The 71,311-nt window shown below is 41.3% G+C and overlaps 3 protein-coding genes across 7 annotated transcripts; all 3 read left to right on the top strand.

Annotated features, from left to right (window-relative positions):
- Window positions 1-12,195: 12,195 nt before the first annotated feature.
- far1 (fatty acyl CoA reductase 1) lies at window positions 12,196-41,521 on the top strand. Of its 2 annotated transcripts, none has more exons than XM_031738344.2 (13): window positions 12,196-12,330; window positions 22,632-22,733; window positions 24,938-25,054; window positions 25,522-25,697; window positions 26,490-26,669; window positions 28,449-28,626; window positions 28,895-28,939; window positions 29,613-29,740; window positions 29,830-29,897; window positions 32,482-32,653; window positions 34,918-35,047; window positions 36,565-36,692; window positions 37,637-41,521. In XM_031738344.2, the coding sequence occupies exons 2-13, from the start codon at window positions 22,662-22,664 to the stop codon at window positions 37,794-37,796; spliced, it is 1,554 nt and encodes a 517-aa protein (XP_031594204.1). In that variant the 5' UTR covers window positions 12,196-12,330; window positions 22,632-22,661; the 3' UTR covers window positions 37,797-41,521. The 2 variants fall into 2 exon arrangements, with proteins under 2 accessions (XP_031594204.1, XP_031594205.1); XM_031738345.2 differs by lacking the exon at window positions 32,482-32,653 and adding an exon at window positions 31,803-31,974 and having other exon boundaries at window positions 37,637-37,796.
- A 4,582-nt stretch (window positions 41,522-46,103) lies between these two features.
- On the top strand, window positions 46,104-63,239 carry LOC116319115 (ovochymase-2). Of its 4 annotated transcripts, none has more exons than XM_039615863.1 (16): window positions 46,104-46,211; window positions 46,808-46,909; window positions 47,027-47,124; window positions 47,981-48,078; window positions 48,185-48,357; window positions 49,380-49,475; window positions 49,647-49,738; window positions 49,917-50,118; window positions 52,883-52,915; window positions 53,006-53,096; window positions 53,842-53,975; window positions 55,524-55,667; window positions 56,394-56,518; window positions 56,598-56,691; window positions 56,770-56,901; window positions 62,727-63,239. In XM_039615863.1, the coding sequence occupies exons 2-16, from the start codon at window positions 46,825-46,827 to the stop codon at window positions 62,861-62,863; spliced, it is 1,734 nt and encodes a 577-aa protein (XP_039471797.1). In that variant the 5' UTR covers window positions 46,104-46,211; window positions 46,808-46,824; the 3' UTR covers window positions 62,864-63,239. The 4 variants fall into 4 exon arrangements, with proteins under 4 accessions (XP_039471797.1, XP_039471795.1, XP_031594199.1 ...); XM_039615861.1 differs by having other exon boundaries at window positions 49,560-49,738; window positions 56,625-56,691; XM_031738339.2 differs by having other exon boundaries at window positions 49,560-49,738.
- A 1,355-nt stretch (window positions 63,240-64,594) lies between these two features.
- On the top strand, window positions 64,595-71,012 carry LOC116319126 (NADH-cytochrome b5 reductase 2). The gene is made up of 9 exons (XM_031738357.2): window positions 64,595-64,721; window positions 64,902-65,048; window positions 65,524-65,596; window positions 65,975-66,081; window positions 66,846-66,975; window positions 67,113-67,196; window positions 67,579-67,664; window positions 67,771-67,870; window positions 70,665-71,012. Exons 1-9 carry the CDS (start codon window positions 64,707-64,709, stop codon window positions 70,835-70,837), a joined length of 915 nt encoding a protein of 304 aa, XP_031594217.1. The 5' UTR covers window positions 64,595-64,706; the 3' UTR covers window positions 70,838-71,012.
- The last annotated feature ends 299 nt before the right edge of the window (window positions 71,013-71,311 follow it).

Here is a 71,311-nt window from a genome sequence, read left to right as displayed (position 1 = left end):
ACCTTTTGAGATTAAATTGTGAAGATAAGATATAGTACACAAAGTTTAATAGGATGATTTGAGTTTGTTAAGCACCTGGCCATATAATAATGTTGGGCTGTAGCAGGCTGACATATCACTAGAGAATTGTTAAAGACAAATGAGCTGTCTTGACCCAGAGAAAATGGAGTGGTCGTCCTGTTAGGATCGAATGATACTCCGGCTCGGTGGTCAAGTTCAGACATAAGCCTTAAGCAATCATGAGCCACTAATAAGCGTGACAGATTAATAGATATAAAAGTACAGGATTGAGTGGAAAAAAAAAAAAAAAAAAAAATCACAGTGAAATGAGCACGCAATAAAGTGGACTTATTAGGAATAGAAGAGTTATACAATAGAGGGAGTTGGTGTTAATTTACCAGTAAAAGCAAAAACAAAAAATAACATAAAATAAAAACAGGTTGGTTGGTTGAAATAATAAGGTTTAAAATTGAAGGGTGTTAATCTGGACTTGAGGTTTATATAGGGAACAATCAGCTGGAAAATAACCGAAATGCTGTTGGAGGCGTTCTGTAAAGTGGATATTTCACTCGTGGAAGGGGTGTTTGAAATTAACTGTGTTTGCCATGGAGAAACGGAGAATGCCCGTATGAAGTGTCCATATCCGCAACAGTTGAGTTAGATGATTTGGATGAGTATGTAAATAAATGTTTGCTATTGTTTACGGATTAATGGAGTTAGCGGACAATGAAAATAACCGGGGTGGGTGCCATCTAACGCGCGGAGTTTCTTGTCTCGCTGGTGGAAGCGGCAGAGATGGGTGCCGAGTTTGACATGCTTGGATGAGGGCGTGTAAAGGTGGAACCCGGGTCAGAACAGATGAAGTGTATTGTGATGAGCGGGTGGTCAAGTCACGGATGGCTTATGATAAGTTGGGTTAAACTCTGTGTGTCACCAAGCAGGAGAAGACGAGGAAGCGGCTGTCAGAGTGGCGAGACGGGTTGTGGAAACCGAAAGTGAAGTACAACAGAGTAACTGAGGAGGCGGAGCTAGAAAACGTCATAGGAGGAGGTAAGTGAGTGTGTGGCAGAATGGGTGATAGGGCGACCTCTGGTGAAATAAAAGGGTATAAGCCCTTGAAGGCTCAGCTTGAACAGCTGAAGAGAGAGCTGTTCGACTGGCTAATGCTGGAACATTAAAAGCGGCTGAAAAAGAATGTCAGGTTATGGAGCTTGAGGTAAGTAAGCTCATCACATCTCAACAAAAGAAATTGAGTGATGAAATAGCTCTGAGCTTGGTGTTTCAAGCGGAAGGGAAAAGATGTGAAGAACAACTGAAGCAACTGGAAGAGGAGTCTGTGGGTCACTCAGTGAATAGAAAGACCAAGGCAGAAATGAAGGACCTCAGAGAGATGCATGATAAGTGCTCTAAGTGGTTGTTTTGTGGAATGCCGCAAAAAATCTTGGATGAAGGAGGATGACACGGCCAGAGCGGGGAGATGGTGAGTATAATGGCCTCAGTAAAACAACTGAAAGAGGAAAATAAGAAGTTGGAGGAGCAAATGAGGAACTTGACCACAAAAACAGAGGAAACTGCTAGACCCTCAACACCCAAAATATACCCATGGGCTGCGTTAATGCCAAGTGCCCCACCCCCACCCTATGTCATGCCGGTGATGACTTTGGATGGAGGACAGGTGCGCGGGCCTGGAGGAAAAACAGGAACAGTCCTGGGAGGAGTGGTGAATGTTGAATACACTGGTGGACACATAAGGAGACAAGAGGAAGAAGTAAGAGCAGGGGGCATCAGCCCTTTAGTGAAGGTGGGAGACTGGAGGCCTCAGCTGCAGATGAAGGCCCAACCTCGCCACCAAGGGGAATTAGGAGTGATAGGCTGACGCCGTCCGAGAAACACCTGTTGGATCAGCTAAGACAGGACAGACAGGAGGAGGGGATGCACACCGGAGAGGAGGGGCGGCCCCCGATGGAGCTGGGAGCCCGGCCCAAGCACAAGGGATCGCCAGGTCCGCAGAGGGAAGGACAGGCCCAGATGAGGAGATCGGGTGGAGCAGAAATAATGCCCGACCGGGAACGCTGGGAAGGAGAAGTGCATGGTCCTATGTATGAGGAGCCTGAGGCATTGCTGAAGGTGTTCAAAGCATTGGAACTGGCGAAGAGGAAAATGCTTAAGGACTGGTCAAAGGATAAAATGGAGGATGGGGTCTCCTGGGTGATGAAGAGGAGGATGGCGATGAAGAAGAAGCAGCTGAAGAGGGAGAAGTTGAGTCAGACCCAGGTCCAAGCATAAGGCTGAGAAACCGCAAGTAAAAAGGATGAAGGCGGAAAAACAGAAGCAGGCCCTCCAGGTCGGAGAAGATCAATGTTTGGGCCATCAAAGGAAAGACACAGGTGAAGAAAAATAGAAGAGTAATTTTGATAGAGGAGTACAGGAGGGACAACTGAATATGCCTCTGATGTCTGGTTCATGTGGTGAACCAGTGTATAGAGCATATAAAATCAGAGACTTGGAAGCATTGGTTAAACAACTTCCGCCCATTACAGAAGGAGGGGCTAGCTGGCTGAGGAAACTGACCACACTGACCGAAGCAGAGGAGCTTGCTCTCGGTGATTTTCGCGGGGTCGCTGGACGCTGCCTCCTGGGGGGAGGATTAGCTGATGTAGAGGGGGTAGCTGGCACCACTACGTATGCTAATGACCTCGCTCTTGCTGAGGTCCAAAGTGCCCTGTTTGATGCTGTTCGTGAAAAGTATCCAACACGCAACACCGGCACGATTCCTAAGATAATTTGGGACCCTAAAGACACACCAGGGGAGTTCTTAGCTAAAGCTAAGGAGCAGTGGTTGATGGAGACAGGCATTCATCCAGGTAAGGAGGGCGAAAGTCGGGCGTGGTTCCGTTCCGCCGTTCTAGCAGGACTGCCAAAACAGGTCACAGCAGACTTAGAGAAGAATCCAGACTTTGCAGTGGCAGACTCTGTGCAGTGGGAGAGGCATGTGGTGCATCGCCTCCAGCAGGAACAGGATTCGGTGAATAAACAAAAGAAAGAGCTCGAGAAGCCCAGGCTCAACTTGTCAGGTTACAGTTGGGGAAGCCCGCGACAAAATTGACAGTAAGAAAAAGGAAATGAAAGAACAAAGCAAAAAAATCATGGTGGCAAGGCCCGGGGCTGATCCGGTGCCTGACTGGCCGGATTTGGATCCAGATCTCTATCCTGATGACCGCTGGCCCGTGAATGCACCAGGGCAACGTAGACCCGCTGGGAATTGGGGGACCGGTGGTTCGCAAAGGGGGCGTGGTGGATCCGGCAGGAGCGGACTAAGAGCTCGGCCTCTGGGGTCTCCAGGTAACAACTACAGTGGGAACTGCTGCTTCCTTTGTGGACAGGAGGGGCACTGGGCCAGAGGATGCCTTGCGGCAACCCGCAACTGCGCAGGACGAGGCTATCAACCCCAGGCACGCGGAAACATCAGAGGAGGAGCTGCGTACAGGGGGGCGCACCAGGCTCCGAATCCCAGTGCAGCGCCTGTCGCCCAGTATCCAGTCGCTGACTGGGGCTGGGACGGGGAGCAATACTGACGCCGCCCGGAGGGACCGAACAGTGTGGGTGCGGCAGAACCCATGCTGTCGATGACCGTGGAAGGTACAGAACTACCCTTCCTGGTGGACACTGGAGCAACTTATTCCACATTGAGAGACACACCTGACTGTGCAACGCTTTCAAATAGCACAGTCAGTGTTGTGGGTTTCTCCGGGATTCGATGACTCTGCCACTGACTGATCCAGCTTTGGCGCAGCTGGGAAAACAGACTTTGAAACACCGATATGTGGTGTCACCACAGGTGCCTGTAAATCTCATGGGCAGGGATCTCCTTGTGAAACTGGGAGCAACTATTATGTGTTCGGCAGACGGCCTGACGGTCTCTCTGCCAGGAGGAAAAGAATTCCCGTGCCTGGGATCGCCTTCAAAGACTCAATATCTGGTCAGAGACCTGAGCAGTCCACAGCAGAAATATACTGGGGACGACTGGTGGAGGAAGGCATTCTGAGAACATACCAGCAATGGAGACCCTGGATAATGAGCTTGGCCGTCTACTCTGAGCCTAGAGATCCTTACCACGTCACCCTTTTTTATGATAAGGAAGAAGACGACACCTATAGGGAACAATTTGAGAGTGATCTAGAGGGAGAAACTTGGAAGGTAAAAACACACAATATTTACATTGGACCAGAAGGTGTCGCCGCGGCTGTCAAATTAACGGATGAACAATTGCCCTGGTACAATGTGGGAGAGGATTCAGCCCCTCACATTACTTTGGCGGTTCATGTTGGTCATGAGGCACGAGAGCTGGGGCCAATGGTCAAGCGGGCGCTGGACAACTCTTGGTGGCAAGGTACGCAAATTCCAAATGTTTGGTATGCTCCTAAATGTAAAATTTATCGTATACTTTGTTGGTCTAACGATGCTGTGATTTTAGAACACAAAGAAATTTCCAGAAACTGTTCCTGTGCCTAACCCATACACAGCTCTCACTGCAATTACATGGGACCAGAAATGGTTCACTTGTATTGATTTGGCTAATGCCTTCTTTTGTCTTCCACTGCACGAGTCACTCAGAGACATTTTTTCATTTACATACAGAGGCAGACAGTTCAGATACACACGGTTGCCACAGGGCTTTGCACTGTCCCCAGGCATTTTCAATCAGGTGCTGAAAGAAGCCCTGTCACCATGTCAACTGCCTGAGGGCTGCACACTAATCCAGTATGTTGATGACCTCCTAATTGCAGCTCCTTCCGTGGCGGCGTGTACGGCAGCCTCGCTCGCAGTGTTGAATCGACTGGCAGAATGCGGCTTCAAGGTCAGTAAAGAAAAACTGCAGCTGGTCCGACCGGAGGTAACTTTTCTGGGCCGGGTGATTGCACACAAATCTGTGGGGTTAATGAGCACACACAGAGACCAAATTCTCACACATCCCAAACCACGCACGGTGAAAGAATTGCTTTCTTTTCTAGGGTTGACAGGTTACAGCAGACAGTTCATTCCAAACTACGCAGGTAAAACCGCCCCTTTAAGGGACCTGATTAAGAAAGTCGGCGCTCGAAACCTGAGGGCTGAGTTGGCTTGGACACCGGCCACAGAGTCCGCGTTCATTTCATTGAAGCAGGATTTGTCGAGGGCCACTGATTTGGCCACGCCAAATTACGATGAACCATTCTACCTGGATGTTTCTGAAACAGATGACATTGTAAATGGTGTATTGTTTCAGAAAAAAGGGGGGAGTAGAGATGTGCTCATGTATGTTAGCATAAAACTGGGCCCAATAGAAGCAAGACACCCAACATGCACACGACACGCAGCAGGGGTCGAAAAAATCATCCAGAAAACAGCACACATAGTAAGGGAACATCCACTGAAAGTGCTCACCACGCACAGTGTAGTGGCTTATGTGAACTCACAGGCGTTCACAATGACCCCACTGAAACAACAGAGGTTGAGCAAAGTTTTAGATGCACCTAACCTGACATTCACACATGAAGGCATTAATATGGCAGATTTAATGGGGTCAGGGGAACCACATGATTGCGTGAAGAAAGCCCAGGTTGAAGAGAAAGTGAGAAAGGATCTAAAAGCGGAACCCATAGCAGGAGCAGAGGAGTGGTTCACAGATGGATGCTGCCACAGAGATGAAGAAGGACTTAAAGCAGGGTATGCTGTAGTTCGCAGAGTAGGACAGGAGTATCAGGTAATAGAGGCAGGAAGGATTGAGGGACAGCAGTCAGCCCAGAGAGCTGAAGTGATAGCCCTGATCCGAGCGCTGCGGTTGGCCAAGAACCTGAAAGTGAACATTTACACTGACTCAGCATATGCGTTTGGAGCCGCACAGGTGGAGCTGGCTCAGTGGAAGAGAGCTGGATACAGAACTGCAACCAATGCACCGATTTGCCACAAGAAGGAAATGGAGGAACTGGAGAAAGCCCTAGAAGATCCAGATGAGGTGAGTATTGTAAAATGCAAAGGACATTCACAGGGAGACAATCCGGTGGCAAGAGGAAACCGGACAGCGGATGAAGCTGCAAAAAGGCCGCAGGCTACAAAGGACAGAGACAAATGGTGCAGGTAACGGCAGAAGAAGAGGGGAGCACCAACACCTTGGAGGAGGAGGTCAGACAGGCTCAGAAGGAAGCATCCCCAGAGGAAAAGGGGGTGTGGCAGGCTAGGGGAGCCTGGCAGGAGGAAGGCCTGTGGAGGAGCCGGACGGGCGTCCAGTTTTGACGACTAAAATGGCAAAGCAGAAGGTAGGTGAAGCTCATGGGCTGGGCCACGTGGGTATAAAACAGATGGAGAAAAACTTGTGTCGATGGTGGCACCGGAATTAAGGAACATGGTACAGGAGAAGGCCAGAACATGTCTAATCTGTGGAGCACACAATCCCAAACCAGCAGTGAAACCAGACCCGGGTAAGTTTTTGATCCCTGAGAGACCAGGAGAGGAGATTGTTATTGATTTCACTGACATGATTGAGACAGGTCCCGGTGGTGTGAGGTATTTGTTGGTGTGTGTTGATGCCTTGACCGGCTGGCCCGAGGCTTGGCCAACCCGAAGGAAGACGCAAAGAGTGTAATAAAGTGTTTGATTAACCATTACATTCCGCGACACGGGTTTCCCGAAGGATTAGATCAGATAATGGCACACACTTTAAAAACCAGGATCTGCAAGAAGTAGAGAGAATGTTGGGAGTGCAGCATAAATTTGGGACAGTGTATCATCCCCAGTCTCAGGGAAAAGTAGAAAGAATGAATCTGAACTTAAAAAATAAGATGGCTAAAATATGCGCACAAACAGGGTTAAGTTGGGTAGCTGCACTCCCCATTGCTTTGATGACCATACGATGTTCTGTGAATCAGTCAACAGGCTTTACCCGTCACGAGCTGCTGACCGGGAGACAGTTTCCAGCCCCTTGGACAGTGGTCTCGGCGGAGCAGCCCCAGAAAAGGAACAGGTCTCATGCTGAATATTTTAACGAGTTGAAAGCCCTTGTGTCCAGTTTCACAAAACAGGTGACGTGTGAGAACCCCAGAGAGAAAGGAGAGGTCCCGGACGCCAAGGCGGTGTGGCTAAAGGTCATCAAACGCAAGTGGAAGGAACCCAGGTGGACAGGTCCATACGAGGTGACAGGGCGGACGGCTACAGCGGTCCAGCTGAAAGGGAAAGGCGACACCTGGTTCCATTGGACGCAGTGTGCGGCAGCAGACGAGAGCCTAGTGGACGAGGACCCGGCGCCACCGGACACGGGGAGCAACAAATCTAAGAGGCAAAATAAATCCTCTCCCCCGTGCAACGGGCCGATCGGTAGTCTACCCGAAAGGCCGAAGCAAGAAGAACCGCAGAGGAGGAGGTCGCCGCGCCTACAGAAAGGAGCAACCACAAACTGAGTGGCCGGAAAAAGCTGAGAAAGAGAAAAAGCAAGCAGCAAAGAGACACAGAAAAACCACGCTTTGTATTCTTTTATTTTTAATTATTAAATACACGTTGAAAAATGCCACGCCGTGAATTAGACCCTCATGAGGAGAGGGCACAAATTAAAATATTACTTGTTATTGTGAGTTTGATGTCTGTGATGATATTAATTATGGCCGTATGTTTGCTCGTTTATACTTTGCAGAAAAACCCAAGCGAACTGTCCGGACCCGGAGGCCAGCCCACTCCAGCACCACAAGAGGGATCGTTCGCCGAAACGGGGCCAAGGGTGAGAACACAGCGTGAAATCTCGGGTATAAAGGATGGGTGTCTCAGCAGATATAAGGGGCTAGAGTTGGACTACGTTAAAGGGTCCACAAGTGCGTATATGTTTGACTTATGTGAAGTGATAGATTGCGAAGGGGTAAATAGCAGCTGGAGGGATATGATGTGTGATTTGTAGTCACCCTGCCATATGCACACGGGGAGGGAGCCCTCACTCCAGTCGGGGAAGTCACGCTGTCCTGGGGTCTTATACTGCAGGGCAGTGGTGTATTCCTGGTTGGGGAAATGTGGTAGGATGGACCGGAGTGGGGTGGCAGCCGCAAGTGCCTGAAGGGTTAAAAGGGATAGCAATACAGAGGGATTTTTCCACTTCTCAGAACCCCATTACTCTTTCCCTGGGTCCTTGGAATGCTCTCCCTAGGTCAGAAAGTCCGGGAGGTGTGTTTTACCTGGTAATCGGGATAGATATGGTGGGAACAGATCCGACAGGGGTAATTAGGATAAATCTTGTCAACCCAAAACCCAAGCCAGTAGAAAACGTGTCGTCTACCGCAGCACCAGAGGAACGGGAACCAAAAGCCAGGCGAGTCCTCACGGTAGATTATACGAGGTTAAAACCAAAGGATTTGATAGAACGCGCCACCGGGTTCAGTGACAGTAACCTGTGGCTGGACTGGATGGCATTAAATGCCGAGGAACAGCAAGTGTCAAATTGTGTGGCTTGTGCGTCGGCTAGACCACGTTTGTTCACAGAACCAGCACCACTACATCCAGAGGATCAGTGGGGCTATGACTGTATGCTGCAACTGACCAGAGGAGTGGTGAGCACTGGAAACTGCACGGTGTTGTCCAGTTTATTTCCCCCAACCGATAAACATACAAAGGCGGGACCATTTATGCCGAAAAAAGATAATTATACGTGTTTTAAGTTCTCCACAGATCACGTGAAATATGAGGTGGGAGAAATTGACCCAAGTTGGTGTTCGGTTACCAAAACAGGGAGAACCACAAACAATGTAAGTCATGCAAACACTTTGATTGGGACCTGGGCTAGAAGTGGGCTTTATTATTATTGCGGACATAAAACTCTTTTGGCTCGTGTTCCTCTGGGAAGCGTGGGGACGTGCGCAATGGTGAGGCTAGGTGCGCCACTTATGTTAATAGGAAACCGGGTGAAGGCATTCCCAAAGCACGACACACGCACACTGACAGCTAGGCGCAAGAGACACGTTCTGGGAAAAAGAGGGGCTGAGGGAACACATGCTTATGATCCTAGGATGGACTCGCCGACCTGGATAGACTCAATAGGGGTGCCCCGGGGAGTTCCAAATGAGTATAAGCTTGCGGATCAAATAGCCGCCGGGTTTGAAAATATTCCAATAATCGCTGCTCTCTTTCCTGTGACCCCTAACAAGAATGTGGATAGAATTAATTATGTTCACTATAATCTGCTGAGACTCTCTAACCTTACTCGAGATGGGATGGAAGGGCTAGTGGAGCAAGTGGGTCCGACCTCGTTGATGGGGGTGCAGAATAGAATGGCTTTAGACATGCTGTTAGCAGAACGAGGCGGTGTATGTGCGATGTTCGGTGATCAGTGCTGTACTTTTATTCCTAATAACACGGCTCCAGACGGGTCAGTCACTCGAGCACTAGAGGGGTTGAAAACGCTCTCTAAGACCATGCACGAACATTCGGGAATTGAGAATCCGCTGGAGGGCTGGATGACCTCGGTCTTCGGACAGTGGAAAGGGTTTGTACTTCCCATTATGCTTTCATTAGCTGTGTTGGTGGGTATTTTGGTGACTTGTGGCTGTTGTCTCATTCCTTGTGCCCGAGCTCTGTTAGAAAAGGTGATCACGAAGGCAGTGGATTCGGGAGCAGAAGCCCACATACCCATGATGCCTTTGAGGGACATGGGAGTCGCTGTGTGGGACGAGGAGTGAAGCACCTGAAAGTATGGTGACCTCTGGTCAGTCAGAGGTCAAAAGGGGGAGTGAGGGGTCTGACAAATGCTTTTGCCATGATGTAATCTGTAATTTCCACAAAGCATGCTGATCAGTGTAATTTTCAATGATTGAACTGTAGTAGAGACGAGCAAACATATTGGTACATCTGAGAAGAGAGAACTTTTGTTATGAAAATGATTTTAATCTTTTACACATGATTGCATTTGAGCTTATTAAAGAGCTGTGGCTCCTGGTCAAGTGAAGGTCAGAAACTCTTGGCAGGCGTTAAGGATCAGCCAATACACGGTGAGGAGGACAGGAGCTCTGAAAGGAATGGCAACACACCTGCTTACAGACGCCTGGAGTGATTTTTATCTTTTATTACTTATATTCTTTAAAGTTAAGAGTTAAGTTTTTATCATTTATACCTTATATCTGTTGAGTAAGTTTCCTTAATGGTTCGAGTGTGACATTTACCCTAGAAATCACACAGAGTTTAGCTGTGTATGTGCACAGGCCTATGTCTGGCTAAGACGAGCAGTGTGAGGCAAAGGTGCAAACGGGGTCATGACACATACATAGCCTACACAGCAGGCGCCCACACATACACACACTCACACACACACACACACCATAACAGATCTATTTTGGTAGGGCAGAAGTGGAGATGTATTTTTGCTGCAAATGCAGAATTGTGCTGAAGTACTCAGAGGAAGTGCAACTGATGTCGAGACAAGAGACGTAATGTTCTTTAAACCATGTTAAAGTTCACGGAACATTTTGTGGTTTAGGTGACGTAAGCTGTACCTTGTCTATTTTTGCAAAAGAGGGGGGCTTTGTTATTGTACCCATATAAAACCTTTGTTTAATCATCGTGAGTTCAGTTCGATTGCTGACTTTGCCCAGCTTCGGACTCCACGCGTGTAATCAATAAATCTTTGCTTTGACCACATCTTCCGGACCAGAGTTGTTATTTGCTTGTGAGCCCTCCGTACTCCTTTTCTCCAACTTTTGAACCTTAACAGATGTCTTGATAAAACGAGCAGATATTTGAAGTTTACACACCTACATTCTCGCCTGAAAATATCTTAAAAGTGTATTTTGTGACCTAGAAACACGGATAAAAGACATATAAAACGAAGTGGTGTCCGCCATTGTTTGACTCGGTAGAGGCATGCTATGAATTGTGGGATATGTAGTTTTCACCAAGCATGGCACCCTTTAGGCCGTACTTCTCCCGGAATACCACTAGAGAGAGCCAACACACCACAAATGAAGTCTGTTTCTATGGTGCCAAAAGCAGAATCTTTCTCAGGAGCCTAGAAATTCGCCTAAATTTGCACTAAAATCTAAATATTTCAAAAACTATAAAAGTTATAAACACCAAAAGTCACACCATACTAGCCCAGCTCCAGCCGCACAAAATGATGTAACATATGTACCCCTATTGTCAAAACTGTTTGGCAGAGGAGCGCGGGAAAATTTTCACTAAAATATTAATATTTAAAAAACTATAATAGTCATAAACACCAAAAGTCATAGCACACCATTCCAGATCCAGCCGCACAAAATGAGGTAACATATATGAAGCTTTTCTCAAAACTGCGGGCGTGATACGTGCCAAATTTAGGCGGAAGATGGAGAATAATAATAATAATAATAAGAATAATAAATCCGACGAATAGTAATATGTGTGCCTCTTGGCATAGGCACACATAATAAGAATAATAAATCCGACGAATAGTAATATGTGTGCCTCTTTCCATAGGCACACATAATAAATCCGACGAATAGTAATATGTGTGCCTCTTGGCATAGGCACACATAATAAGAATAATAAATCCGAGGAATAGTAATATGTGTGCCTCTTGGCATAGGCACACATAATGAGCAGAACTGGGCTCTGTGTTTTGATGCAGCCCTCCACAACAGTCCCAGTTTCTCACGAGGCCCCTTGGGAAAATTAACTGCCCACGCCTGAGAAATGCGCTAGCTACAAAAATGTTATGACCTGATTATTATGTCTGTTTTCCTCAGCCCATGCGGACTGGCTTTTCAGGGTGAACTTTCTGTTTGACGCTTACTCCACCTACTTTTGCTATGTTACAGATGCAAATTTGATAAAGCGGTTTCACACCTACGGTGCTGAAACAAAAAAAAGAGGTTTTGCACAGAAACCTTATTTAGTCATAGCTACTGCCATTTTTTTTTTTTTTTTATCTAAACGTACCACGAGGATACTTCCAGTTTCTACGAAAGTGTTACTGTGAACGTGATGTCCTAATAAATTGATGATTTAAGGCTTAGAAAGCCTTGCAGGTTTTGCCTCAGGTAATAATGACCTCTGTCTCATAATTAAACGATAGTAAGTCATAATTAGGAGAAAAGTCTCAGTCAAAAGTCTTTTCGTGTCTCCTTAGGTCGAGTAGGTGAAACAGGTAGGAGTGAGACCTCATCTCCTTCCTATCTGTGCGCGAGACCGCTGTCCCTGACGTCACGGGGTTCATTTATTCCGCTGGCTTCCTGCTGGGGCTCCACTCCGTCTTTCGTAGCGGTACTCGCTACTTTTCGCTTCCCGCCTCACTTCACCACTCTCTCCTAAGTTTTCACGCCGGGGGGAAAAGCGCCGACATTTCTGGTACGTACACGCTTCAAATCGCCTCGTGGAGACGCGCGCGCGCGCTCTTGTGTGCGTCTCTGCCCGTGTATGTATGTGTGTGCTCGTGCTTCTGTAACTGTAAGCGGGGTTTCAGAGCTTCAAGTGCCCGTGCGACAGGCTGTCAACGTGTAGGCAGAGATGCGACACGGAGAAGGGAGGGGTGGCTCAAGGCTGCTGTAGCGCAGCTCCAGCAAATTACGCAGATATGAGGACCAGCTGCGACTCTGCTGGCATTTCCCGCACATCGCGCACAAACGTGGCAGCCAGCCACGCGAAACTCTTGCTGCATTTCTTGTGGGGTGGCCACTCTTCCTCGTTTTTACTACTTAAACAAGGAAGGGGGAACTACTCCAGCAGCACAGGAGACTCTTTTAATTTGTGGCGAGGCTCTAGCTGAGGCGCATCGCTTCTAATTTCCTCGCAGATTCTGCTACTAATCACATTATGGGCAGTCACAGCCAAACATTAGTCTGCGTGGTCGGTTTAATCGTCGCCTACTGTGCAAATAGAGTGAGTGGTGACCGTGATAATGATTTGAGGCAGCTGTGTGTAATGAGAATCACGGGCTCACTCTACCTAATGGAGTCTGGCTTTTTTATTTCCCCCCCCCTCCTCTTTCATGCTTTTTGTAATTGCACACACTGGCTTTGGTAGAATCTCAAAAAATTACTTCATCACGATGATTATGGTGACATGCTGACTGAAAGAAAATGGGGGAATTGTTGCAATCATCAGAAGGTTTATTTCATTTTTTCCCCTCAGATATTTCTGAGGTCTCCTGAAAATATAAACTTTCAGATGAAGTTTGTCTCTCAATAATTAACACAAATATATGTGTATAAAGTTTATTCAGTGCTCTAGGATTTGGCTCTGTTCCCACTCGGTTGGCATACTTTGCAGGTTAAATTAGCTTGAAACAATATAAGTCCGTACAAGTACATAGATGGCTGTGCTTTGTCAACAATTACAGGCAGGAAGTTGATTCTGACTGGAATAAGCAGCTTGTTGGCATTTGCACCTGCAGGATTTGTGTGCTGGTTGGCCTCCCCAGAGAGCGAGAATGAGATTCATGATTATTTTATTTTATTTTTTTTGTGGTAGTTGCACTACCTCTACGAACATATTCTTAAAAAAAACTTGCCTAGCAGCAACAAAATATCAAGCCAAACCTCTTTATCGCAACATCTGTGTTCAGTATAAATCTGTGTTCAGTATAAATCTGTGTTCAGTATAAATCTGTGTTCAGTATAAATCTGTGTTCAGTATAAATCACCGAAAGTTGCAATTAAGCACATTTAGTAGAATCTTCATTTAAAAACAGGACCAGGATGGTGTCAGTTGGAGATGTTGATGCTACAACACAATCAAAAAGTCAGATGAAAAAACAAAATGGGTTTCTATCAGTTAAGTTTCATTCAGCATCTCTACAGTCTCACCCTCTTGCAAGATAACTTGTGCAACATCATAAAAATAAGTACGTTTGTTAGCAAACAAACCTCTGCCAAATTTTTACTTGCCTTTGTTTTAGTTCTTTTTCAAAAGGGAAAGCCAGCCATCCTTTTTTTGTTGGCTAGCTAAGGAAAAATGTATGAAAATGAGCACTGCTAAGGAGCACCAGAAATTTTGTCCATGTAATAAAACGATGTTAACCCCAGTTGTCCATCTTCAAGTGTAAAAACATGCAGTCAGAAATGCAAACCCATAAACCAGTTAACTAATCGGAAGACTGGACCTGCGGCCGTTAAACTTGTGCTTTCAAGATGTTGTAAAGGGCTTTAAAAATGTATGCACAGGGCATACAGGATTACAGCTGGTGTCGTCACACTGGCCTGAGATATTGTTTTTGAGCTTTCATAAGTATTCTTCTGCAAACACCAGGCTATGTATTGCATGTGTCCAGGTTTCGCTTAAGCCTGGAGACTCCAGGGAATGGGGGGTCCTCCCCGAAGATGTTTTGCGCATGAGATGCGTGTTTGTTTTGGTACTTTTTGCATCAGTTTATGATTCTGTCTTTAGTGTGGGGAAGTATCCTACTTAAATCTTAAGTCTTCACTTATTACTGCTTTAAAGAAGCGGGAGCTTCAGCTTTCAGGTCATTCAGAAACCCTCTGTTTTTAAGATTAGCCTTACAACTTTCCTTTTTTGATAAAGGTCATAGGGCTGGATCAGGTGACCCTCCCCTAGATAAGCTGCAGAAGGCTTCTGGGGACTTCCCATGATACACTGTTTTCTTTTTTAAATTTGCATCTTTATACACCACTCTGCATTTAATCATTAGTTATTAATCTCTGGCTCTCTTCTACAGTGTGACTTTTGTTCTGTCTTCCTCCCCTCACCACCTCACCCCCCGGAGCCTGGTTCTGCTGGAGGTTTCTTCCTGTTAAAGGGGAGTTCTTCCTTCCCACTTTTGCCAAGTGCTTGCTCCATAGGTGGTCGTGTGATGGTTGGGGTTTTCGCTGTATTATTGTTGGAACTACCTTACAATATAAAGTGCCTGGAGGCAACTCTTGCTGTTATTTGGTGTTATATAAATGAATTCAATTGAATTAATTTAAATGTATTACTCTAAATTTTATTTAGCTCATTCAAAAATGAGAGCGAACTGAAAGTGCTTTCCGCTTGATTCAAATGTATTAACGTTCAAGTATGTGAAATCTACAAATAGACGCAGACACGCAAAGGACTCTTTGGGTGTTTGCCTCAGTGACCTTTAGTCATAAATATAAAGTTACAGACTTGTAATATAAGTGAATCTGATGCACAGAGAGCTGTGAAAACACAATTTTTAAAGTTACCAGTGCAACTGAGCTTAAACGGGAGCGAAGTGTTGTCTTCTCTTTGTACCTGTTAAGTTTTGTAGCTGCCACAGACTTGGACAGACTTGCATTACAGCATCCCAAAGGTGAGAAAAGCATAACTTAAGCCCAGTGTAATGTAGGTAGATCTGTCCTCGTCTGGATATTTGATTGCATCACGTCAACATAAGACAGAAAGCACACAATATACAAAGACTTTATCCATAAAATGCAATGAGAGTCAATTTTAACCAGAACCAATTGGAAAAATTACATGTTTCCTTTGTTAAGAAATTTGATGGCCTGAGGATTAAGCCTCCCATCACTCACAATATTATTTGCCTTGCTGCTTTATAAATGTTTTTTTTAAGCTTGATAATCCAATTCCCAGCAACCTACCAGCTATTGTTACCATCTTTCTAATTGCCTTTTTCTGCGCCTCAGAGGCTATTACAAACTCAAAGATAATACAGTCAACACACTTTCAATAAAAGCACAATCAAATATGTGAAACATGTATTAAACAATGGTATTTATTTGTTAGCTACCCTTCGCAACACTAAAGGATTTTCTCGTTAAATTCAAAGTAAGGATCCTTAGATTCTTTTTTTACAATTCAAGCATGAACAAAGTGAATTACCATTTGATATCATGACATTTCTATTTTTATTATTATTATTGCCTTTATCTTTGAATTTGGTTAGATTAGTGGTGTTACTATATAAATTTGAGTGTCTGTAGCTCTTTATCATTTAATTCAAAGGTTTATCAATCTCCCACTTGCTTGGTATTAGGTGGGGTTTCACATCAGTCAGGTGTGGATTGCTCCTGAGAGCATTTGTCAAAAGCTTAGACTTCTTCTATCTGTAAACCATTAAACCTCAGCCACAGGTGCCCAGTTGGGGCATTATAATGCATTTGATCAATTATTTAGAGTGAAGCATCAGGGATCAACTTGCTGTCTGCCTGCCTGACTGTAGGCTACAGTAGCTCTTTCACAAACACTTGATCAAATGCTTTAGCAGGCCCTGCAAGGCTACATCCAGGGACAGAGCTTTCTGTTCATTCACATGAAGACACAAGATTTGAGGGAGTTTTTCAGTGTAGGCTGATGAGTTTTCAAGGGCAGCTGTATGTGAGGATGCTAGATATGTTCAGGGAGGGAAAGCTTTTACAGTCTTTTGTTCCAGGGTCTTTAAAAAAAAAAAAAAAAAAAATCTGTGATGTGCACACTTTCTCTGCGGCTTTAAAGGTGTTATTGCATGCCATGATCCATTTTTAGTTTTTTTGTTTGTTTGTTTGTTTGTTTGTTTGTTTGTTTGTTTTTTGGTCAGGCTAAGAGCCACACCTCCCCTCTCTCCCCTGCATTCCCGTTTTTCTTCACGATCGCATCTTGTTTGTTTTTCTCAATTATCTGATCTCTATAATCATAGACCAGGCAACACAAGGAATCATGAGCATTACTAGATTCCTACCTGTGAAGGCAACTTCGCAGCAATTCTTGCTTCTAGCCAAAAGAGTTTTTTCTCCTACAACCCTGGAGATATTGGCCAAAAGAGGCATGCAGTGCTTCCAGATAGGCTCTCGTGGGGCTTTTAATTCTTATAAATATGATTTATAAGTGGGGTGTCTGCCACATGCTGGTATTTCTGGTCTATATTTTGGTCTACCAATCTATACTGCCACTTTGATATTGTTCCTTTCAATAGAGCTGGGTGAATTTAAAAAAAAAAGAAATAAAGGAAATAAAATTACACCTCAATTACTCCTCAACCACTTGGGGAGTGGTTGCTGGAGGTTGGTGTCTGATGCTAGGTGGAATCGCTCATAAACGGCACCATAAACCTTGTGACTGTCGTTTCTGACTCTTCTGAAAACACTTACGGAAGTGCCAAGCAAACCAGAAACTGAGACAACCACTGGCAGGTGGTCAGTGAGTAGTCTCTAGGCCCGTGTGGTTTGCCCTACTTGCAGTGGACGGTAGTAGGCATGCCCCCAAGCAGACAGGACTTATTAGTAGCAGCAAGGATTTTATATTTTTTTTATATTTATGTGACACATAGAACATGTTCAATGTAGTTTTATTTGTATAGGACCAAAACAACAGCACTTGACTTTGTAATATGAAACTCTTTAAGGTGTTGGCATCACCAGCATTGGTGTTGTTTCACGAGGAAGTGAAGCTACACTCCACCACACTCAACAATGGACTTGTTTGCCAACTGCTGCTTTGAGTGGTTAGTCTGTGTTGGTTGACTTTAGAGTTTGAAGGCGTTTTAAAGGTCAGGCTTGGACATAAAATTTTTTAATAAGGTTTTTTTTTTTTTTGTTTGTTTGTTTTCCTCCTACAAACTGTCGGCTATCATGCAAAACGTGTACAAAAATGGTTGCTGGACTAACACTAGTAATTTGAACATGCATTGTTGGATATACTGCTAAATTAGAATGATAATTTAGGCAAGTAGTGAATCAGTGTGATTGCAGTAACTAGCTGCAGATAGTACTACAGTTTGCAGAGGACTCATGAGTGATTGATTCAATGATCAGATGGGCTCATCTTTCAGGAGGTGCTTTGCATTGACCATTTACAGTTAAATGTGGGCTAATCCACATTTACTGGTTTGTAAAATCACTTGGTTTTACAACCCCGATTTTTGGTGCATTACTTTTTTCTTTTTTTCCGATTGGTGTGCATGTATCCTTTTGGTATGACTCCTAAGCTGTGGTTTTTAAAAGAGGCCACACGCTTCCTGTCTTGTGGCCACACTCAGCTGGCTTCAGGCACTTAAACACTCTTTAGTTTTTATGTTGTGTTTCCTTCAAGGGCCCTAAACGAAAAGCAAACAAAACTAGAAGGATGGTTATTCATGCGCACACACACACACACACACACACACACACACACACACACACACACACACACACACACACACACACACACACACACACACACACGACAAATCTACAGCTGCAACAGAATTAATAAATGCCTGCAGCAAGCACCTGGGGGTTTAATACACCTGATTTGTTGTTCTGGCTGGGGTAGTCTTGGTTATTTAAGCACCATAACACAGCAGCGTGATGTGAGTGATTGTCTTGCATGTTTGCAGTTTAAATGCCAGGATAAGCAGGCTGACACACCTCCTGACTTTCTAAACTCTGTGGCCTGTATAACCTTTGCATGATTGAACACTGATCCTGTTGGCTCCTGTTCTTTAGCTGGTACTTTGAGATGGGTCAAACCAGTGGCCAGAAAAACAGTGTTATGTAATGCATTTTCCACAGTTTAATTCATATGATAATCCAGTTTAAGCATATGCACATCCTCCTTAGTTTAGCTGTGACACTGCTGTTTTCAGAGTTGCTCTGCAGTGTGAGTTTGAGTAGTTTGCTCTGCTGGACACCTGCGGTTATGTTGTCCCCATTACCTCTGCTCTTTTGATCCAAAATAATCCTCTCACAGATATGTGTGTTCTTTACTTGATACTTTGATCCTCTCCAAAACGGAAAAAAGAAATCTGGTATGGGAAGCCAGCAGTTGGCTGTTCTGTGACCATTTTAAATAACTTGACATTCTGGTGCTCGTTTTCTTCAAAAGGCAGACTTAGCTTTGTGCTGTAAGCCAACTACTGTCAGCAACAAGTGAAAGATGACAACAGTAGCTGGCCGGTCAAATAGCTTCACATTTGTGTCATCCACTTTTACTGCCAGTGGATTTAGGTGTGTCACAGACATTGTGAGCCTCGGGCCGTGCACACGCTCCAGCCTCTCGAGCCCAACTTCCTCCCCCATATGACCTCATGCATTGACAGCTTTTGTGGGGGTTTTGGTTTTGTACCTTGAAACATTGGCATGTTCAATCTAATTTTTTTTTTTTTTCGTAATATTGATATGTAAACTAAAGTTTGTGCAAATAGTTAAACTGCTCAGCAAGTGTGGGAACCCTTTGAGAAACACAGCCCACAGATCATCTCAGGAAGAAGACGGATCCTAAAAGTAGATAAATGACAGAAATGCGCACAAAGCGACGGTGCCTCTTCTGCTTGTGTTTTCAGTATCTTAAGATTCATCATAGGAATGATCGGATAACCTTATCAATAAAATCTTACGTAGAGTTTGAGAGTGTGGGAGAATAATAGTCTAGAGTGCAGAGGTTTAATAAACTACACCTGATGTTTGGGTTTGCTGAATAGAAGATAAGAGACAAGGGGCTTCAATGTTCCATATTGAAACCGAAAATTTAATTTAACCTTGGTTCTGAAAGTTCATGGAGTTCACGCAGTTCTGATAGGCTGATTCTAACATCAGCCTCTGTCAGCTGATGGCTCAGCTGAGACCCTTTTGTGTATCCCATTGGCAAGTTTCCCCAGCTTCTCCATTTCATGCTATTTCTGACTTAATGTGCTCCCGCTTGCCTTACCCTGACAGTTGGTCACTACAATAGATAATCAAGCTGAGTTACTGTGTTAATGTTAAACAGTGCTGTCAGTTGCTCCCATTAGTAGGCCTTTCAATCGCTCGACTTAAATGTGGCATTTCTAATATTCTGTACAGTTTCCCTTACTAATAACGCATAGACAAATTTCTTATTCTTACATGTCTGTATCCTAGTTTTTTTTTTTTTTTTTTTTTTTTTTTTTTTTTTTTGTATTACTTTACTACTATTAAAATTTGTTTTCCCTGTCATTGCTTCAAGCTGCAGAATTTCACGACGTTACATGGTGTGGATGCCCCTTTCAGTTGAGTTTTAAGGCCAGTCACATTATGGGCAATGTGTGATGTTTTTAATAAGGTCAGTCTCAGGCCTGGTATAACCTCAAAGCTATATCAGACTAAAATATCTGTCTTTATAATATAGATATTTATAATAAAGACCTTTTATAATCTCTCTCTGGTGTGAGTGCTGTTCTGCCCTCACTCAGTGAAACTTGGTCCTAGTTGCAGCAGGGATCAGACAGATGTACAGCTGGAGCTTGGCACTTGGCACAAGATGTGATGCAGCAAACGGTGCATCTGCAGCACAGGCCAGGGATCCACAGAGCGTCTACAGCAGTGGGACCTGGGGAGTTGTTCCTCACATCAGTCCATATGAGCTACAGAGCCCAAACAGCTGCAGTACCGTGTTAGCAAAAGTTATGCAATCAGTGTCCAGAGTTAATGTTTGTTTGGTATTTTTAATCATCTGCTGTGTATGAGCGATTGCTCTGCATCGCAGCAGAATTCACTGACAGTTTTTAAGTCTTCAGGCTGGTGGCAGTGCCTCTTGGCATTTGGTGAGGATTGCGCGCCCACCAGGATTTTTCCACCAGCTGACAATGAAAATAAGGTATCAGTGTAACCCCTGACTTGGTGTCTAGTTTTCAAGGAGTAAATCAGTTTATGCTGCATGTCGTGATGTGCTGTGGACTCGAGTTTTCTCAAGCAACCAGCCATCTGGTGTGGAAATGAGCCTCATGTAAAGCGATCTGTAATGTTTACCAGATGCTTGGAGTTTAGTGTAATTTAGCCCTTTTATATAACTGAAATGAAACATAAGATAGGAGAGTGTAGAGCTACACATTATCTCGGTGTTGCCCGAGGAGAGAGGAGGATGTTGCCCACCCCCGTCCTAGTCTGACTGTGCAAACCTGAATAACCAGTTTAACTGTAACTACGTGTGTGGCGATGGCGCCAAAATGCAAGCATGAATGACCACGGAATCGCCCTTTAGCACTGTCAATGTGAACAAAAGAGCTGGATAGCTAACATGGAATCTTAGTTTATCCCCTTTTTAAAACTTTTTACACTTTAACCTACGGTAGTTAAACAATCTAAGATGGCTGCAAGTATAAACTGCAGGTTTCAGATTATGTGGATTTTTGTAATAATTTTAGAAAGCCATTTAATGCAAACTTTCTTGTAAGGCACAGAAATGACTCAGGATGTGGCGGAAGCTGCTCAGAGGAAAGGATAAAGTCAGTACGAGCAGACCGTGATAACGATTTGCATGGTTGTTTCTGTATGAAGGATGGACGAATGATTCGCTTAGAGTATACATGAATAAATCTAATAGAAAATCATAATAGCTTGAATGTCCAAACATTAGTTTCTTGTATTTTGTGTGTTAATTGGTTGAATGGACCTATCATCACTCTCAATATATCATTTTCCCAGTGGAAATTAGGGAAGCTTGCTGTGTTGACCTTCTGATCTCATTTAAAGCCAGCTACTGTGTGTTATCACACAGGCAGACCAATGCACACATAAATAAAAACGCTTCATAATAAATAAAATCATATAAATTATATTCACAATAATGCAGTTTGTTCTGAAAGCCACATTCAGACACACTGCACAGTATAAAGTTCTAGCAGGACAACAACCTAATAGTAAAACTGGAGATGGATTTGGATTTCTGTAACGGTGCCGTACAATAATAGGCTCCAGTCAGCCGACGGGAGAAAACCACCTGTGTTAATGATTATGTGAATTATCTATCCTAGTGGCCCGTTATCAGCTGGACGGTGTCATTCTTTATAAAAGCCAATAATCCGACTGATAAAGTTGACACACATCAAAGTGCTTTGTCTACTGCAGTGTTTGCAGACTTGGGTTTAGAGCTGCTATCAACAGCTGATTTGATTTTGTGTGCGTTTGTGTTTTACAAGCCAGGCCACAGAACACTTGTTTCATATTTGGATTATCATTTAATAATTTGGTGCATTTAAAAAATGAATGAATGCATTAAATAACATTTCCACATGCAATTATTAATTCATTATTTTGTCAGAAACTTACTGTGAGCCATTATGTTCTTGGGGAAATCCTTGTTAGTGGTATTACAGCACTATTCTAAAAATAAACAATACTGTTCCTATAGTTCATGGAAATTATTCAGCTTGTTAAAGTTACATTTGCATATTTGGAGCCCTTTCAAGGACAGCAAAGTTGTGCGCTGTTGGCTTTTGTTTTCCTAATATATAAAATTTTCCAGGTCCTACTACTTCCTTTTGATTTATAGTAAGCAAACCATTTAATTGGTCTCTACTTTAAAGAGTTGCATAATTGATGAAGCCAATAGATTCTTATTTTTAGCATTAAATAATCAAAACATACTAAAATAACCCTCCCAGTCAGCTGTGGATACATTATTTTTTTTTTTTTTTTTTTTTTTTTTAAACGCACCCCCCCCCCCCCCCATCACCCTTCTCCAACTAAACCTACTTCAAACCAGTTTAGAGAAGCACTGGCATGTTTAAAAACTTTGCTGTGTTGGAGACTTTATTTTAAAGTTTGATTTGAAGTGCACAATGACTTGCATGTTTGCAGCATTTCCTGGTGTGGTGTTTTCAGAATGAAGCTGATGTTACAGGCTGATTAAAGTTGGCACAAAGCAGGTTTGACAACCTTGAAATTCCTCAAATGTGAGTCTGTGTAGGACTTCACTGTCTTTGTAACACAGCTTTATTTTATTTTACTCATCTTTTTCCTATCATGTCTGTGCAGGTTGTGTGATATTGAGAGACTGCAGACATCATGGTGAACATCCCAGAATACTATGCAGGAAAAAACGTGCTGATCTCCGGAGCGACCGGCTTCATGGGCAAGGTACAGTTGTGGTTTTCACCAGTTAGCAGCTAGCAGGACTGAACCCAGCAATATGAACTTTGCTAATCTTTAAAGTGGCTATCTGGAGAGTTTCCAGTCTGAAGCACGTTACACACACTTGACTTGAGTTGCATGTTAAAGTGAAGTGGCGCACACGATGACTCTCCATCAGCTGGAACGTCTCTGCACAACTGCAGCCATCCAGTGAACTGCAGTGTTGCAGTTTTGTGATGATGCAAACACATCGAATTCTATTGTCAGCTATTATTTTGCAGTATAGAGCTCAGCAGTGAGCACTCACTTTAAAGGCTCTGGTTGCAGAAGTGAATTTCTCATTAATTTCCTCCAGTGACGCATCGCATCTTTTATATAAAAGATTTAAGCCTCAAACCAAGCTGAGCAGCTGTGAGTCAAAAATATTTGATTTGGGTCCTCAAAATAAAGGAAAACGGAAGAAAGCAAAAGTACAAGAATATGTACAGAACTAATTTTTGGCAAGAGGAAAATGAATACTCAACCCATAATGCATTGCAAATCTCAAGTTCCAACTTCAAACATCTTTCAGCCTTTTCAAATTTGATCTTTTTCATTATCACGGTGTTTTATATGGTTAATAAAAATGTTGTACATTAATAGTTTAATATGTTTTAGATTGTGGTGTTTTGGCAAAGTAAATCCTCGTTATTGATATACATGATATACAGTGTTTGAGTTTTTTGTTTTTTTGTCCCCCCCCCACCCCTCAGGTCTAGTGAGTGTCAGGTTTAAACATTTCCATGGCAACAGCATAACCAGTCAAATATCACCATTTCATTTTAAGATTTTGGGTAGAGGAGAGTTTGGGATAAAGGGCGTCTTAGCTTACCTTTGCTTATCCTAGCTACCATAAGATTTCCTATTAAATGCACTTTTTTTTTTTTTTTTTTTTACTTTTTTTTTTTTTTTTCCCTAGACGGTCATCTTTCCCATTTAGCCAGCTAAATAGCATCTAAAGCCACATAAAGGTTTTGATTGGTTGTTGATGTTGGGGCTTATTGGATTCCATTTCTAAGCTGCTTTTGGTTAGTGACTGTATAGCAGTCATGGTGATGATAAGAGTCATGTCCTGAATTTCTTACTTCCACTTTACTTAAGCTGTTAGAGGAGAGTCGGAAGGCCTCTTAGGCTACGTTCACACTGCAGGTCTTAATGCTCAATTCCGATTTTTTGATCAAATCCGATTTTTTTGTCTGCTTGTTCACACTACACATAAAATGCGACATCAAACGCTCTCTAGTGTGAACGCTCAAAGCGGCCCGCATGCGCAAAAGAAGATGTCACACACAACTCGCTCTGTTTAGACCCAGAGCAAACAGTATTGTTTGACTGATGGCCCTTAATATAAAGACTTCGGACTTTATGTTTCCAGATTTTTGCTTTAAATTATTGTGTTATTTACATAATAATGTAGATAACCTAATAATGATCCTTATTGCAGTTTTAGAGGAGCGGTGCTTCAAAGGATCGTTGCAGATTTCTGTCAGAATCTGCAGATTATACAGTACAAATAAAATGTTAACGTTGTCTTCCCAACAGTTTCACTGACATCTACACTGGATGGCCAGGAAGCGTTCGCATTCGCTGATAATTGGCATCTGTCTTGTGTCAGTGACGTAAAAGACGGATTTAATGCGACATGACCGTTCAAACAGCAGTCGCTTTCTAAAACATCGGATACGTATCGGATTCAGTACCACATACGAAAGTGACCCAGATCGGATTTGAAAATATCGGATTTGTGCCGTTCACACTGTCATACCATGATCGGATACGGGTCGCATAGGGGCGAAAAAATCGGATTTGATGCGCTTTCGCCTGCAGTGTGAACGTAGCCTATGTCAACCACAGTGTAGTGGTTAACACATTCAACTTGCATGTGACAGACCCCAGTTTGAGATGGGGATGGGACACGAAGTCAGCCTCACTGTGTTCACAAGCTAGTGTAGTCCTAGTGCCAGTACCAAGCCCACATAAGTGGGAGTTGTATAAAGAGGACTCTGGTGCAAAATCTTTGCCTAATAAAATATGCAACTTCTTTGAAACAAGAGAGAAGCCAAAATCCTTTTTCTTCTGTATCAGTTTGTCTTTTGAGAAGATTTAGCAGGACTGACCATTTGTAACAATCTCAGACCAAACTGAGTCATTTTGCTTGCTTGTTTTTGAAGGTGCTGCTGGAGAAGCTGCTGAGGTCCTGTCCAGAAGTCAGATCAGTCTATGTGCTGGTCAGATCGAAAGCTGGTCAAAGCCCTAAAACCCGCATCTCTGAAATGATCAACAGCAAGGTGAGTAATGGGCAAAGAGAGGATGGTGTGATGTGATGAATGGTTTTGAGGCTCTTCTGTGGCTGGCGGACGGAACAAAAGTGGCGCACAGAAATGTTATACTGCATATTTTTGCCACTGCTTCCATCAACAATGAACACCCTCTGGCCTGACAAGCAGCAACGTGTTGGTGAAGCAGCATCTGATAAAGATTATGCAGAAACCCCCCACACGGTGATACTACCACATTCTTTGGGAACAGTTTTCCAGTTTGATGCCGAATGCAATGTTTAAAAACAAGGAAAAACAAAACAAGGAATAACAGGTTGGTCTGAGAAGTGATGACTCTTCATCCTAAAGTGTGACTAGGTCAAAAAAAAAAGAGAGGTCTTCTGCAGCGTGACGGTCGAAGGATTTTGTCACTGTATTTGGTTATGGTCTTCTGTAACTTCCATGTCGTACTGACTTTACTTTTTTCACTATTTTAGCTGTTTGAAAAATTGCAACAAGATCAGCCGGACTTTGCAGAGAAGATCATCGCAGTGAACTCTGACCTCACACAACCGGAGCTGAATCTGAGTAAAGCGGACCAGAGCATCCTTGCTGAAAACATTGACATCGTCTTCCACTGTGCTGCCACTGTCCGCTTTAGTGAGCCACTCAAGTGAGTTATTTTTTTCCTCTTTTTAAATTTCTATATTAGTTTCAAGCTGTATGGTTTTGTGTTTGGGGCTCCTGATTGTAGCTTTGCTCATTTATACTCTGACCTTGCACCTTCCTTCGTTCTTTGCCTAAAACTTGCTGCTTTTAGCTTCTCCTAAAAAGCTTAGTTTCTTCTTATTAAATTCTGTGAGCCTGGTAAAGGGCAGCACCTTAGTGCGTGCGCTGTACTGCCTTTTTATTTATTTATTTATTTTTTATAGCTGTTATTTATTCAAATGAATGGTGATGGAGTGTTTGCTCGGCTCAGCACTAGAAAAAAAACAGCAGTGTTGACGGACCGCCCACTGTTGTTTTGAACCACAGAGACTGATGACACCTGACCCGGCATGCAAAGAGCATGCCTGGAGCTGCTTTGAGATTTAACTCTTGCAGCCTTTTGGAGATGGTACATTATGCTTGGAGTAAAATATTTATGCTAAATGGGTGGAATTAGATGCTGTTTATCATTAGTATTGAGGACATTTGTGTTCTTGTTCAAAATTTTTGGGCAGTGTGCAAGCAGGAAATTGTGCATCATCGGTGTGGTGTAGATTTTGAGTCAGACTAGGAGGCCGGGTAAACATTGATAAGGAACTTTTGTTTGTGGAAGCTTAAATGACACTTCTGTGTTTTGTGATGACAGATATGTGAACGTTATGTAATCAAAAAGGAAGTGAGCATTTTTAGGTGGAGCTGCAATCACGTCTTGCTTTACTGACATTTAATATCCTGTGTCTTACTCTCTTTCACTCAGGGATGCAGTGCAGCTGAATGTCCTGGCCACTCAGATGATGCTGGCCCTGGCCCACAGGATGAAGCACCTGGAGGTTTTTATTCACATCTCCACAGCCTATGCCAACTGTAACCGAGAGCTCATTGAGGAAGTTGTCTACTCTCCCTCCGTAGACTACCGAAAACTCATCGATACTCTGGAGTAAGCTGATCTGGACTGTTTTCAAACAGCATTGACACCAAACGTCTGGTTCACGTGTGCAGATATTAGGACGTAGCAGTCATTGCTCAACGGCAGCATTAAGTTTTTAAATGTTTTTTTTTTTTTTTTTTTGTCCCCCGACTTTAATAGATTAAAAGCAAGTAGGAAGTGCATTTCAAGATTAATGCCAGTGAAATAAAGCGAAGCACTTCAGCTTAACTCTGGCTTTACAGTAAATGGCTCAAGATAGATTAGTAAAGTCTGTGGAGTAGAGATTAGTGCTATGATTCTGGGGGATTTTATGTACAGAGCTGTTCAGTGAACGTTTGAGTGCGTGTGCAAAGAGACAGCATGCAGAGTTTGTTGTGTACAGTACACACTGATCTTCTGGATGGGCAGAGTTGCTCGAGGCTGTGTAGCGGTTGAATAGTGATGAGTGAAACGACCTAATGAGCTGGAATATCATTTTTCCTTTTGCCTCAACTCTGGCTTTTATGTGGAAGGTGGAGCTAAGGGGCACTGTTGACACACGTAGTTCGCTTTTCAGGCTTCTCTTTTTACCTTGTTCCAGTTATGTAATCATGACAATTATGTTGTTTGCGTTTGCATTTCTTTGTTCTGAGCACATTTTTAAGAGTGCAATCACATGTGGTTTACATGGAAAAGAGGCTTCAAACTCTTTTCCCACCTGGTCTGTTTCACCCCTGAAAGCGAAGTTGGAGACTTTTGTTTGGTGTTTTATATTTATTTTTTTTTTTTTTTTCCCCACTCACACTTGAGTCCAAACCACAGTCCAAAAGAGCAAAAGCTTAACAGACTTGCTGCAGACCAAATAAATTAATAAAACTGTGGGCACTGGTAATGAAATGAGGAATTTTGGTCCATTTAATGAACTTGTGCATTTCTTTAGACATCAAACAGCAGTTATTCTCTTTACACACATTATCTATAGACTGTATATGATACATGGATGTGTATACACATCCATTTATTTATTTTATATAAAAGCAAAAACATAGAAGTTGCCTTTTCGAGATGCCCACAACTTTCTGAATTCCACATTGTATAGACTTTGGATGTTTTTGGTGTTAACTGTGAGAAGTCAGAATGTAGTACGGTCGTCCCAAAATCCCTTCTTTGTTCATTGTAGTTTTAGAGTAATCTTTGATGAGTGAACTCTGTTAGTTTGGCTTTAATTTGAGCTCATTACTACTTGTTTGCCCTTTCCCCTGGTGTGTTTGTTAGTGAAATGTTGTGTGTAATGAGAGCATGGTGCAGTGTGGGAGAGACGATGACATTTTACACAAACAGGTTTAAGCAGTTGGTAAATTCTAAGTCTAAAGGAAAATAAAGTGAAAAGAAGGAAACAAATATTGTTTTGGCTATTATACTTTTGTCCTGTAATTACAGCTGGTTTGATTTTTGTGTGTGTGTAAGGCTCCCCTCGAGGTGTGGCTTCCTGAAGCTTGAAGTGAGTTATTCTGAACGGCAGCAGTAGTGCTAGTGACAGATGTGACAACCTACAATACGTAGGTATTGCGAAGTGTTGAGGGGAACGTGTCATTGCCTTTTGGTAATTCTCTGGGCTTAAATATTGTTGGCGCGGTCACCCAGACAGTCATTAGTATTGGCGAATGAGCAATATTTCTGTTTACTTCAGACTGGAAAGCTTTAATTTCTTTATTTCAGCGCTGCAGGTCATAAAATTAAATGAAGCAAATTCAGGGCTAATCTTGTTTTGTCTTTGCTTTTTTTTTTTTTTTTTTCCTCTTGGTCCAGCTGGATGGATGATGATCTGGTATCTACACTGACTCCCAAGCTAATTGGAGAACATCCCAACACTTATACCTTCACCAAATCTCTGGCCGAATATATGGTGCAGCAGGAGGCTGGAGACCTCAACATAGCCATTGTCAGACCCTCCATAGTTGGAGCCAGCTGGAAAGAGCCCTTCCCAGTGAGTAACTCCAGATGCTGGTGTTACGCTTTGTTTTCATTATTACTGTAGAACCTTAAATTGGTAAAGAACAATGCATGCTCTTGTCTTTTATATATTATTTGGATTTGTCTCCCACCCACCCCAGTGTGATTTTTAGACGATTGAACATCTGCCTGAAAGTTGTTATATTTCAGCTTTAATATTTTAATTGCTTTTGAGCCCAAAGTTTGTCATTCAGCTTTGGTGAGTAAGCGCTTTGTTTCAACATTAATATTCTATCTTTCAGGGCTGGATTGATAACTTCAACGGACCCAGTGGGATATTCATTGCAGTAAGTACACAGGAAAAATCACTGTAGGTGGGGTCTAGAAGTCTAAACTGTTTTATGATTGCTCGTATTTACAGCACAATAGGAAAGCTTTGAGTGGTATTGAAGTATTTAAGATTCTGGTGGTAATTTTGCTGTTATTCACAATGATTGGTTTCATAAACAACTGTGCTGTGGGTTTACTTTGAGCTAGTTTTGGTTTATTAATTGTTATAAATTCTGTTGTGTGATTTGGACTCTGAGTCAGAAGGGTGCAGTGAATAATTTGTATCTTGCACACTAGTATACCAGGACATCCAGTATGCGCCCCCCCCCCCCAGAACGAATGACACCTACCTGAATATGAATGGTTGACCCAGTTAGATGCCCGCATATAAAACGCACCAAATCCTGAAGTGCATTCCTGCCTGCAGCTGAAATTCTTGAGATGACAGATTGATCGCTTACCTGAAATACTCTGATGGATTTATGAGACCTTTTGTCCGGAGTGAGAATGTTCTTTTTAAAGATGACAAACTTCTGTCTCTGTATGTCTTTACACAACATCTTCCTATTGTAAACATTTGTTTCTTTCTGTAATTTTTTTTCAAGTAATATGTTGAAGTTTATGTTTTGGTTTGGAGGCCAGAATTATTATCAGTTGCATTAATACTTCCTCTACGCCACCCCCTCTTAGGCTGGTAAAGGGATCCTCCGAACAATGAGAGCATCTAACAATGCTGTGGCCGACCTGGTTCCTGTGGATGTGGTCATCAACACTACGCTGGCTGCAGGCTGGTACTCAGGATCACAGGTGCTTAACAGGTGAGAGACCCACATATTAACACAACTTTAGTCAAATCTGTTTTTGAGTTCATCTTAGTTCCTCTGACATCTTTCCTTTTGTACTGCAGGCCTAAAAGCATACCCGTGTACAATTGTACAACCGGTGGGATTAACCCGTTTCGCTGGGGAGAAGTCGGTAAGACAATTTCTTGCCTAAACGCAGCCTATGAGGTGGGGGGAAGCCCCTGACAGTGGAAGCTTCTGCGCTTTAACGTGGCATCTAATGATATACCCTCACTGTAACCTGATTCCTGGCCGGCCACACCCAAAGCAGAAGCTTTTGTTTACCTGTCCCTTATGGATATTGTTTTAGGGCAGGAAAGTATCCCAAGCGTATCTTTCCCCAGTATAGAAGTTGCACATTTTGGAAAACTGTTCTTTATCTCATCATGTGCTGTATTCATGCTGAATACTCCTAATGCTTTGCATTTAAACATCATGGTTTAAACTGTAGGTCCTCCTCTGAGTGCAGTGTTTTAAGCTTTTAAATGCATAACCACTATGTCCTAAAACTTGAATTCTGGTGTGCTGGCAGTTCAATTACTGAGCCAGGTGCAGGGCTAACATGTATAAAATTACGGTGACAGCAACTGTGACAGAACAAGCTTGAGAGTCACTCCCCTTTAAAGTTTCACTGTGTATTAAAAAAGGTGACAGATAACGGCATCACAGTTTCAAATAGGAACTGAAAAGGAAATGACTTCATCAGTTCATGTAGTGGCTCGCCTCAGGGTTTAAATGATATTACACAACTTCTCTGTTTGCAGATCTTGACTTCTGCTGCATACAGTACTGTGCAAAAGTCTCGAGCCACCCCTCATTTATTTACTTTGCTTCAAAGTTGCCAGTTGTTCATTATTATTATTATTATTATTATTATTATTATTATTATTATTATTATTATTATTATTATTATTGGTGGTGGTGGTCTTGAGTAACAGTTCTCCAGGCTTTCTAAAGGTCCTTTAAAGTTGTTTTTTTTTTTTTTTTGTTAGCTGCTTTTTCATTTATAAAAGAAGTGAGACAGGGACACTGCACAAGAACTGGAGCAAAAACCAGTGGCAACCGGTCTGATGGAGGGATTCATCCAAATGTGAAATTATTGTTCAAATCATCAGTATGTACACAGGTGGTCAAAATTTCACCGTGAGTGTCTACACCCATCTATAGAGCAGGGGTGGAGGCTCTGTCATTGTTTGTGGCTACATTTCAGCCAGTGTTGTTGGAAATCTTGTCAAAATTGGAACTGTGAACACAAACGTACCTCTGACTGATCCACTATGTAGTACCATCTGATTGGCAACAGTTCCATTTTTCAGCATGACGATGATCCTGAACACACAGTAAACCTGGATGGAAAAGTTTAGGATCATCTCGACAAAGAACGGAACAAAAAGCACCCAAAATTCAAAGAAGAGCTTTAAATGTCTTTAAAGAACCCTGGAGAACAGTTCCTGAGGACTGCTTAAAGAAATTACAAGAAAGCTGCCCATATTTGTCCCTTTTTATTCTCTTTTCTTCCTCCACATGGAACATCCCCTTACGTTCATTTTGATAGTTTCAACAGGTTGCTGTCTGAGTTCTCATATTGAGGTGAAGTGTGATTATTCTCACACTGAGCCATTCAACAGCAGTAACAATTAGCTCAAATGTATAGGAGTCAACAGGACTGAACAGGCCAATCGCAGCAGTTGCAGGCTGATCGGTGCACAGGTGGTTACATCAGTTGCTGTTATGACACACCTGTGGTGTAGATTTAACACTGAAGCATAAATCCCATGTAATGCTGCCATTTTTAGATGCCTGAAGTTATTCACATTATTTGTTATTATTTTAGCACACTTTATCTAGCTAGTGTCCTAACAGCTAAGGCACTTGAAAACTAGGAATCCTACTTTTCTAGTTCCAGTACAAACCTTGTCGTTTTGTATATCTGCATAGTATAGTTTTCCCACAGGACTCAACCTTCTAGCCAGTCATAAAAAAGCTATCTTAAAGCTGCTCATTGATGACTTGTGTTGAACAACCTTCTGTTTCTTAGAGTACCATGTAATATCCACATTCAAGAGGAACCCCCTTGAGCAGGCCTTCCGTCGGCCCAATGTTAATCTCACATCCAATCACCTAATCAATCAGTATTGGATTGCCGTGAGCCACAAAGCTCCGGCCTTCCTCTATGATCTGTACCTCAGGCTGATTGGACGAGAACCCAGGTAACCTCGTCATTGCCGTTTCGGATGTGCCGTACCGCTGCTGTTCTAACAGAACCCCTCCCCCAAACACACACACTCGCATTTCCGCCGGCTTACTCTGTCACCCTTCTTTTATCGAAGTAGCCTAACGTCATAGCTGCAGTGCTGCTGTGTTAAAGATGCTTGTGTGCAGTTTTGCAGATGAAGAATGTATAACCCAGCTGTTCTCCTGAACATGCTGGGTTCTGCACTCTTTGCATCTTTCTAATGTGTGTATTTTCAGTTAGATTTCCAAAACCTCGGCACCAAGTTCACTTCAGTCCAGCTCATAAATGGACTGAAGTGGACTCTCACTGTTTTTTGTTTCCAAAGAGTAGATCCAGTGTTCTGTTGTGCTGCTAATGAGACGATTACAGTGGGCCTGCGTCTTTCCTTGTATCAAAAGGAGGAGAAAATGAATGTGCATTCCTTTTCTTCTCGTCCTCTGTGTCCTTCCTGTTCCATCATATGTGATTCTCTCTCCTACAGAGTACTGTATAAACATGTCCTTCAAGACCAATCCCTTAGAGCAGGCTTTCAGAAGGCCCAATGTCAATCTACGCTCCAACCCCTTTACTAATCAGTACTGGACCACTGTCAGCCACACGCTACCAGCCCTGCTCTATGATGGCTATCTCACGCTGATGGGCCGGAAGCCCCGGTAAGGTTGCAACTGCCCCTCAACCCTCTCCTGTCTGACAGTCTGCCCCCTGCCTCTCCCAATTTCCCCACACTCCACTCCTCCCTGAATGTGTCTTTTTTTATTTTTTATTTTTTTCTGGGAAGGTGGAAACAAGGGCAGAAGGAACAATGTTTGCAGTGTCTTTACTTGACGTCAGCTGTTAATGTAGGCAGTATCCGAGCATGCGTTTTCAATTCAAAGAAGATGCCACGTGCCCTTCCTTTTTTTTTTTTTTTTTCTCGTGAACAAGCCATGCTGTGAACATGACATCCATTATCCACCGGTCTTCACCCAATCATGGAAAATTCTGAGGCACCACGGGACTTCTTGACCAATCGAGAAAGTTGTGCTCAGTTGGACATCTTGTGTCTCACTGAAAACAACACTACTGCATGCAAACTGATTGGTAATTCATTCTTAGTCTAAATTCTAAAGCCACAAATATTTCAGACAGTAAAAGTGACACCTTTACAGTTTCAAAATCAGCAGTGCTGTTTCTGATAAAAAATAAATAAATAAAAAATGAATTGGACAAAAATAATTGTGTTCAACTGTCTGAAATACTCATGGATGGCTAAGTGGGTAATTTGTATTGAAGCTAACTGGCTTTGTCACCAGCTACAAGAAATGATTATCCCTGCTTCTGTGCTGATCAGCCATGCATGTTTGTCACATCTTTGAATCATTCGTGTTTGCAGAAGGAATCTGAGTCATATCAATCTGCCTTCATTAGTGTAACAGTTTAAAAGGACAGCATTACAGGCCTCGCGTTGAATTGTGCCATTTCTGTTCATGACAAATTGAAACGTCTGAAGTAATTTGATCCAAAAGTGGTTAACATTTACAATTTACTGGATGACAAAAAAGGTGGCATTTGAAGACTCGGATCCCTTTTATCAACATTGGCTGCTGCTTTGCACACTGATCACAACATCACCTTGAATCATTCCTACTAAAAATTTGATTACCTCCATCTGAACTAACACAAAAATTAAGTAACATAACTGGATTCATCTGTGTTACCAGGAGGACAATATCACCTCCACTGTCAGTTTATTTTCTGAGGAATTTAAGCTGATTGAGTTCATTTTTGTGTTGAGCTTTAATTATTTTGGGTAAAATATTGACCTAGACTAAATTTGGGTCATGGGTTCATTTGAGAGTGAACTGTCTGTCCTCCTGGCCTATAAACAGATTAAATCCAGTTGATTTGTTTGCTGATTTGTGTCACTCACTTTGCCGCAGGGAAGAAATTGCCACCTTGACTTGCAGTGCTATGAAAAAGTTTGCCTGAAAGATAGGAGTATTTTCCAAACTATAACCTTACTAAAAATTGTGAAAAAAAACTATGACCTCCAAATGTCCAAATCTGGGGTTTAATAAAATTAATTACATGACTGAATTTAAATTGTCTGGAAAAAATACAACATGCTTTCTTGGTTCTCTCCGGGAGTAAGAAAAAGTTTTAAAGTGCTGGCAAAAGAAAATGATGTGGAGTGGCTGACGAATCAGTTTTCCACAAAGCTTAATAAAACACTTTCTTGGCACTTTTTAAGATTTTGACTGGACTGGAACAATAAAAGTTCAGAGTTTAGATCAATAAATCAGCCACAGCATTAAATCCACCTACCTAATAGTTTCAGATTGCTTCATTTAGGTTTTCTAACCAATCTGGTCATGGACAAACATCAGCTGGGATGTACCTTTGGTTTCTGTCACCAGGACTTTGGCATTACTAGTTTGAGAATGTGGTTTGTAACACAGAGTGTTCACTTCTTCTGTCATTTGCTTTAACGCTGTGGCTGATGGCTACCGTATGCAATCTCATAGCACTGTACAGCTCAAATGATCACTTTTTTTTTAAAATCAAAATCCGCTTAATCAAATGTGCAAATCAGTGAAGTCATGCCCATAGCGTAATCGGAGAGGTCAAATCCATCTGAGATATACTGGAATAACAAATTTGACTGCAAACGGTTAATTTATAGAAATCATTGCTCTCTCTGGTACCTGTCTTTAACAGTCTAATATTTCTCTAGACTGTCTAACCTCTGCCCCTGCTCCCAAACACTTTGGCACACTCTTCTCCTTTCCTTCTCATCCTGCCTCTTTATCCCACCACTCTTTATCTGTCCTGTCCTCTTCCTCATCTCCCCTCTGATCCTACTCTGCAAACACTATTTATCCACAACACTGCTGTCTTTTCCTTACACTGCCCCTCCGCTACATGCCGTTTGCCATAGGATGATGAAGACGATCACTCGCCTCCACAAAGCCATGATGGTACTGGAGTATTTCACCAGTCACTCCTGGGTGTGGAACACTGACAACATGGCCATGCTGTTGGCCCAGATGAGCCCTGAGGATAAAAAGGTAGGGAGGGTCGCTATGAATAAACAATGTTTAATCATTGCTCCACACACTGCTTCATTCACACTCCGTGCCTCAGTTACCCGTGCCTGCCCCGCCCACACGCCAGTCGTTTACACACTGAAGCAGAGTGATAATGTCTGGTAGTACGCTGGTAAGGCAGTGTGATTCATTCACTGCTGACGTCAGCTTGTAGTGAACGGGATCATTGTTCTGCATGGCAACTGTCTGGAGGAATCCGGACTCAACATTACGACACTGACTTCTTGTGGATTCTTTTCGAGAAAATAATCAGATGCTTTCAATCCGGGGGGTCAAATTCATGTTACACTGGCCACATACAGCCCACTTTCATCTCAAATGAGCCTGTGTAAAGAACTTTAGCTACACATTTAATCCCTGATGTCTTAGTGCAAATTCAACAGTTTTTCTAATGTTGCTGTAGCAAAGAAGGAAACCTTAAAGTAATGAGGGAAAAAAATGTGCAAGTTTACAGAAAGTTCTGGTAGCTCACTGCCCAGACTAATTATGAAATTAATTCACTTATTTCTTTTTCTACGGCAGTCTTATTGCAAAGAACAGAAATTTCTATAGTGGATGGGTTACTCAGTTATTTAGGTGTAGCATGAATGGCCATCCGAGATGTTTTTATGTAGGAGAAGCTGTAACAGTTAAGAAAATACAGTTAACTTAAAAATACTTGGCTTATTCCAAGCTGTCCAGTGGTTCGATTCTGGCCCCCGGGCCTTATGTTTGACACCTCTGCTTTACATTATATTAGCAAAGTTAAACCTTTTTTTTTGTTGTTGTTGTTGTGTGTGTTTTTTTTTTTTTTTTTTTTTTTTTTTTTTATAGTGCATTTGTCTCACTTAACCTCCTAAGACCTGAACTCTTCCACGGCATGCATTTTTAATTTCTCTTTGATATTTGGGCTGATTGGGACCTGATGAATGTAAAAACAAAGAATTACCAGATTTTTTTTTTTTTTTTTTTTTTTTTTTAAACCTAATTTTTGTTTCTAAGAAAAATGAGAGCCACATATGAGGATATTCATTTAAAATTTCGATGGAACAGTAGCAGTATAATGTCCTTGTAAGTGGATATCAGGCCCTTGTAGAGCAAAATGGATTATTTTGGTCTAAATAACCCAAAATGTGATGTCCACATATGTGGACGCCAGGTCCTAGGAGGTTAAAGGAGGCTCCTTAGACAGAGGATTCAAGGGCTTGAATTTGCTTACTGACGCAGAGACTCTGTTCCCACCTCCCCCAACAGTTGACCACACAGTGCCTTGCTTGTATTATTGTTTCCTAGAAGGCCCCACTGGGGGGGAAACTGCCACAAGCTGGAACACTGTCAGATCCAAAATGCAGCCTTCTTACTATGAAAGCATCCCCTGTTGAGTTGATTTAAATGTTTGTTAATTCAGAATCAATAAAGGTTTGTCATGAGTATATCTCGCATAAACAAATGTTGCTTCTGAAGCATACTGAGGGTGTTTCTTGTTTCTCTTACTGCAGATATTTAACTTTGACGTGCGTCAGCTGCACTGGGCAGAGTACATGGAAAATTACTGTATGGGCACCAAAAAATATGTCCTCAATGAAGAGCTGTCGGGGCTGCCTGCTGCACGCAAACACCTCAACAAGTAAGAAGTCTATGAAATTACATTTGTCATCCTTGCCTCCAACACAGACACACAGGAAGTAGTAGCATTCAAAGTGATGGGCTCTGGCAGGTTCTTTAAAGTTCACCACACAGAAGATGCTTTTCTGCATCACCAGTTAAATGTGCTCTATGCAACATTTTGTTAATGGTTTTGAAAACTTTTTATTGACAATATTTAAATGTACTGTAACATAACCACAAAAAAGGAGACCTCCAACAAGCCTGACTTCTGAATTTAGGAGTCAGGATGACTTTATGGGAGACTTGCAGGATTGAGCTGTCTCTTCTTGGTTATTATTGTCTGACAGAAGTCTGCTTGTTAACATGGAAGAATTTTGTGTGTGTGTGTGTGTGTGTGTGTGTGTGTGTGTGTGTGTGTGTGTGTGTGTGTGTGTGTGTGTGTGTGTGTGTGTGTGTGTGTGTGTGTGTGTGTGTGTGTGTGTGTGTGTAATTTTTTTTTTTTTTTTTTTGCTCACGAATCCAAATACTGTTTTGAGTACAAATACAGGTGGTGTTGTTGATGATGATGCAGGAATGACCCACACTGGGGTAGGTAGCCAACTAGTTATAACTTGGCTACACAACATTTGTCTAGCATTACTTTGGCACATCCAACTCACTCTTATTATACTTATACAAGAGTACACAGGGTATATACACCGGTGTCTTAGTTCTTGTACAGCGTACAGGACTTGGGTCCATGCTGCACTCCACCATTCAAGGACAGTGTGAGAGAGAGAGAGATATAATATGGTATTACTGTTTTGGTTGGTCGCTTATACACAGTTTACAAGCATGTATTAACGCCTGTGAGTCTTATTAATTAGGTTATTATTAGAGAGCATTCATTGGAAATGACACATTATCAATATAAAACGGTCTGAGGTGGTGTACCGCATGTCTCACAATCTGTTTTATTTCCAGGCTGAGGAACATCCGTTACACCTTCAACACCATCCTGGTGGTGTTTATTTGGCGCATATTCATCGCCCGATCCCAGATGGCCAGAAACATCTGGTACTTTGTGGTGAGCCTCTGCTTCAAATTCCTGTCCTACTTCAGAGCTTCTTCGACCATGAGATAATGACCGAGGGATGTGGCGGCGGGTTGCGAGGCGGAGCGACAAAAGAAATGAAGAGAAGACTGGCTGTGGATGGTGAAAGGTGCTTGTGTTCAAAGTGCTTGGAAAAGGAAAAAAACGATAAAAACATCAGTCTCTGGTCTCTTTTCATTGACACCACCAAACCACTTAACAACTCGAATACAGATGGAGCCACCTGACGAGCCTGGAGTTCACAGGGGTCTGTTGGCCACCTGGATCTCTGGCATTTCATAGAAACAGTGCATGGATTTATTGCACCATACAGCTCCGATTCACAGCACTTGGACTAGTTGGAACTTCAAGCCTCGTTCTGTTCATTCCCAGCATGTCCGGTCCTCCTCCTCGGCGCCAGCTTTACCCAAGAGCAACCTTCTCTAAACCTCTAAACCTGCTCATCTCGCATCTTTGTGCTCGCCTGGCTGTCTTCCTGCAAAACGAAGCTATGCATTGGATGATGCTCTGCTGCAAAAATCCCCAGCTGGTTTTGAATCAGTCCAGGCTACAGTCGCGTCCGATATGTTTTAAGTTGCAAGTGTAAGTTGTATATCTGTCATCTGAAAAGATAACTGGTTTTGCGGTTTTTCTTCCAGCTTGTCTGTGGTTAGTGTCATTTTTATGGTATGGAATCATATTATTTTTTTTTTTTTTTTTTTTTTTTAAAGCAGTCTGTAAGAATCAGGGTTTTTCTTCACCTGACAGCAGCGTTTGCTAGATGCTTAAACAGTTGGTTGATTTGACATTTTAAGAGGCTTATTCAGGGACCGGCTGACCTAGGGATCACTGTTTAAACTCTGTCATGACCTCCTAACCCCAAGAGCAAAGCCATTTTAGCTAACACGTGACACTTGCGGTGACGGCTTGTGGAAACAGAAGTATAAACACGGGAGGGGCTTGCTTATGCTGATTTTTGTTCCAAAAAAAGAATGGCCTTTAGCCCCCTCTTGCTGCTTGTGAGAAAGAAACTGTCACCAATGATGCACCTCTGCATGTTCCCCCAGTGGACTACGGTGGCAGACTCCCTAATTACAGCAAAGCACAATGTAGATTGTACTGCAGTGGCTTTACCCAGTGCCTACAAACCAACGGTTCTTGCATCAGCAGATATCCACCTTCTTCAGTTTCCTTTTTTGTTTTGAATCATGTCTGAAAGTTATTAAGCTACTCTTTTGCCAAAATGCATCTCTGCTAACATGCTCATAGCTCTGTAAAACTGTGGGGGTGAGATTGTTATTTCTTTCCTCTCGAATGCTTGGAAATTAAACGCTCTTGTACCAGTACAAGTCTTGAGTTCCACACTGTTCTTTTAGTACACTACTTTTCAGGTAGCACTAATTGTAGCTCGCCATCATTGTGAAGGGTTTAAGTCATTTTTCTTTGCAAGTGCTTGTGTGTGCATGTGTTAGAGTAACTTTGCGGGACATACTGTATTCTGTTGCTGCTGTTTAGAACCTATTGGACCATTTGTTGCCATGTCAAGTCTTACATTGTTGGAACTGAAGCTAATCTGCGCACTTTGTTATGTTTGTCTTTTCTGTTACCCCCGAGCTTTAATGAAGCAGGGTGTGACTGCGTGCTGTTTGCTTGCATCTTAGGCCATAGAGATTTCAAGCACCTACATGTTTGTCCTGCCAGTGTCCCAGAGTCATTGAGGAGTGTGATTTACTTCCCCCCCCAGCCCCCCCTTCTCCCAAATCTCAGCATGAGTCATTTTGCATAGATCGTATGAAAGTCAAAGACTCAAACCTCAATTGTGCCTGAACTTTTGTCAAGATAATGTGAAAAGAAAGCAATCAGATCTGTTTTCTAATTATTTTCTGTATAGCTCTATTTAGGAAGACAACATATAACACAACAGATGTATTTTTATGCTGATAACATTGTGACTAGTTTACTGATAAAGAGCTAACTGAACCAACTTCAGCTGCTGTATATTTAAAAAAAAAAAAAAAAAAAAAAAAAATTAACCTGTTGGGGGGAAGAAATAAATAAATGTAAATGCAGTAGATTAAATGCTGAATTTGGCTTACAAGTTTCTCGTCATCTGACTTTGTATATACATGCACATTTTTACTTTTTCCATCACTGAATGTAGTAGACATTCAACAGCCTGACTTCATTGCTCAGCCAGATTCTCATTGACTGAAATGACAACTCTGAAAAATTCTGTAATTGCCTGTGATTTTAATATGGGGAAAAGCTGAGGGGCCATGTGACTAATTCTTGCCTAACTCTGTTTCCTTGTGAGGGTGTGAAGTCTCTGGTGTGATTATGACTGTTCTTGTTTAGTGTAGTGGTGGGGAGAGGGAGGGGAAATAGAGCAACGCCATGTCTAATTCAGGGTTTTCTCACTTCTGATGTCAGGAACTACTGAATCATACCAGTGGATTGTTAAAACGGGGCATTGCACACAAGCATTGAAACGATTGTAAGCCTCTGAAATCACAGCTTTGAACCGTTTAGGAATTGCATTGCGTTATTGCATTATTTTGCAACAACCAGAGTTTTTCTTTGGCACATTTACAGTTTTGTTACAGTTTTTTTTTTTTTTTTTTTTTTTTTTTTTGTGCATGTTAGAGGAATTTAATGTCATACAAGCAACTAATTAGCTTAGGGAAAAATGTTTAGTGTGGTTCTGTCCAAAAAGAAATCCAGCCACCAGAGTAGTTTCTGCAGGGCCAAACCTGATTGCAGCAGAAATTTGGTAAAGAAATAACGTAACACGATGCATAACAGACGTTTGTACTTTTTGATAGAGTAGGTGATGCCCGTTTCCTTTAAGCTAACCTAAATTACATTTTGGGACTTGAGAGGTATCCATAGACTGTAGATAAAAGATGTAGCCACAGTCCTGACATCCACTGACTTCTTTGAAACAGGATGTGACCATATTTGGATAACTTGGCAAAGTGCCAAAGGTCAAATGTTATGCTAATGTTTGGCTAGCTTAAAATAACTTGGCAGAAAACTGAACACAAAGGAACGGCCACTTAAGTGCATATCTCTAAACATCATTGCAGTTTTAAAAAGTATTTTCTTCATAAGATGCTAAGTTTGGATATTGCGATGAGCCGGCCTCAAGTGGCCATTTGAGGAACTGCAATTATTGGCATTTCTACTGTGGCTTCATTTTTCAGCCCTGGAGTTTGTTGCTTGGATGTATTCGGCCAATGGCAATCGATTTCCAACAGACTCCAGGTCACAATTTAGCGCTGAGCGCCAAAATCTCTTATGTGAAATAACGTTAGCTCTCCTAACCTGGCAGAAAAAATGCAATCAAGAAGAACCCTACTTTTCATAGAGGGGAGGATTAAAATGTGTTTTCAGGGTTTTTAAAAAGACTCGGTGGCCTGAGTATTTATTGCCTGCATCAAAGGAGGAGCGGTAGTTTTATTTGGCCTTTTTAAATGATCAGCTGATCGTAGGGCACGTGTTTAAGGTGCAGAATAAAGTTTTCATCAGTGGTTGTGAATGCATTCAAAATCATTTAGTTTCAGTGTTTGTTTTTTTTCAAATGTGAGGTTCTTGAGGGGAGGCCTGTTTAATCGCTCCTACTTTGAGCGCAGTGATGAATATCGGCCCCACTCTTTACTCTCAGAAGTTGGGGAAGGGATTCTTGTCATTCATTTTAATGTTACACTCCTCAAAAATATCAATGGGTGCCTTTTGTTTGTAAACCAAAAAGAAGGAATAAACCATGTTTAATCTTCGCCTGGTTCAGAAGTTGTTTTTTATTTTGTAGTTGAGTCATTCTGGCACACAGCTGGAAATCACATGACTGAACCATTAGTCTCAATCTGTCCAGCTGACCTGTTTTCCTGTTTCCTGTAGTGCATTACAGATCAGCACTCCACTTCACGCGCTGTATCTGGAAGCCAGATTAAAGGGGAAGCTATTAGACGACTCCATTAAGATTCAATGTGACCATTCAGGATTATACTTGACTCCAGGAATGAGAGGATTGGCCTATCATCACTTTTGATGGCTGTTTTTATTTTCTAGAAACCAGGACTGGAAGGGCTGCATTTCTAATAAAGCTCAGAAGCAGATCATCGAAGCTGCACTATGTTAACCTTTACTTTGCACACATTTAAGTCTAAAACCAGTCTTGCCACAGTTCTGAAAGCTCAGTCACACCGTGTGAGCCCAGACAGATGCAGGTAACATGATTAATGGCTTAGGTAAATCCTGCTGTCTGATCAGCTGTCTTTGCTTGAATTTGGTTACTTGGCAAACTGGCACAGGAGAGTGCCTGAATGTGGTTTCACACACTGCTGGTTTTAATTCTAGTCTAGTCAAGTAGGCTTCAACTAACTGAACAGAACATGTGCTTTCTGCTTTGTCATAAAGTTGAAACAGGAGTTAAGAAAATTAGTGATAACAGAAAATAACCCACTTCACACATAATTTTAATAAGACTGGTGCATAGGAGGAACAAATGGTTCCAGCACTGCACTCCGCGCACGCTGTCCAACTTACAAAAATATATTTATTTGCATTATTTAAAAAAAAAAAATCATGTATTCGTTGCTTTAATAGTACAGTGAGCCACACTGGATAGGTGCTATACAGCATATGAAAACCAACCACTAGTAACAGAATTTTAATACAACTGTGCATACAGAAGATATTTAATATAAGGATCACAGAAAAGTCCCTTCTGAATTATGAAGAGTGTATATTCTGTTTCAACCAGATACCACATGTAAATAAGTCAATATAGGAAAAACTGTTCTTTAAAAAAACATGAGTGAGCCCTGTCCCATTTAAGCCTGGTGTCCTCTGTGCAGCTGCAATGTGTTCGATGCAGAGAACCGACCGACGCAGATTTATGATCTTGCAGATGTTCACACAGTTCCGCCACACTCTTCATATTGATAAAATCAGATCAGATCACTGTAAATCTCTGTGGACTGGCCTAAATCCATAAGTGTTGGGACAATGACACAATGGCCTCCTTCGCTTGCATCAACTTCACTTTGGACCTTATATTATTATAGTTCCAGTAAACAGCTGCCAAATTCACTTGGATCAATTCCAGATCTTTTCTGTTTAGTCTCTCCTTGAATAAAAAAGGAAAAGGTGCTGTTTGTCATATAGCTGTCAAATTAGTGTTTGAGCCTCTGAAAATGGGGCATTGTGTATAAAAATGGCTGTAATTGCTAAACAGTTAATGCAGTACTTTGTTAAATCACTTGAATTAAAACTGAAAGTCTGCACTTCAATCAAAGATTGAAATGTCATTCATGTCATGAGCAAGCTACTGTGACCATAAACTGTATTTTAAAGATGGATGTTGCTATCATTGTACCAGCTTTACAACCTCCATGTTGGTGTTTTGGCGCCATCAGTGATATCTGAGCAAGAGGATGGAGTTATCAGCTAATTCTGCAAAGCTTCATTAGCAAGCTAAATAGTGCTCAACAAGAGAATTATAAAATACTAGAAGTTTCTCACTAAAAGTGTAGCAAAAAACTTCTTGGATGGGTTGCACAGCATGGGAGTGCCTATTTTTTGCCAGATAAATCAGTTACAAACACTTAAAGTGGTCGAGGGGTTTGGTTCTTGAATTTGTGGAGGTGAGTTCAAGTAGACGGTGTCAAACATAGCCTTAATTAGGCAGTCTTACCCTTAATTTCAAGTATCTGACTGGGAGAGTAATAAAACAAATATTACATGCATACAATCATGTGGAAGAACCAGCATGGTTTTTAATGCGATTAGAATTTTTAACACTGCACATTTGTCCACATTAGTTTTGGTTATTTGCAGGTACTTTGTTCTCTTTATATGTTTCAACTTAGTAAATGCTCTTAGAAACTGGATCCAGAATCCCACTAACGAGGCTGGGATAAACTTACACAGTGAGTGTGGGGAAAAAGCAGACGTAAACATGCAACATAGTTTGGTTTGAGAGTAGCTCTCCACTCTGGGAGTCCTTGTGGGAAGAATTGGCTTTATATTTGGAACACAACATTAATTTTTATTGTACTCAAGAACTGTAAACTTTATCTGTATAATCAGGCTTCTTTAAGCACAACATTTCAGGTTGGAAACAAAGGTTATTAGCCTGATTGAAGTTAAAGTTTATTGAAGTGCTAAGCCTTCTCTGCCCGCATTTTAATGCTTCCGCCTTTACATAACGAATTTATAAAGACTGAATTGCTTCCTACCAATCGGATGCTATTGTGTACAGCCACTACATATTGCTCAGACATCGATCTGGATTTATGTGTGAGGAGGGAACCTTTCATCGCTCCTCTTGTCCAGCTTTACACAAACAAGAGAAATGAAGACAATGATCCGTTGAAAGCTGACCTCGTTTCACGCTTCCATTTATTGTTTATGCCTATTGTTACTGACAGCATGGTATTTTATGTGTCTCCCTGCAACACCTGGCAACAGCAGCCCCGACAACTGTGGCCAAGCAACTATGCCAAGCACTGAGTCACATCCAGCCATGTACACCCTGTGGGGTCTGGGCCACTGGGCTGCATAAACAGGAAGCAGGGGGCTTATAAAGCTTAGAGTGGGAGCCCCGAGGCAGAAAACACTCACATAAATACACACTTACACACTAAACGTCTATTCCATTTATAATTCAGGGAATGTTGATGCGCAGGCTTTTTAGCACTTGTGGTCAATAGCTGCTCATTTGTGTACTTGTTAACAAAATAGCCATTCAATCTATAAGCACTTTATAAAAGCTTTTGGAATTGTTTTCATGTGAGTTACTTGGAAAACCCTCCGTGGGATGCATTGCTGAGTATAGCCGGGAAATGAGAATGTGGAAAGTTGATAGCAGGGATACTTGTGGCTGTGCCTGTCATAGTTGTCATGTAATTTATTGAGTTGTCATGTAATAATATGAGAAACTTGTAATCAGTTCGCCTCAAATCTGTGGAGGTTTTTAGCATCTTTCAGTTCGTCGTTGTGGTTCTGTGGCCTGCACTGCTACTTTTTATGATTTAGGCCATGGACCGTATAAAAAGATGGACGTAGCTACCCACTGGTTTGTGAACTCCTGTTTAAAAACCCTGAGATGAGTGTGTTCCCGGTCACCATCTTGGTGTGATGAGTGAGGGTCGATTCTGATGGTGATATCCTGCACAAGCCACCTTTTTTGAGTCTCAAGGCCTTCAGGACACGTAAAATCCATGTGAATATTTTGTGTATTACAAACGTTTTCGGACTATTCATAATGCAGCCGCTCACACCAACCGCCTAATTCGAACCAAGCTCGATTCTTCTGATTTTTCAGATACAAGTGGAGAGATCTAACCAATCGGATCACTGCATTTGGCAACAACGAGCTTGTACCTCAAATCACACAGTGGTAGAGATTACACAGCGAGATGGAAATGGTAACCTCAGACACTAAGCTAGAAGCTGCTCCGGGTCAATCGGCTCTCTGAAATGATTCATCTGCCTCCTCACATGTGGTCACAACTCTGCCAACAAGAGTTCAAACTCACATCCTGAAGTATGGACGAAAGCCAAACTATGAAATTCTCCCTGCTGTTGCCCTCTCATGAGAACTGGATGGAACAAGAATTGCAGTATCTTACTTTTCTTGTTTAGAAACAACAGGATGTCGCTTGATGCTGACTTAATTTTATTTTTACAGTGCATTCGGTGTGTGTGTACACGTTACACAGCGAGGTCAGATATGGAAGATTTGGCATGTTGTGTCAGTTTTTCATTACACATACGATGTGCAACTGCCTTTAGAATGATCAAAACTTGCAAAACGGATTTAATGTTTTATTTAGTATAAGTGAATCTAGTGACTATGTCAATAAACTCACTCTGTAGAAACTGGAATTCTTTTTGCAACCACAGACATCAACCTCTGGTGGAATTAAAAGAGATGCAGGTTTAAGGCACTTACACTTCACTTTAGGATCTGAGAATTAAGTGGATCTTTTATGCTGTCTTTCAGCAAATCTAGTTACAAAGTTATCATGAAGCTGGTAGCTGGTGGAGTCCAAAGCAGAGCCAGAACAGAGCATATATAAATATATTAACCTAACAGATTATTAGTATCATACCTGCACACTCATGTCTTCCTGGCTGTAAATTAAACAATATGAGCTGTTTTGGATGAAAATGTGTCTTTAGTTGTAACCCACTGGTTTTAGTTGGAACAATGTATTTCTTAAAATATCTACAGTACACTTTCCTTTTGGGAATGCTCTACTGATACTGCTACTTTACTGATATGGGACACTCGGTGCTATATAATTTCCACTGCTCACCGAGCAGAATACTCCTCTGCACTTCTCGGTCATTTGCAAGTGTAACTGGGAGAGGAAACTCTGAGATTGAGGTATTGTTTGTAGCACAGGTTAACAAAAAGAGACACGTGCTCACAGTTGTTTCTCACAGTGCTGCTTTCTGGTAAGTAAAATGAATTTTCAACTCCCTGTCGTCGTTTTTGTCATCACAAAGTGACAAATACGATCAGGACTTGGTATTTTTAAGCTTTTACAACAAGTTTTTAACCAAGCAATACAGTAAGGGTTGTTAATCTAATATCCAAGAAAGTAAACATCTCTGAAAATGAGATTTTTGTGTGAAATATAAAAAATGTAAATATTTTTGTGATAATCACAGAGGCTGCAGCTTTGACACTTAGAAGATTTTGTCGTTTTATTTCTCTGCTTTTCCCGTTTTTCCTCTTCTCTGTCTGCTTTTACGTCAGCACTTCTTTTCAGTCTGTGCGGCGTAAGTGTGCTCTCTCTGTCCTTTTGTGTGATTTTATGACTGTTTCTCCCCCTTGAAGGCTTTACAGCTGCTGCCCTGTTTTTGAGGCAGCAATAACACCCCGTGCACCTCACCACAGCTGACCTTGAGATGATAAATACATTCACCACAACTAATTTTTACTGCGACATTAGAACTCACCAATCACCATCACGGCCAGCCTTTACTGGTTTGTTTGTGAGTATACCCTCACATCACACTAGTCTTTATAAACCTTTTTGTCTTCCCAGTATGAGACCTTTTCTCCATGCTTGGGTTAGTAATGAGGACCACCGCCGCTCTGCTCTCTCTGTATTTTTGGGTAAACACTGGCATCCATGCTGCTCAAACAGGTGAGTAATAGGATGGGTACTGAAAAGAGGAACACGCAACCTTTCATGTCTTAGAATGACACAGAGCTGAGGGAAAATGTTGTCAGTGGTTTCAAAAGTATTGATGCTTTCTGTTAGGTTCAAAATGTGGGATTTCTCAAGTGTGTAACCCGATGGTTTCCTCTCTGAGGGTGGTAGGAGGAACTGAAGCCATGTACGGATCACACCCGTGGTTGGTCAGTTATTTACAGTTCTTCTTTCAAGTTTCTCTCTTTATTTCTTTCTTGTCTTTAGCTTAGCTGTCTGATCTGACTGCTGTTTTGCTTATCTTTAAAAATGCATATCAGTGGTTGAAGTTGTTGTTGAAGTTTCCTTTCTTGTTCAGCCCTGATGGTTATCACCAGCTATGCAGGCTAACCACGTATTCTGTCCTCCACAAACATGACATGGTTGCTCATGCTGGTATTTCCTGAGGATCACTCAACAACAGAGAGATGGGAGTAACCTTTTACACTATGAACCAAAAAAAGACAGCTCCATGGAATTGTGTGGATAAATTGCTTCGTTGCTCATTTGCTCAGTTTAACCCCTTTAACGCCTAGTATATCATATTTGACACATACAATCGTTTGAGAGTTTTTTAAAACTTCTAAATCATCAGTTTTTCCCCTAGAAAATTTTAAATAAATGACACACGCAAAAGTATGTAGCAAACAAACTACAAAGACATATATATTTTTAATTGTCAAAAGGTTCAATAAATGCTTCACTTTCAAAAAAAGTATATTTCTCTGGTTATTATTTCGTGGTTCAGGCCTTAAAGGGTTGCTATAAAAAAAAACCTTATTCAGCACCACATTCCAGCAATTTGAGAAACTGTAACTTTGTTTGCTCATCATTTTAAATATTAAACTTCACACATCTGCTGCACTTTACATGAATGTTGCATTCATGGGTCTGTATGAAAATGTGTCATTTTTAAGGCTGCCATAGCAAACACAAAGAAAAGGGTAAACCAGCCTTTTCTTTTAGTGACAAACTGACTTATGCTGTTGGCTCTGCTTAATCTTCTTATGGATCGTCTGTCCTCAGGTTTCCCTCCAGAACAGGGGCTCACATTTCTGTGGAGGATCCATCTTGAGTGACCGCTGGATAATGACTGCTGCACACTGCTTCACATCTTTGTCAAAGTATAAAGTGTTATGTCACTGACATGACTTATAATTAAGCATTACAGAATTGAATGAACATTTTATGTAACAGGAATAAATAATGAACACTGAATGTTCTCTCTAGAGAGTTTCTCATTGGTGTAAGAGTCATTGTTGGAGAGTTTGACCAGAGAGTACACGATGAGGAGGAGCAAGTCTTTCTGGTCAAGTCTGTCTCAGTCCATGAGAAGTACAACCCTGCTCTGCCGATGAACTATGACATAGCTCTCATAGAGCTGAACCAACGCATCCAGATGGGCAAGTTTTCTGTTCGGATTGGTTCAAAATTAAACGATGTGTCATACTGATCACTGTGTTCGACTCAGAGACTCAAACAAGTGCCTTAAACCTGCATCCTTTGTTTATTTGCTCTGTTACTCGAGTTACTTTGGGTCATATTGAGTAAAAAATCAAGTCTACTGTGGAAATTTCAGTCCAGGTCTGCTCATTGGCTGATGATTTGCAAATAAGTCAATGAGCATATGGTTTCAGATCCACCCCTCATCTGTCACATCTGGTTTCAAAACATTAAGATAGTGAAGGAGAAAATGCTCTTGTCTGACTTCACAAACTAGTGGGTTATTAGAGAAAGCTATGTGGCTACAAATGAATCAAATCAACTGTAAAAAGAGAATTATATCTTTTGTATTAACCCTTTCTATCAAATTTTTTTTTTTAAACAATTTCTTCTGGATTATTTCACAAGAACCGGGTATCCGAATCTAGGTGGGAGGTTTTCTGACTGCACTGAATATTTACGTTTGAAATGCTGGAATGGTGTGGCTCCATGGTGTAGTGCTTAACACATTCACCTAACATGTGACCACTCGTTGTTTGAGACAAATTCCCCAGAAAGTTGTGAGGAAGATCGTCTGGCCAATCAGATATGCTGAGCTACACTGAGCTTCAGTCTGCTGCTCCCTTCTTTGCAAGAAGAAGGGAGCAGCAGACTGAAGCTCAGTGTAGTTTTAACATATAATGGCTCTAAGATGTCCCTTCAGATCTTCAGAGCACAGTGATGTGTATGCAGTCTGCATGCTTGCTTGAAGTGTTATAGCTTGCCATGGGACACACATAGCTAACATGTAAGCAAGTACAATTTACAGATTCTTTGTCAGGTTCAACAATGACAAAAGTCACACAAGGACACTACTGAGAATAACATTCAAGCATGATGCAATGATATGAAAACAGAAACAAGGAATGTTGTGTTTGTGTTGTGTTTTGTACTACAGGGCCACCATGGTTTTTAATTTGGCCTGATGTGACTTTTTCAACAGGAGCTCGTGTCCAGCCGATATGTCTGCCTTTACCTAATGAGAATATCCTTCCTCAGACCACTTGCATGACGGCTGGATGGGGAAGGATAAAGGAACGTATGTCGTTTTTCTGACTTTTAAATATTGTTAAAGTAGTCTGGAGCTTTTTAATCTATTCCAATCTATGTAACTGTTTCTTAGGCGGCCGTCTTCCTGTGGTTCTGAGAGAGGTGCATTTGGATTTGGTTGATGGAGCCAAATGTAAATATGTCCTCCAAACTCTTAAAGGTTCTATGATGAACCAGAGACTCATCCGGCCTCAGCCAAGCATGACAGTTCTATGTGCCGGCCCAGAGACAGGAGGGAGAGATGCTTGTCAGGTATTAAAAATCTTTTTAATATCTATAACTTCTCTTTTTTTTCTCCATCCTCACAGATGCTCTATTTACAGCACAGGTCACTGCTGTGAATCAGTCAATCTGTCCCGCTGAGCTTTAAATAGTTTGTGTATATGTGTGTTGACTCATCCCTTAACCCACGACTTCATCCTCTGTCCAGGGAGACTCAGGAGGTCCTTTAGTATGTCCAGCAAGGTCAGAAGGTCATCACTGGGTGGCTCTGGGCGTGACTTCCTGGGGTAAAGGATGTGGTAGGAGCTGGGGAAACAACAGCAGCCGCCCCCCTTCCAAACGAGGTTCTCCGGGGATTTTCACTGACGTCAGGCTGCTGCTGCCTTGGATCAAGCGTAAATTGAGAGAGGGTAGGTTTTGATACAGCTATCATCAGATGTGGCAGCATATTCACTTCTAAAGAGTGTGATACACATAGTGTGTCACATGATAACCATATGTGGAGGTAGTACAGCACTGGCACAAAGTGACTATTACACCCTGATCCATCTGATTGTCACTCTGTATTTTAGTCAGGGACAAACTTAAAAAGTAGCTAAAGCTTGTAGAAATATATTGCAGTAAATATGCCTCCACCCACATATAAAGGTGATGAGAAACCTGTTTTCCTAACCTTTAAAGTGTTGCTAGACCATTAAAATGTGATGTAACAGACAGGAATGTAAACAATGTCTGTTTATTGAAATATCAGAAGATGAAGGTAAAGATTCTTTGTTTCCTCATCAGCAATTGATTCAAATGTGTTCTTAAAAAACAGACCTTCATGGCGTAATATACAAACACACTTGCCTTTTTGACATTCCTTTGTGTAATCGCCCAGCTTTCTAACTGTTGTGAGTACAGTACTGTGAAAAGGTATTGAGTCACCTTTCCTTTCTTTATACTTTGCTTCCAAGGAGCCAGACTTTCTTGTAACTGTTTTTAAAGAGCAGTCGTAATAGCTGTCCCAGCTCTCTGAAGGCCTTTCAAAGTTTTCCTGGCTGCATTGACTTCTTTGTCACTCATTTTCATTCCAGCCTTAGAGCAGTGCTTCTTTCCTCTGAAGAAAACCACTTAACATTGTCTAAACACAACAGATAACTCAAATAAACAAATTTAAGATGCATCTGATACTTTGTTACTAGCAGTTTGTCACAAAAATGTATCATCTGTTTCCTTTTCTGTAGTTGAATCTATAAAAACAATAACATTATTTCTCATTTTCCTAGCAGAATATGAAGAAATGAGGGTTGGCTCAGGACTTTTGTACAGTAGATGCATAGCATGCATATGTGTCATCGCTGTATGATGATGTTAGCTTTCACACAGTGTGTGATGCACAAACATGAGCAACAGATTGCTGTCTGCAGTTCATTTAGCAGCTGCTGCTGTTAATAATATTTAACATAATAAAATTTAAAGCTGTTGCTTCTCCATATGGAACCACTTTGTGGATCCCAACAAAGACAACTTTTGAGGCTGAGCTTTATCAAAGCATGCTGGACTTAATCCGATGCTGTCATCATGGTTAGAACAGATTTTTATTACTATTTTTATGAAAAGAAAAGGTTACAAAAACCAAGTCCCTGGACAGTTTTGAATTGTTTAAACTCTCAGCAGTGTAATTCTGAAAATTAGGAAAAAAATTTTTTTATTGAATAAATATGAATTAATAAATTTTACATGAATATGCGGTTTAATACCGTGGGTTTTTGTCCACAGTTCCTCCAGAAACAAATATTCTGATGAAACAGGGCTCGCAAAATCGCTAGCCCGACGTCCCGGGGCTAGCGATTTTTCCAGTCGGGCTACCAAAATCTATCTCAGCCCTGCCCGTCGGGCTATCATAGGAAGGGAAAATCTATGTCAGTCCTTTTGCATTCTTTCGAAAATGTAGCTGAGTAATTATGTCATCGGCATCGATGAGCCACTGTCAATATGTGACATAGTGAAATCGCGTTTGAATTTGTGCTTGTTTTTTGCTTTCACTTTCACTTTGCGATCGCGCGAACGGTGTGTAGAGAGCGGCAGCACTGATTGGTGAGTGACGATTAATTGCGCACCAATTCCTTTGACATCGCCTTATCACTCATTAGCTTACTATTCAAACGTGACAAGTGAAATCTCCCACAGCAAGCTTAAACATGTGAGAGGTTGATTGCGCAGAGAATCGCTGACCGTTATGTAAGTACATGTGTAAAAGCAGCAGGATTTACGTCGGTATTTTAGTTCTGCTGAGCCAAATAAGACAGGTCAGGGTGAAGAAGGGGCAGCCAAAGAAAAGCCTACCACAAAACGGAAACGTTATGACAAATCAGACTATGAGGCAAAAAGAAAGCTCAGCTTTTTTGGTTTCATGGACAAAAGAATTTCTGTGGCTGGAATATGACGAGCTAAATAACATGATGTTCTGCCGGGTGTGTCGTGAGTTTCATTTCATTTGAGTCGACAAGCGCCTTTGTAACTGGGACCAGTAATTTTAAGAAAGACCCCATCAGAACCCATGAGAAATGCAAGAAATGCATTATTGCTCAGTCTGCAATATCTTTCCCAGAACAAACAGCAATTGCAAAAAACACACTAAAAATAAACCAAGCATAAGCAGAAGTCCTGAAAAATCTTTCAAAAGCGTACTATGTTGCAAAGAGTGAACTACCATTGTCAAAATTTAGCAGTCTTTGCAAACTTCAAAAAGCAAATGGCCTCGATCTTGGTGCCCCTTACCTCTTACCCTTGACTTCAGTGGAAATTTCAGATTCAGGATCTGACACAGACTGATTCATGTTCTACACAGTTCTTACAAGTTCATAGAAATTTCTGTTCAATTAGAACCAAGTATTTGAGTTGATGACTGATTTTTATACAGTTGTTGTGATTTGTATTTTAACAACTTTCTGATTAATTTTTGTTTCCGTTACAATATTATACTTTAATGTATAATATTGTAAAGGAAACAAAACATTAAAAAATTGCTCTTTTTTATTCGGGCTACTTAAATTTATTTTGGGCTACCAAAAACTGAAGAGGGCCTGCCCGAAGGGCTACCAGAGATTTTGAAATTTTGCGAGCCCTGTGAAAGATGAAAATCTTCCATTTTTATTTATGTTGTCTCTTTCATCTTTCTACTTCTTTCAGCTGAGCACCAGCAGCAGACAACGGTTTCATCAAGTGAGTTATTTTTCCACTCATTACACCAACTCTTGTTCATCTATATTTCATAATGTGCTCATGCTTCTTTGATGTTTGCGTGTGTCTCAGGACTCTGCAGTGTGAGAGATGGGCCTGTGTCTGACATTAACGGGGTAATCAAAAATCCCAGGCTCCATGGCGATCGCTATGACAACAACCAGTGAGTGACACTTCAGAGAAGAACTAAGTGGCGGTACTAACTGCCTGCTCAGTCAGAATCAGTGTAGTCAAGAGAACACTGTATTTCTCTAGTGATTTATATTTGAGGCCATCCACATGCATACATTTAAAAGATGGCAGAGAGAGCAACAACCAGTCCATGCAACAGATGTGATATCAATTAATTTTGATACAGACTGAATAGACAAGGTGGGTAAATGGTAAATGGCCTGTATTTGTATAGCGCTTTACTAGTCCCTAAGGACCCCAAAGCGCTTTACACAACCAGTCATTCACCCATTCACACACTGGTGATGGCAAGCTACATTGTAGCCACAGCCACCCTGGGGCGCACTGCCAGTAGGCAACGGGTGAAGTGTCTTGCCCAAGGACACAACGACCGAGACTGTCCGAGCCAGGGCTCGAACCGGCAACCTTCCGATTACAAGGCGAACACCCAACTCTTGAGCCACGATTGCCCCGGTTGTGAGGTGGCTTGCAGATGTGCAGCCTAAAGCAACTCAATCAGATGTGCTGATATGAGCGGTCACTGAGATCAGCCGATCTGCCGGAAGCTGCCTGAGCTAACACTGTGCTTAATAAGATAACTGGCAATCAATATTTCTTATAATTCTGTGAGGATGAGAAACTCTGAAAAACTAACATTTGACTTTTAGCTCAGGATTATATGGATATAAAGAAGGAAGATGCAGTACCCTGGTTAAACTGTTCATGCCTTTCCACAGGTTGTGTTTGTGGAGCATCAGCGTTCCTCCAGGTTATAGTATTCTGCTGGAGTTCGATCTTTTTGACTTGGAGAACGACTCATACTGTCGGTACGATCGACTCACTGTTTCAATAGGAAGCCATCGGCCTGTTGGTGAGTTTCAAACACCTTCATTTCAACTTACAGTGCACTGACTTACAAACATTTCCTGGAGCCTAACCTTCATATGTTGTAGGAATCACAGAGTCTCACAATACTATCATTATACGTAGGTCTATTGTAGTGATGTAATGTGAAATACCCATATATTTGAAACTGAAAAAGTCAGTTATTCAACTTCTGTTCAGTTCACCTTTATTCATTTAATATGAGCAAACATGGGGGTCATGAAGTAATGACTCTCTTAACTCTTTCCCACTTGGAGGCCAATTGGAGGAGTTGTGAAATGTCATCTTTATGGGTGAAAGAATTCAGATACTGTAAGGAAAAGGAATCCAATATACCAGCTTATACTGTTCTAAAGATGCATCAGAGCCACCCAGACCTCTGGGGATGGCTGTGTTAAAGGACCCGTGAAACATTTCTAAAAATACATTCCTTTGTCTCACTTCTTCGAAATGACAGCATGGCAATATTTCTGATATGTCTGGACTTCATGCAGAAGTGCCTACAATGGCAACCTCAAACCCCGATGTTAAAATACCTTTAGAAAAATGTTGGTGAAAAAAAACAATTTTGGCTACTTTAGATCGTCTCCCCTTTTGTAACAACTCTGTTTTTACACCTCATCCACTTGGATGCAGGTGAGGTTTAAAATTAGAAGCGTAGCCACACTGAGTGACATGCAATGACACATGCAGCTGTAGCTCATGGCTCTCTGCTGGGCCTTAGTTTCACTAAGTCACTTACTCTTTGTTTGTTTTTTGGGGGGAATTATCTACCAAATAACATGACCTGCTATTTGGCACAGACCTAAGAAAATTGTGCGTCTGTTCTGGTAAGTTCTGGTAAAACCGTTACAAGTACTAAGTAGCAGACATGGATGTTGCACCCATTGCCCGTAGGAGCTGATAACTTAGCACTCCACCCTCTCCGCTTCAAATGTGGTCACTCGTGGCTTAAAAAAAGTGAATATGGTGGCTTAACCACTATGAGGCTTCAAACTACAGAGCCCACAAACCAATTAGTGGCACTGTGGAGGCTATGCCCATCTTTTATATACAGGGCATGTTCCTATTGCCAGATCACATAATTTACACACGGCTGTAAGAAGCAGCAGTTTTTCTGTGTCTTGGCTGTGAGTTAAAAGTGTGCTAGGGTCAGGATGTGGTTGGCCTACATACTGTAGCTTATAAACAGCTTGGCTGAAAACATGAAGCTTCCCACACCTTTGACGGTGTATCTAATTCTTTAACCTGCACATGAATTGATGAACAGGGCTGTAGGATTTGTTTGGTGGCCATGCAGCCAAATGTTGCTGGTAAGCACAGGTTTAGTCTTTGCAAAACACTGAATGACACCCCGACTGCACACACTGACAATGAGAGAATCTTGTTCATGGAATACACATCACTGCTTCTAAAACCCCTTTTTTCATTTCTAAAAGCACAAACATGAGACTCTCAGTTTTACACATTTGCAAGTAAAAAAAGAAAAGTGTGTGTAAATATCTAAACGTCTTCCTGTGCCTCTGTGTTACAGGAGTATTCTGTGGAAGTGTGCTGCCCGGCCCAATTCTTCTAAATAATTCCCACAATGCCACACTTCTCTTTTCCTCTGATATTAGCAGAGCAGGAAGTGGCTTTGTAATTAGGCACCATGCGGTCAAAGGACACTTTCATCCTGGTGGGAACTACAACATACACTGCAAACATACACAAGCACATTATGCAATCCCAGATTATACACTATACAGCTGGCAGAGTGATGCACGCCCTGCGTGCTCAGCTCATACACAATTTTAGCTTCTGCTGTGTCTGTGGGTTGTAGTTCTTGTAACAAACAGCAAATTATGCAGGTGGATGCTGCTTGAGACAACAACAGGCTAAATACAAACACAGTATAGGTTTAAAAACAGCTGCTAACAATGTGCATTTGTGTGCAGATGAGTGTTTTAAAATGTTTTAAACTGAACTGTCTAATGCAGGGGTCTCAAACTCCAGTCCTCGAGGGTGTCATGCAACTTTTCCATGGGTCCCTGGTGCAACACACCTGAATACAATTAGTAGGTCATTAGCAAGAGTATAGAACTTGACTGCATGCTGAGGTGGCAACCCCTAACCCTACCTACTCAAGTAAATTTAAGTAAATATATGTATTTGGAAACATATACTTCTAAAATACTTTTATTGCACCATGTTCATTCACTCATGAGCTGCTGTAACGTGAATCAAATGGCTGAATTGCCAGCTCAGCATGCATTCAAGTTCTATACTCTTGCTAATGACCTACTAGGTGTGTTGCAACAGGGACACATGGAAAAGTTGCAGGACAGCGGCCCTCGAGGACTGGAGTTTGAGACCCCTGGTCTAATGTAACCTAATGTTTATGTGTGTGTGTATGCACACTCAGGATGTGGGACACTTGTTCTGGTTGAAGATAAGGCTTCTATACACAGTCCAAATCACCCACAAGCCTACAGTAATGACTGTGTCCTCCGCTGGGTAATCCATGCTCCTCTGGGTCATGTAGTTAAGGTGAGCTGCACAACTTACCTAGCTGGTATTCTTCTTAAGGTATTATTAGGACATATTTGGTTGATTTCTATATTTTTAGCTGGAGTTTACTGATTTTGACCTGGAGGAGTCGGAGAGATGCTTGTATGATTCCCTCACTGTCCTTGGAGATGTTGAAGGAACAGAGGAGATCGGTAGGATGGATACATCAAATCAGAATCCATCTTTTTATACCTGTATCACTCAATATTTTGTTTCATTCCTTTGTTTAGCCTTGCTGTGTGGCGGCAGTATCCCTCCTCCTGTCCTGTCCTACAACAGCACCATGGTGCTTCAATTTACGTCGGACAGCAGCATCACTCATAGGGGGTTCAGGGCTACACTGACATTCATCAGCATTACAGGTACCCCACTGCACGTGTGTTTCCCACCACTGAGTAACTACTAACATGCCGAAAGTCTAGCAATATGGGTTTAGTGGATCAGTGATGGGTTAAATGTAGCCGGCCTGCAGACCATTTCGGTGGGCCCCATCTTGTTTCCCTCTCATCAGTAAAAGATGTTTTGAACTGTGTCACACTGGAGGCCACTCCACTTACATGTGCAGACTAACATGTTGCAGGTGCCAGGTGTTAAACATCTGTCTTGTGTGCTGCATATTTCATCAAGCATGACACCAGACGTAATAATTAATCGTGTATTCAAAAGTATCCGAGTCATTAATTAATGAAAAATAAAAATGGTTTCAAACATTATATATAAATTATTAGAGGAAATGATTCATAAGTATGACTTGGTATTTATTATCTGTGAATATGAATTTTTCTTCATTTGGTAATATAATCTATTAGTAAATAGTAAATGCTGATGATTGTAAACCAGCCCAATAATCTGTTGTCTCTACAAATTTCTGTGGCTTTATTTAATACTTTAAATGTTGTGTAATTATCTTCATCTATCGTATCCTAGTGAGTATGAGCCTCTGAAAAATGCTTGGCCAACAAGAATAAACAAACGTTTACTTTTAAAACAATATATATCACACGTTCCCTTATATTCTTTTATGCCTGCACACTTGAGTTGATGATGGTTGCACTTAAAAATACCTTTCATTAAATCCAAGTCTGGCAGGTCAGAGAGGTCGGCAGCACTCCAAGCGGATCAGCTGATCTCAGTCTCATCTCCCACCCTTTCATTACACATGAAACTTTATCAGTTGTTATATTTCTCGTCTGTTCGGTGCTCGAGTCCTGTTGCCCTGCTCTTTGACGTCTCAGGCCAAGAGCAGAGCCTTGTCCCCAAATACAAATGACAAAATTACAATTTGGAGACATTAATCATTAATAACTGTAATAAAGTGTCATGATTGTGTGAAGGCAGGCAGGAATGGTGGCCCAAGAGCAGGACTCGCGGAGGCAAAAGTGAACTTAAAACTACTCAGCTTTATTGCTGGACAGCAGGCAAAACAGAAAACTGGGAAAACTGGGAAAGTAACTAAACTAAACAAGTAGACAGGCGGGCAGACGGAACACACAGTAGAGAACGACGCAATGATGAGCAGGGGAAGACGCAGACACTAAATACAAGAGGTGAACAGGACTGAGAGGAAACAGCTGGGAGACACGGCTGACACTGATTACACGGACGAGATGGAGGCGCACACAAAACTGAAAACGCTAACGTAAGACACAAACCTTCAAAATAAAACAGGAAACTCAACACATATGTAGACAGACTCTCAAAAGTGACAGAACAGGAACAGAAGGAGTACAGAACCAAAACCTAACAAATAGCAAATCTTAACAAAAGACATAACCAGAATAAACAAGAACAAAAGATAATATAAACAAACACAAACACTGAGTCATCAGACTCAGGACATAAAGTTAAAAAGTAAAACCTATAAAGGTAATAATTACCCATGAAAGTATGATACAAACCTTATTGCATTTTTCTGCAGACCTTCATATCCAAAAGAGGACAGATGTTGAGGATCTGCCAGATGTTTTGACAGCTTTTGGTTGGTGCTTTGCTTCGTCTTTGTTTTTTGGTCTTTAATGTGTTTTTTTGTTTATTCTTTATTTGAAATAAAGAACAGTGACAGTGGCCTGTCTGTCCCTGCTGCTCAGGAGTCCCTGTGCAAGGCAATAAATATCGAGCTGCTGCAGTGTCGCTGCTCGCTGGTCAGGAGTGGAATGAGTGAATAAATGAGTGAATGAATTAATGAATGAATGATATTTGCCAACTCCAAGTGTTGAGCTTATCCAGCGGTGGTGTTATGGGCCCAACAAAGCTGCGTCAGTGGCATTTAGAATGGCAGTAAGACATTTAACACTGGCGTCACAGCTTAAAATGTGAGAAACACTCAACAGTTTGTAGAAAGCAGGCTGATGAACACATTCCCAAAATACTGTTCAGCAGTATTACTTTTCTTCAAACAGTCTTCCTGTAGGGCCGAGATAACTGAGCTATTTTTTAAAGCTTTGTAACAGATTATACTGTTTCATGAATTCCCACCTTTGTTTTTGTCATGGTATTTTCTGAGAGATACTTTGTGAAAACTAAATATCCAGGTGCGGGCTGTTCCAAAAATGATACAGAAATGCCTTTCAGTTTATGACTGAGTTCACACCCCGTAGAGCTGTGAGGGTTTCCTGTGAGCTGCTGTTAAAGAGCATTAGACCTTTGGCATTACTACCAGTATGTGGGTGCAACATATCAGTTTTCAGAATCAAATCCACGAGTCTTGATGTAATGCGTCCTCTGAGAAGAGACATGTGCACTCATCACATACAGTATATGCCAGTCATTTAGTCGAGCTTTCCATATTTAATGACTCTACTGTGCACTGCACAGAGATAAGAGTCCCTCGGCAGGCTGCCCCTCATGACAACAGCACCTGAGAAACAGGTAGTTCCACCTGTGTGTGTGTGTGTGTGTGTGTGTGTGTGTGTGTGTGTGTGTAGTTCCACCTTCACCTCTCTCACTGTCTCACTCCTCAGTGTTTTTTTTTTAAAGTATCCTTTGAATTAGGATTCAGATTGCTTATGACCTTTTCTTTTTTGTTGAAAACATTTTTGTAATTTTTTTCTGATCGGTTCTGTTTTTCATCAGCTCTCTGTCTCGCCACACTCTCGCCGTAAACCTGTTAGTTGTCTTTGCCTGTCTGCCGGGTTAACCGTCACCACACCCAGTACCTGTGAGACCATGGTGTTGCTTTGCTGTTGCTTTATCCCAACTGAACCTCATCTTCCCACTTCTGAGAAAGTAGAAGCTCCGCCCCGTTTCAAAGACTTTGATTACATGAAATGACTCATGATGAATGTAGGTGGCAGGTGTGGTCGGGAAAGAAAGCTAAATGAACACTAACGTGTGGCTGGAGGTATTACAGTGTGTTGCAAAATAAGCGCCTTCTTGAATTTTAAATGTTTGAATTATGGTTGACGGTTTTCAACGATACACATGAAGCAAGACGTAAAAACTGATGAGTCACAGCCACATTTTCAGTTTTTAGCCTCTAAAATTTTATGAAATGTATGATATTTTCTGTGATTTATCATCACTTCTTGAAGCTTGTTGTTTATTTAATGATAAGTTGGGACTGAAGCCAGACTACTACTGGATGGAGATCTGGCGGCTGTTGAGGCCTGTCTGATGCCAGTTTGATTTGTCATGTTCAAGAAACCAGTTTGAGCTCATTTAAGCTTCTGACATGTTATCCTGCTGGACGTCCTCATCGGAAGATGGTCACACTGTGGTCATAAAGGGATGGACATGGTCAGCAGCAATGCTCGGGTAGACTGTGGAGTTTGAACGACACTCAGTTGGTACTAAGGGTCCCTCGCACTATTACACCACCACCAACGTGAACTGTTGATACAGTTGGCAGGGTGGATCGATGTTTCCACATTTTTATGCCAAATTCTGATGCAAACAGCCAAACGTTGCAGCAGAAATCGATACTCATCAGACCAGTGAAAGTTTTTCTTTTATTATAATCTTGTATTGTCCAGATTTGGTGAGCTTGTGTTAATTATAGCCTCAGTTTCCTATTTTTAGTTGACAGGAGAAGTACCCAGTGTGGTCTTCTGCTGCTGAAGCCCATCTGCCTCAAAGTTTGTGTTCAGAAGTGCTCTTCTGCATGCCTTGGTTGTAACAAGTGGTTATTTGAGCTATCATCAATACGTCATTTTAGCTGACAGAACTCCCACTCACTGGGTTTTTACTTTCTTTCTGTAATTTTCAGACTATTCTTTGTAAATCCTACAGTTGATTATGTCAGAAAATGCCAGCAGGTCAGCAGTTTGTGAAATACTCATACCAGCCAGTCTGGAATCACCAGCTGTGCCACATTCAGAGTCACTTGAATCACCTCTCTTCCCCATTCTGATGAGTTTGTGTTTCAGCAGGTCGTCTTTATCACATCTATATGGCTAAATGCATTTAGTGATTGGCTGATTAGATATTTGTGTTGATGTGCAGCTGACCTAACAAAATGAGGGGGCGGGTGTATATTTTACCAAAAAAAAGGTCATAGCTATTTGTCTTTCAATCACAAACCCAAATACATCACATTAAGATAATTAGACGGGTTTCAGGGCTCTCTCTTTTTCCAGGCTGTCAGGGTGCTTGGAAACACAACAGGCACTGGGCAGAGATAAACATCACATGATGCAACAGCACATCACTGTTATGGCCTCATAGCCCCCCTGTATGCCTCAAAGATTATTTTTAGATTCATTTCACAATATTTAACTGATTTCATATTAAAAGAGGGTGATGAGTAACCTGCAGTGATAACCTGCAGTGATAACTTTTGACTTTAAAATGCTAAGCATAGTCATTTCAGATGCATCTTTTGGTTTTCATGCTTCTCTTTGTGCTGCTTTGTGTTTTATATATATACATTTTTCACTTGCTGAGTGTAGAGAGTACCTAAAATATGATTTTTAGTTAACCCATCATCAACCATCGCCAGAAAGCATGAAAAGGATTCACGTGATCAGCGAATCAAACTTTTATTCTAGACACAAGTTTTGGTTCAGACCTCCTGACTGAGGCGACTGTGCAAATGTGTGGGTACAGAGCGCACTCTAGTGATATGTTATAGGTACTGAAGGTAAAGCAGTTAAAAAAGTTGCTGTTGCTAAATACCATTCCTGATTCTGCATTTGCCATTTAAATTGCTTTAATATTTGCAAATGTAAGAAAACAAAAAAAACATCTCTAGTACTTTTTTATTTCCTGTGTACACAGGCGCACTTTTCAGGAAACGTGCAGATCATCTCAAACAAACCCGTTTTTTAGTTTGAGCCATACTTTATTTTACTTTATTTTACTTTACTCTTTTACTTAAAAGAAAATCTGCTCTTTTTTAAATGATCTGTTTGTTATGGAGGTCAAACTTGGAGCTGACCTGCAGTTTTGCCACAACCACCTGCTGCTGGCTGTTGAGCAGCTGCACTGCAGTGTTTTGCTGGCGTTTCTTGATAACAGTGAAGGTTATTATCCTCCTTACAGTGATAGGTATATACGGTAAAATAAGCTGCAGTGAGTCAAGCTTTTATTAGTGATTATTATCAGGTGTTACCCAAAACTTTTTAAAAACATGAGTTGTATCAGTTCCATTACAAATCATAATGCACAGATTTATTAATGCAGGAAGAATCTATTGTTTAAACGAGGGGTGTCAAACATAAGGCTCTGGGGCCAGAATCAAAGACTCCAATCCAGCCCGAAGGGTGGCTTTGGAAAATGTGAATTAGGACTTTTAACTGTATTTTCACAACAATTTTACAAGTTTTACAGCGTTTCCTATTGATAAAGATCTTGTCATGGCCATTCACAATACACCAGAGTAATTAAACTATAGATTTGTTTAATTTTACACATTTTCTTCTTACAAATTAGGCCCAGAGTCATGCTGACAGATTTCTTTCATTTACTACTCCACCGTTTCTTTATCACATAGAAAAACTGAGAGATAATGTCGAAATTGTGTTTCTTTGTCTCAGAGACTGAATGTGTAGTTTAACTTCTTTACAGTGATTGAAACTGGAGTCCAAAATTGGAGTAAAATGATTTGACATCCTAGGCTTAGTTACATTCATGTAGTATTTTGCTTTCACATCATCCCACAATTACATAATGAGATTACGACTGGTTCTTTGTACAGTGATTCTTTCATCTGTCCACATAAATCTTTGTTAATTTAACATCTGTGTTGCAGAACCAGTTGTGCAGCATTACAGAACCAGAGCCCTGCCTCTCCGGGCCGTGGACCATGACGCCTCAGAGGATGTTACCCTGAATGTGGACTGGAGTGTAGATGAAGATTACAGCAGTGAATCATCAGAGCTGGCATAGTAACCTGCAGGGAGGAGGTTACCTGTGAAAACCTGTGGCTTTAACTCTCCTGCTGCTTGGGAATGCAAAAACGGGAGTTTTTAATCCCTTGTCTGTTACTTGTTGCTGTTTCCTAGAATGCTTGCTCTCCAGTTTTCAACATAATGATAGTTCAAGAACCACACTGGTAGTTTAGTTTAGTCATTTGTGTTACAGAAGCTTCAGGATATTCCTCGCACCATTTTGTCATCTTGCTATTTTCTTACCCTGAAGTTATGTACAAGTATTAAAGACTGTATTAAAAATCTGCCTCATAATTTTTTGCAGCGATTTGGTCAACATTTGTTGCTTTTAAATCATTTGACTTGACACAGAGTCATACAGAGAGCATTATTCTACCCCGTGCTATGTTTTTATCAGTGTTGGTGACTATGACTAAACAAAATGATTAAAATGCTGCAACTGTTACTGGGTACAAATAAAATTGGCTCATCTTTTTATGGATACTCCCAAAGATAAGCAGTTAGATGTTACATTGATTTTTAGCAATTCTAACTGCCAAAAAACATGATGTAAAGAATAAAATATAGTATCTAATAAAAGGAATATAGTGGCGTTTGACAAAAGACCACGAAGCCAAACTCAGCCTCAATCCCAGGAGATCAACTGGACACCAGCTCAGTGCAACACCACATCAGGTGACGGGTCAGCTGGTAAAGTCTACACTTCCAACCAGCTAATCTCATACAGGGTGCAGTATTTGAGCAAACCACTTTGCAACCCACCTCCACCCAGCCCAATCCTTCATGCTATGTCTGAGTTAATATCAGAAATGCCTGCTTTGTTTTCCCAAATATAATTTATGTGATTTAAATAAATGCAGTCCTGACTGAGGACTGACTGCACATTATAGAGGCGCCTTCATTGTGCACTTTTAAAACACTTCTTAAAACCCATTTTTATTCTTTGACTTATGACACAGTTTGACCCTGATTTTACTGCTTTAATTCAATCTAGTGTGCTGATTTTATAGTTTTAATTTAATTCAAATTATTGTTTTATATTATTTTACTTTTATTTTTTCCAATGTATCATTTTTTGGCATGTCAAGTGTACAGCACTTTGTTTTCAGCTGGGAGTGCTATATTAATTGCTTGCTTGCTAAGTAAAGATTCATAATATTTGCCCCACTTTTTCTTTCATTAGTATAATGAACACTTTTCTAACAGATTTAAGTTTGATCATGAGAGATGATGTGTAGGCTGATTTTTGTTTTTCTTGCCTTTTCGTATGTGGATTACTTTGTACCGAAAAACACAAAAAACTAATTGTGATGCTTCACAGTGATTCATTAAGACTGGGCTCACAGTTAAAGATTACTGGTTAACTCAAGGACATATTGAATGCCAGCTGAAACTTTTATCCATGATTGTGTTTAACTTGTATAAAATAATGAATTAGATGCCTTTTTGTGGAAATATTCATACACGAGTTCATTATTTTCTGAAAAGCATGTTTTTCTCTGAAGTGACTAAAGTATTTTGTGCCCCTGTAGAGAGCAGTGAAGGTCTTTGTTATATAATCTGCTTTGCCTGTCTCTCCTCCCCTCTGTCAGTGGTGTGATTTCAAGGCTCTGCTCCTCGCTGTCTGAATACCACCTCTGTACTATATAGCGTCATGATGAAATCTGTCTTCCTATTGGTGCTTCGGGCCCCGTGTCACCTTTCACCTCAGTGGGAAGCCAAGCCCCTTTTGAGATTTGTGTGTAGAGTGAATGAGGCAAGGCTGTCACTGCCTTAACTGTGTGAACTCTGGTCTGTGGGAGGAGAGGGAGGCTCTGACTGACTAATTTGTCACGTTAAACATGGACGAGACCTTGGTGAGAAAAAAATGAGCTTTATTTCCCTTTTCAGTTATTAAATGTAAACTGTTTATCTGTCTTAAATGTTGAGGAAATCGCTGGGCGTGCTACGAACGGTTGAATGTGAACACACAACTTTGTATAAAACTGGATTATAAGTAAGTGCAGCATGTTCACACTTTGATCTTTGTCCTGCAGGTGATCCCTGTATTGCTGGCTGTCTTTGCGGTGGTAGGAACAGTTTTCTACTTCCTGCTAGGTTCTTCAGGTGAGAAGAAGAAGAAGCTGCCCGTTACTCTCCAAGATCCCACTGTGAAATATCCTCTCCCACTTATACGCAAAGAGGTGGGCTGCATAGAAACTCACACGCTTAACAAAATCCAGTGTGTGTTTAGACCTGCATCTATGTTTATAATAAAAAAGTATGTAGTTTTTAAATGACTGCAAAAAAAACAAGATTTGCACATTTGTACTCACAATATTTCTCATCAGTAATCTTTGAAATTCACTCATGTTGACCCTAAAAAATTCCCATCATATGAACGTATTATTGGGGGTGCAGTGATAGATTTGCTGCTCTCACTGAGTAAGCTGTAACAGCTCTGTTTTTCTGCAGTACACTGGTTTGCAGGCCTGGAACGGTCTTTGTGTTTTAAATAGCCTCAATATGCAGTTACATAATAGGACAAATATCTGTTAATGTATTGCATAAACATAAAGCTTCAAACTGAAGCCATGGGAGATTTATTTAGCAAGCCCAGAAGGATAATACTATATGTATTTTCTCTTTTTATGGCACTGTGGCTGTGTCTTTGTGCAGGAAATCAGTCATGACACAAAGAAATTTCGGTTTGGCCTTCCATCTGGAAGTCACATCCTTGGGCTGCCAGTAGGTACTGTACCAGCTCTTCTCTTTCTCTCTTCTGATAAAATCCTAGAAAAAAAAGCAAGCATGCAGATTTTCTTATCTGAGCACTGAGCACTTTTAGCACTTCCTCGTACTTATCCTGCAGTATAACCAGACAAAAAAAAATGAGAAGGCAAGCTCATGTGCTGATTACACCAGTTAAATATCAAAAATAAAAGATTATTGGACTTTGGTTAGAATAGATAAGTATTAGCACTTGACAGTGATGCTCACGATTCCTTGTTGCATCCGTAGAACTGTCCTCATTTCCTCTATCAACATTTTCCCCACCGTCCTGTTTCACTTTAACCCAACACTGCACCAAACCTGCCACTTCTCTTCCCCGTCTCTGTCCGCTGTGCAGGCCAGCATGTGTACCTGTCAGCAAAGGTGAATGGCGCTCTGGTGGTTAGAGCCTACACTCCAGTCTCCAGTGATGAGCACCAAGGATATGTTGACCTCGTGGTTAAGGTGGTTAACCTTAACATGTTCACATTTGAGCTGTAGAGCAGTTATTAAGAAATTTAGGAAAGATCTGAGTGTCTGTATTGCATCCTGAGCTACTATTGTCAGTGAGCTTATCAGTTGGACAGTCAGTCATTGCTTAATAAGCCCTTAGTAAACACTCTTATCACTTTTATTATACTATAAGCCATTTGTACAAAGCCCTAGAAACTGATGAAAGACCATGAGTAAATGAGGCAACCAAGTCTGAAGCAATAATTCCTAAAAAGAACTGAAATTTATTAAATTATTTATTTAGACAGAGATCAGAGATTCTTGATCTTGAATGTCTAGCACAAAGTTACGCCGATGTTCTGGAGTAATTTTATATGTATATAATAATGAGTGCTAAGCTAACAGCTAACACTAGAATATCATTCATACAGAAAACTGAAGCACAGTGTTCTTAGATGCTTTGTTCCACACAGAAGGTTTTATCATTTGTCACATAACTGTGATCGTGATGCTTTCTCCAAAAGCATAAATAACATTTTGAATGTTGGTTTTACATACTCTTTGTTTTCTGGATTATAAGGAAGCTTTTTCAGTAAGAAAAAAGGCCATATCAATAGTAATATTAGACAATATGTGTAAAGTTTGACATTTGATTACTACCGGCTGGGTGGATCATTTCAGAGCCTGGAAGTCATTTTTATTGCACTGTTGGAGAAAATGAGACTGCAGAAGAAGGTGAAATTAAAATTGTGATGTCCTTCTGTAAACTCCTCCAGGTCTACTACAAGAACACCCACCCGTCTTTCCCAGATGGAGGGAAGATGTCGCAGTACCTGGACAGCATGACTATTGGAGACACTATTGACTTCAGAGGGCCCAATGGACTCCTGGTGTATAAGGGCAATGGTGTGGTGATGGTGTTTTTTATGAAAAGAACCAAAAAATGAAAAAATAAGAAGAAGAAGCTTCTACATTAACCTGCTGACACCAGCAGGAGGCGCTGTGTGAACTGCTTTGGTTGAGACTTTGTGTCATCCACTCAGGTCAGTTTGCCATCAGACCAGATAAGAAGTCAGAGCCAAAGGTTCGGAAGTTTAAGCACGTGGGAATGATCGCTGGTGGAACAGGTTCAATTTCAGATCACTCTAATAACTTTAACTATACACGCACTTCGTTCAGAGGAACGTCACAGAGGACACAAATCTGCAGAAGTGTAATTTACCTTAAAGTGATTCTAAGACCTGCATGTAATCACACTTTTCAAGTGCTTTACTGCATCATGTTATTATTTTAGTGTGTTTTAGATGACTGGGTTGTAATACAGACCGAGTGTTTGAAAAGAGCTGTTCTGCTCGTGTGTAATTGTGGTCCTCAAATCTGTGACATGCTTTAACTTTTAGAAAGTTTTGATATTTGCTTTGCACCACTGGCACATTCAGTTTACTGGAAAAATGAGAAAAGTCTGTATTTCACCTCTGAGACTAACTCCGGTGTCTTTCACCCTCCCAGGTATCACTCCTATGCTGCAGTTAATTCGCAGGATCTCATCAGACCCCACTGACAACACCAAGTGCTCTCTCATATTCGCCAACCAGGTCAGCTGTGTGCAGGATATTGCGTTGTCTCAGTTGAATTCTATAACTGCATATAAAGGGAAAGTGTTGTGGTCAAACCACTTTGCTGGGTTTTACTTTATCTCAGACTGAGAAAGACATCTTACTGAGGGAGGAGCTGGAGGAGGTGAAGAAGAACCATCCTGAGAGACTTCAGCTGTGGTTCACACTGGACAAACCTCCACAGAGTAAGAGGAAATGTCTTCATCTATGGATCTATAATTCACTCTGTAAAATGTTCACTCCAGAATAAAATGGGAGGGCTCAGTTTAAGCACTAATTCATAGTCTGAATGTGGAAAAAAGCAGCATTACAAGGTAGAGCGTGAGACAAATGCTTCCACGATTACAATACACTTAATGCATATATAAAACAGTATATGTTTTGTTCAATAAGATAAAGCTATATCACTACAGTTATGTATTTTATCATTTATTTTTGCTGCAAAATGCGATTATCAAGCATACCAGCACTGTCGCTAAAACCTGCCAGACTATAAATGTTGCCCGACTAATAATATCAGCCTGAATCGTGTTTCTGATAATACAGCAACTGTGATAAATCAGCAAAAATCACATCTGTTGACGTCTGCATAGACAGAAATTCATATTTAATAGAAGTTCAATTTTACCCGTTCTATAGTAAACTAAGCAGAATACAACCAGATTCAAATCCTGTTGAGCTGTGCTCATTGACAAAGACTCAGACTGATGACAACTTATTGGTAATTTGTCTGCATTTATAACTTAGCAACTATTTGCAAACCTTCAACAATCTCTGAGAAAATGATTGCAGTCAAAGTCAGACAGCGACTGTTTGCAGAAATGTTGCTTCCTATCAGGCAACTTGTGCAATCAAAAGTAGCTGTGAATGTGCAACATTCTTAAGAGGATGTTGCAATCGCTCACAGAATGTGAAATAATTCAGTACAACAAATGCAGGCAGCCACTGATATTTTTCAGTTGCAAAGAGGCTGCTGTCCTATTTTTCCTTGTGTGACTGAACCATTAACCACGAGTTCTCAGTTAGAAGGGATAAGCTGGGTGTGTTCAAATACTGAATGTTTTTCAGTTGAGACAGTTTAAGTTATATATTGCAAATATCAATATCACCACGCAGAATATTCCAATATTATTCTGTATGGATTGTTTTTTCCCACTCATACCAACACTGGCTCTAAAACCTGCCATAAATGTTGCCACAAGATGGAGTCAAGTCGATATCAGTCAGCATATGAATGGGGTCAAGTTGGCAGCTTCAGTTCATCAGCTGCCTATAAGCACAAGTCTGACAAGAATTGTCATGCTGCTCCGTCTGCAGAGACAACACTTCCTTTGCGTTGCAAATTCCCAGCTAGTGTTGTTTTTTACTCCCTCCCTCGTGACTGCCATGTAGCAGTACACCTGTGTGACTCCTGTGGTGCAAGCTTTTACTCTATGAACAATAAAAAGGTGGCTGTGATGTTAGAATGTGTATGTGTGAGTGCACGAGTCGTACAGAAAAAGTTCAGCAAAAAAAAGAAAGAAAGAAAAGGAAGATGTTTGCAAATCCATAATGAGTTTCACCATTTGTTTTATGAATATATATGAATATGGACCTTATTATCTTTACTTGATCTTTCCATTCCTGTATATTTATATTACTCTGAAGATGTCTTGTTGTCTTAGAAAACCAACAGGGAATGAAGACAAATTATTGGCAGTATTTTTCCCTTTTTCTCGTGAAGTAAACCAGATATGAGTAATATTTTCTTACCTTTAAAAATACGCCTCATATCAGGAAATAGCATATGAAGAAAATGGATGCAGGTCGCATGAACAAGCTGACCCTGACTTTAACCCTAACCTTTTGGAGCACCAGTTCAAGCTTAAAATGCTTAGACATAATAAAATTGCTGTGATCGCAGCCTTATTCAGATTATCCATTAAGGAAAACCTTTATTGTTAAAAAAATGACCAATAGTGACTTCAAACTGATACTTGTAACATTTCTGAACATATTGGCCAGACAGGAAAATGGCTTTATAACTTTGTAACTAAATTCAAGTTGATGGTGAGAAACATTTTCTGTGACTAATTTGATCATTTTACCACACAGGATATACGGCAGGCCTGTATGTGAGTATTAGAGACTCTCCAGGCTACATGCAGCAAGATAAATCTGGATACTTGGGCGTTTGGTTTCACTGCTGACACCAAACGAAGACGCCTCAGCTGAAGGAAAATCCCTGCAGGCTGAGGAGGGAGATAGTTCCCACAAGGTGTTACAGCAGCTTAGCGAAACGTTCCCGTTTTCTCTCGTATATTCCTTAAAGCCAGCTTGAATTAACAAGCATATTATTGTTACATAATCTCTGTTGTGGAGACCTTTGAATGCTGCTTTTATTTTGTCTTGTCACGTCTTCATTAGCTCCACTCAGAAACGGGACACATCAGCCCTTGATCATTATTTATTTGAAGAGCTCTTCATTAGCAGTGCCATTATTTGCTGGCCTTTGATGGAGAGATGACTGTCTGTTGTTGAACAAGCCTCTTCAGCAAATGGCTTCATTGACACTAAAATCTTCGTCTTGCCAAAACCCGCAGCAGATAGTGTGTTCTTTCTTTGAATGTCTCCTGTTTTATCTATTAATGGAGGTTGTCATTTAGTTCTGCCTGCCTTTCACCAAAAGGCCTCCCTTCCTTCCTCTGAGGCGTTGAAGACAGAGACAGACTCAAAAGGAGAGAAAGAAGAAGTGTTTAATATTCCGCGTTTAGAGAAGGAGTGAAAAGCAGAATCAAAGACACGCTTCTATGTTGAATAAGCCATATATAGTTCGGCTGTACTGTTTTTTGTTGTGGCTGTTTGGTACAATAAACCCTCTGACATCATGCACGACTGAAACTCTTTCACATTTAAATAGGCCTGTGCTAAAAACACCATCCGAATTGTGCACATACTGGTGAAAATTCAGCTTTGTGGTTCTTTGATCTTATTCTCCAGACTGGAGCTACAGCTCAGGATTTGTGACCTATGACATGATCAAGGAGCACCTCCCCGCTGCGTCCAGCGATGTCCTCATCGTCCTCTGCGGCCCTGCGCCTATGATCCAGAACGCCTGTCTGCCAAATCTGGAAAAACTGGGACACAGAACAGAAAACATCTTTACATACTAGTATCTCGTCATTTAGCAGTCGCTGCAGATGTTCCTACCATTCAAACTCACAAACGAATGTCATTTAAATGACCTGTTTGTAATTTTCTGTATTTCATTCAGGTTATGTGTGAGTTTTGATGTCAGGGACACTACCACGTGTAAAGGAAGCAAAATAAAGACGAAAAACAAGTGTTGATTTTTTTTATACATCATGCTGCATTAGAGTATTTGTTATTCTTCACATTACAACTTAATTCCTCAAAGAACAAAAAAAGTGCAGAACATAACATGCAGCTGAAGCAATATACAAACCTTCTGCTTTTGATAAAAATGTGAACATTAAAATGTATTCACAGTTTATTCACATCACTTTTTAAAAATTTATTACAAATTTACTTACCATACAAGTTTTAAAAATCTGATGATTTTCTTCAAATAGATTAAACAGGATACCATCCATCCATGCATTTTTCACATATCCAATCAAATATGC

Source organism: Oreochromis aureus, linkage group 7, assembly GCF_013358895.1.
Source record: "Oreochromis aureus strain Israel breed Guangdong linkage group 7, ZZ_aureus, whole genome shotgun sequence".
NCBI classification, from domain to species: domain Eukaryota; kingdom Metazoa; phylum Chordata; class Actinopteri; order Cichliformes; family Cichlidae; genus Oreochromis; species Oreochromis aureus.
This window is presented reverse-complemented; position numbering and strand designations above follow the sequence as displayed.

Coding starts and splice junctions, on each gene's coding strand:
- far1 (XM_031738344.2), top strand. CDS start 22,662: ATGGTGAACATCCCAGAATACTATGCAGGAAAAAACGTGCTGATCTCC. Junction 25,698..26,489: donor CGCTTTAGTGAGCCACTCAA/GTGAGTTATTTT, acceptor TCTTTCACTCAG/GGATGCAGTGCAGCTGAATG. Junction 28,940..29,612: donor CCAGTGGGATATTCATTGCA/GTAAGTACACAG, acceptor ACCCCCTCTTAG/GCTGGTAAAGGGATCCTCCG.
- LOC116319115 (XM_031738339.2), top strand. CDS start 46,825: ATGCTTGGGTTAGTAATGAGGACCACCGCCGCTCTGCTCTCTCTGTAT. Junction 52,916..53,005: donor GCAGACAACGGTTTCATCAA/GTGAGTTATTTT, acceptor CGTGTGTCTCAG/GACTCTGCAGTGTGAGAGAT. Junction 53,976..55,523: donor AGGAAGCCATCGGCCTGTTG/GTGAGTTTCAAA, acceptor TCTGTGTTACAG/GAGTATTCTGTGGAAGTGTG.
- LOC116319126 (XM_031738357.2), top strand. Junction 65,049..65,523: donor TCCCACTTATACGCAAAGAG/GTGGGCTGCATA, acceptor GTCTTTGTGCAG/GAAATCAGTCATGACACAAA. Junction 67,197..67,578: donor AATGATCGCTGGTGGAACAG/GTTCAATTTCAG, acceptor TCACCCTCCCAG/GTATCACTCCTATGCTGCAG.